General features: G+C 48.2%; 1 protein-coding gene across 2 annotated transcripts; it reads left to right on the forward strand.

Moving 5' to 3' along the window:
* Positions 1-1,529: 1,529 nt before the first annotated feature.
* Positions 1,530-53,750, forward strand: JTB (jumping translocation breakpoint). Of its 2 annotated transcripts, XM_086947537.1 has the most exons (7): positions 1,597-1,782; positions 11,913-12,022; positions 14,015-14,245; positions 17,517-17,557; positions 23,573-23,658; positions 24,073-24,152; positions 52,999-53,750. In XM_086947537.1, the coding sequence occupies exons 3-7, from the start codon at positions 14,124-14,126 to the stop codon at positions 53,153-53,155; spliced, it is 486 nt and encodes a 161-aa protein (XP_086803663.1). In that variant the 5' UTR covers positions 1,597-1,782; positions 11,913-12,022; positions 14,015-14,123; the 3' UTR covers positions 53,156-53,750. The 2 variants fall into 2 exon arrangements, with proteins under 2 accessions (XP_086803662.1, XP_086803663.1); XM_086947536.1 differs by lacking the exon at positions 11,913-12,022 and having other exon boundaries at positions 1,530-1,782.
* The last annotated feature ends 18,339 nt before the right edge of the window (positions 53,751-72,089 follow it).

Below are 72,089 nucleotides of genomic sequence, written 5' to 3' on the forward strand. Positions count from 1 at the left end.
GCGGGCCCACCAAGCATTGGGGCTGGGCCAGCTCAGCCATAAATTTAAGGTAGGAATGTGGTAGGGAGATAAGGGCTATTTAAGGGTGGGCACCGGGCACAAGGCCCTCTTTCTCCGGGGAATTTTGGCAGGAGAAGACCCACCCACCCACCCTTGGAGGGACATGAATTGAAGGGGGGGGGGGATAGACAAAGTGGGTGAGATTTGTCGCAGAGGCATATGGGGCTTACAAGAGATCCTGTGGTTTCGGAAGAAGGGACAACAGGCGGTACTTACAAAGCGATCCAAGAAGAATACAAAAAGCAGGTGGCGCAGCGGGCTCAGACTACAAATGGGGCAGGCAGGATCCAGGGGGTCACTGGCAAGCTCCCCGAGCTCCCTGTGTTCAGGTGAACCGGAAGTAAACAATTAATTGCGCAACTCGGGCGGGGGCGGGGACAAACGCCAACCCGGAAGGGAATGTGTGGGCCCCGGAAGTGAAAAGGTCACCCGGCCGGGTGGGAACCGGCTGGTTACCCGGGAGTGAGTGGACACCGGATGCAAAAGGGGCCATCCGGTTGGGTTAAAGCAGACGCTTACCCAAGGAGTGTGTGGAAACCGGAGGTAAAAGGTTACCCGGTCGGGCCGGAAGCGGAAGCTTGCCCGGAGAGAAAGGAAAAGGTGTGTCCCAGGGAGGGGGTTACCTTGGCAAGGATAGCTGCACTGAATGTAGGGCACAGTGCAGAGGCAATTGGTGGTTAAGGACGGGGACAAGTCACTTTGAAAAAGAGAGCCGCACTGAATGTAGGGCACAGTGCAGAGATGGTTGTGTAAGAACGCACAGTCGCCAGACAGAAATAATGGCGTGTAAAGGATCGCTTGTAAGTGATAATGCCTAATAAACTGCGGCCTTAATTCTTCCATAAAACAAACTGGTGTGGTCTGAATTTATTGGGATTCGGGCGGTGCGACCATGTGGGGTGTGCCTCTGCTGTGCTTGAGAGTGTGTGCCTTTTGCCTGCGTCGCTTCGATTCTATGACATGCTATTTTTATTTGTTCCATTCCTGCAACAGTTCTCTCATGTAACGTAACTGGTTCTATTGTACAGTGCTCTGACACCTTCGGGTAAAGTCCGCGCTTCATAAAAATGCATTAAAAAAAATAAACTACTATAACAGTAACACCAGGATGCCTTTAACTTTTAGCTGCTGCCCCTGGACAGCACCCCGAGTCAGTAAACTGTTCAAGCTAGACCGGCCCCAGGAAAGTAAGCAGCAGCCCAAAAAAGTTGTTGCCACTGCCACATCCAGACCAGCTGGCGACAGTAGCCTACCCGGGCGAGGGGGCAGTCAGTGGCTAAAGTCTCTCTACTTCGGGCTTCTCACAATCCAAGCCCAGCGAGCCAGACTGGGTGGCAAGCGGCTGACTGAGTATGACGCACCAGAGACACACAGCCAATCAGCACCTTTAGAATTTTGTGCTGCGCGCTTCTATTGGCTGACGTGTCTGCCGTTCTCCTTCCTAGATCACTGTATGTATTGGCAGCACTTCCGACAGCTCAGCAAGTGATTGCGTGAAGACTAGTTGTTATGCGACCCGGAAGAGATAACTTTACTGATTACTGACGTCCGTTTAAAGAGCAATAACGGGCTATTACCAGTCTGTATTCACGGTCGGTTGATTGGGCACTGAATAGGTGTCCGATTTAAATTTGACTGGTTTCTATCTCAATCTATTGGCTTTATGACGAAATGATGAAGTGGAGCTAACCGGTGTTTCACGGATGGGATCATATTAAGCAGGTTTGATTTGACAGTATTAAAGAGTTTGATTTTCCTTTATCCTGGGGGCTTTCATCATTAGCGTAATGTAATCAGTTTATGTTTACAGGCCTCGGAAGTTAGTCTGCGATTGATAAACTCTGCAAAGGATTACGCAATATATTAAAACAATGATTCCGATATCCTTGTTTCACAGGCTTCCTTTGCGTTATTTTGTTTACATTGTCACTGTCTGGAGTATGTTTCCATAAATAGATCATATATCTGGCAGGCTACTTTTAAGACGTTCTAATATCACACCCTAGGTGCAAGATGGTCGAACGATTTTTAGATTAATACAACACGAGCAGTGTTTTCCTTTATTGGGGAGGAGGGGGGGGGGGGGGGATTACGTGTATTGACCTGCTAGCGTATGCAGATTGTAGATGTGATCTGCATTTTTTTGTTTTGTAAGGAACCCCTCGTGACTTCTTTGTAAAGACTTCCTGTGTGAGGAGAAACTGTATGCTTTCATTTTAAGAATGTTTCAGAAAAGCTTCTGTTTTACTCTACCTGCCATATCTCAAATAGGTAATTTTATTACACCGATACCACCCTTCTTTGATGGCTCAACATTGCACGTAAAGTACCAGGTAAAAGAAGTCCAAAGCAATCTTGTAGTATGTAAGGTCTTTATTTTGAATTAATATTTTCAGATGATAACAACTTAAGCTCAACCAACCCGTTTCGTTCTCCTCAGAGAACGTCATCAGGGCTAAATTAAGACTTGACGAAACTTTGATGACCACAAGTGGGTAGGTTTCCGAAGTAAGCGCTCCAGTAGGTAGTGCTGGACACAAATGGGCTAAGCAGTGTCCAAAGCCAAGCCCACTTGTGTCCGGCACTACATACTGGAGCACTTACTTCAGAAACCTACCTACTTGCTGCCATCGAGGTTCCGCCAAGTCTTAATTTAACCCTGATGAAGTTCTCTGAGGGGAACGAAACACATTGTTTGAGCTGAAGTTGTCATTATCTGAAAATATTAATTCAAAATAAAGATCTTACATACTACAAGATTGCCTTGGACTTATTTTACCTGCTGCGCGCCCACTTGTAATCACACTTTCAGGATCTGGGACATAGAGGTACCAAGTAACGGCTGGTGCCGGGCTCCAGTGCACAGGACCTCTAATTTGATGAAACGGGCACGACGTGCGAAACCAACAGTCCACAGTTGAAGCTTTTCTTCCTTAGATTGCATGTAAAGTAGGTCTGTCTTCATTTTGTAAAACCGGACTAAATAGTTTTTCTTACACTGTTTGTAATTGTGTAATGTTATAACCACTCATATAGAACCTCATTACAACCGGATAGCAAATCCGTAAAAATCCTGTTAGTGCCACATTCAGGGATCGTAGTTTAACAGTAATGAGCATGTATCAGAATTGATGTACTTTTAACAGGGGATTTGTTTTGGGGTGTGCCATTTATCTTGGTTCTTATTCCAAATCACCGTATTGATTTAGTGCTTTGCTATGTCCCTTACTCTTTTGGTTCAGCTGTTGCATAACCTCGCCACTTTCATTTTTAGAGATGCAATCAGACATTTTTGAAGGAGGGCAATTTCAGCATCTATTTCTTTTTTACATTTTTTAGCCCCCCTCCCCACACCAAGGGCTGTGTTCTTTACATACTGTGTGTTCCTTTATCTTTCCAACGGTTTGGTGCTTTCATCCTCCCTCCTTTCTGTAACTGCATTTTCATTAAAATGCCCAACGTTCCTTACCAGAGTTTGCTAGATGTTCAATTGAGTACCTAGTGGTTGGTGCTGCAAGTTTTCGTAATCTTGAATAAGCGTATTGGAAACACCGATTCATGCTTATATATTTGTAACAGGGTGTTGTTTGGTGATATTTGCAAAAAGTTTCGTTATGACTTGAAAGAAAAATATCCTGTTATTTGACTTCTCGAAGTCCGATCTTGTCTTTCAGTCACCAAAGAGCAACCCTACTGCATTGATTAGCCAAATATGACATGAAGTTTACCTCATTTTACACATTTTCTATTACTGTGGTTGCTGTATGACTGATTCAGGCTTTGGGAAATTCCACTTGGTGAAATGTTATCGAATTGCAAGAATTTGTTTCCTTTTTGGTTTTTTTCTCCCGACTAGGGGTACCTTAGCAGCGACAGTCGTTTACTTCTTTTTGTTCTGTCTACTTTACGATAAAGTACGGAAACACTGTCTCCTCTATTAAGTGATCCGAGTGGAAGAAGAGTCTGTGATAAAGTTCGTCTAGGCTTCGTGACTGATAGCTTCGTTGGTATGTTTGCCATGGCCAATTGTCTGCAGAGAATACTCATTCATAGTGATTTAGATCAAGATAGCGTTGTAGATCGATCATCCTTGGAATCGATAAAACAACTTGGGCGTAAGCTCTATTTTTATTTATTTGATGATTTTCCTTGAAGATGTTTTATTGTTTGAGCATGGATTATCTTCTTTTTTACCAGATCATTTTTAGTATTAAATCTTTTTTACTGAGCAACAAACAGGAGCATTGCACCTCATACAGCCATCTGCGCCAGCCCGGGTACAAGGTGGTCACAGACAGTGCCAGTGTGTATTCATGACCATCGGGAGCATTGACTACTACAGGTAACACAGCAAGCCGCCTACAACCCAATCGGGCCGGCCGCGTCATAAGAAGTGCTGTGGAGGTGCAAGCGGAGCTGATATTGAAGCGAGAATGAACAGAAAAGACAAAAAAAAGGCAGAACAACCCCTGCATTCCCACCCTCCTCCCATAACCACCCCTCTCCTTGTCCATTGAGCGAGAATAGAAACCATAGTCCATCACTTTCTTACTGTGCGCCATCCGGTATAGCGCCTGCTGGGGCTTTGCGTTTGCGCGGCTGCGTTCTAGGCTCCGGGAGTGGGGTATCTGCAAGATGCAGCAGTCGCAAGTAGCGGGGACAGCTTAGCTCCCAGAATTCTCTGGTCAGCAGGGTCAGAAAAGGTCGCCAGAGTGCTGCAAAGTCTGCCCCCCTCCCTGCCTTGGCTAAAGATAGCTTTTCCATTCCTACAATCGCTCAAAGCCGATGCAGCCAGCCCAACTGTTGTGGGGGTTGGACGGCCCTCCAGTGAGCCACAATATTCTGAACTGCTGCCCCCAGCGTTAGCGCAATAAGCCTCCCTCTCCAGGATTACAAGGGGTACATCAGGGCGTTAGGAAGACCCAGTAGAATATAAGTTGGGAATCTAGGTAGCTGTGTGTCTAGATGAGAATCTATCAAATCAAGGATTGGGGTCCAATAGGTCTGGAGTCTGTCGCAGCTCCAGAGCAGGTGCTCCAGTGATCCGAGTTCCCCACATCCCCTCCAGCAGCGGTCGCTAACTCGGGGGTCCCATCGATGTAGCCTCTCGGGTGTATGGTACCAATAGGTGGCAACTTTGGTCATTGTTTCGGTAAGACCTGTGTGGTGCGCCGAGTGCCTAGCTCTATAATACACTCCCTCCCATTCTTTCCTTGTGAGTTGACGCCCCAGGTCTTTCTCCGATCTGGCCCTCCCTGCGTTATATAGGTATGTATGTTAGTGAGGAGTAAGTGCTGGTAGAGGTCTAAGATTAGTTTTTTGTCAGATGTGCGAGTTAGCAGCCACTTCTCGTATGGGGTGAGGTGACGCTGCGCCCCGGGTTGGATCGAAGGGTGCAGTACCCAATGGCCGATCTGCAGGTAAGGCAGGCGGTCTGTCTCAGAAATACCGTAATTCTCTTTCACCTTTTGGAAAGGGAGGATGCCCTTGAGGTCGAACATGTGTCCCACGTCTCTGCAGGGAGTCGCCCTCCAGGCTGCATGGGCCTTAGAGTCTAGTCCCGGTGTGAAGTCCGGATTGTCGAAGATTGGAGTCATCGGTGAGGGGAAAGAGGTGTGCCCTCGGGCTACAGCCACCCTGTCCCACACCCCGAGGACTGTACTAGTGACCATTGAGGCGTATAGGTTGGGGGGTCTATGACCACGCGGCAGGAACGGGACGCCTTGTAGTGGGCGGACCGCCTCAGCCTGATCTTGAAAGAGCCAGTGTTTGCCTGATTCTAGTTGGTGCCACTCCACCAATGTGCGTAGTTGCGTCGCCTGGAAATATAGTGTGAGGTCTGGAAAGCCTACTCCACCGTGCTCAGGCGGTAGCGTGGCAATAGTATGTTTAAACCGCGGACGTCGGCCGTTCCAGACAAAGCGTGCTAGTTCCGATTGTGTCTTCTGAAGCCACCCTGCTGGCGGACGCAAGTGTAGGGTCTGGAATATGTAAAGAATCTGGGGCAGCAGGGTCATCTTGGCGGCTGCAATCCGGCCCAGCCAGGACAGAGTGAGGTGTTTCCATCACCTGAGATGGTCTCGGAGTTTCATGCTGAGGCTAGTGTAGTTGGCCTCTGTAGTGGCCTGCACCGTTGGCGCCAAAAGGACTCCCAGGTAGGGGATGGTGGACTCAGACCATTGCACGTCAAACTCTGCCTTGGCATCCTCCAGGACCTCCGGTGACAGTGAGATTTTCATGGCCTCTGACTTCGCTACATTGATCTTGAAACCCGACGCAGCGCGAAGGTGTGGAGCTCTACAAAGAGAGCCCGTAGGGACTGCATCGGGTTGGTTAGCGATAAGATATCGTCAGCGTAGAGACCGATCTTATGCGTGTCTCCGCCAAAGGGGATGCCAGAAATGAGGTCGTGTCGCCTCACCCGCTGCGCCAGTGGCTCCATATAGAGCGAGAACAGGAGGGGAGAAAGTGGGCACCCCTGCCTGGTCCCTCTGCCAATTTCAAACCGCGGGGAGGTGTGACCATTGACCCGCACTGCTGCATTAGGTCGGCGATAACAATTAAATATATGGTTACGGAGGACCTCTCCTACTCCGAAGCGTTGTAGCACCAGGTTGAGGTAGGGCCAATGCACCCTATTGAATGCCTTCTCCACATTGATGGGAAGGAGCATACAGCCCGGTCTTGTGCGCGACCCGGCCTCGATGAGATGAAGAACTCACCTGGTATTGTCGCTAGTCTGTCTTTGTGGGATGAAGCCCGCTTGATCAGGCTCCACCAGTTGCTGCATATATGGTGCTAGACGACTTGCCAGGATGCCGGTGTAAAGCTTCAGGTCGATGTTCAACAAGGAGATTGGCCGATATGAGCTGCAGCTAGCTGGGTCTCGCCCGGGTTTGGGGATTACTGAGATGGCCGCTTCTAGAAGGTCAGGGGGGATGCCGCCGGGCTGATCGAATGTGTTGAAAAGGTCACGCAACAAAGGGGCCACTTGCGGGCAGAAGCTCTTATAAAAGGCCGTTGTATAGCCATCTGGGCCTGGGGATTTCCCCAATTTAAGGCGGGAAATCGCCGAAACGACCTCCTCAAGGCCAATGGGGCGATCGAGGAATGCCGCCTGCGCCTCGTTTAGGGATGGGAGTGCTGTGCCTTGCAGTTAGTCCAGGCTGGCCTGCGGGTGTAGATGGTCAGCATCGTAGAGGGCAGCGTAATAATCGCCGAAGGTCGCAGCGATTGCTGCATCCTCAGTGATAAGGGCGCCTTGTGTAGATTGGAGGGATCGTAAATGTTGTCTCTGGCGCTGCTCTCGTAATCTGCTCGCCAGTAGCTTCCCGCAACGGTCTCCTCCGGTGTAGTACGCGTGTTTGAGGCGCATGGCGGCGTATTCCGCCATGTCTTGGTCCAGGGCCGCCGGCATTTTCCTTTCAGTGCAGAGTTGGCGCCACGCCCGTGCTGCCCCGGTGCGTTGGTGCATCTGCTCCAGTTCCGCCACGCGTTGAGTGAGTTTGGCCCTCTTCTGCGCCCGTTCCTTATTATTAGCTGTAACTATCGAGATGAATTCACCGCGTAGGACCGCTTTAAGGGCTGCCCATTGCGTGGCTTTAGACGTGTCCTCGTTAGCGTTATGCGTCAAAAACTGAGCAAGCGCTGTTTTGAGCCGCTCCTGCGTGGCTGGGGCCTGTAGGAGGCTATCCCGCAGTCTCCAGTGTCTCTGGGGGCCCGGCGTGGCTGCGACGTGAAAGGACGCTACTACAGGCGAGTGGTCAGATAAAGAGGCTGGGAGTATCTCCACCTCTGCGCTTGTGAGGTCAGTTGGGAAGAACACAAAAAATAATCAAGCCGCGCGGACGTTTTGTGGGCCGCCGAGTAGTACGTGTACGCCGTTGTGTGTGGGTGAGCGTGTCTCCACAGATCCACAAGATCTAAATCTGAAATGTGCGTGTGCCCAGACGCCGAGAGTGCCCCCACCTGGCTGAACCTCTGGCTGGAGCGGTCTGCTGTGGTGTGAAACACTAGGTTGAAGTCACCTCCGAGCAGTAGGTGTGGGTGTGTAGTGGCTGTGGCTGCTTCTAAGGCCGTGCGCAAGAATTTCTCTTGAACCTCATTGGGAGCGTATACAGTGCCTACCAGCAACATTTGACCCGCTACCTGGAAGCAATAGACAAGCAACCTCCCCCTAACTCAGCCTCCTTCTGCAGGACTCTCCCCCTCCAAAGGATTTGGCCACCAGTATCGCTACCCCCGCTACCTTTTTATGGGCAGACGAGAAAAACTTCCAGGGGAAGGATCGAGACTTTAGTCTATAGTGATCCTTAGGTACTAAATGAGCTTCCTGTAAGAGGCAGATGTCTGCCTTCGAGCGTTCCAGAAAGGACAGCACCGCTTTGCGCTTGACCGGGTTGTTAAGGCCCCTCACGGTAAGCGTGAGCACTGTCAAAGGATGTGTCATTGCGAGTGGGTCATGGGGTTAGCTAAGCGCAGCAACTGGCCCGCAAATGTCTGTGGGAGGGTCTTCCCCTGTCTGATGTGGATCAGCCTATGGAGCCGGGTTGCGGAGTCAAAAGCCCCTGGACAAGGAGAGCAAAACACACCCCCGGTACCCGAACTCCCACCTCACCCTCCTGTGCTCCCCCCTCCCTTACCCCTACCCCAACTGTGAAAGAGTCATTAGCGAACATTGTCCCAGGTCCAGTCAACAGTCCAGCTGGGCCTGTGGTAAAGTGTAACGATGATGGGTAGGCCATGGCAACGGCAACCCGTCAGCTCCCCGCCCCCTCCCCCTCGCCGCGTGGCGGCCATGCTTGTCAAGGCCCCAACCACTATGTCTCATGGTGCGCTGGCTGTGTCTTTTGACACCTCTTGGATAGCGGCTGCGTGTTCCAGGGCCACCGTTTCGGGGTCAGGCTTATTAATCTTCTTCCTAGGGCGCTTGTGCCTCACTTTCTGCCAGCCCCCTCTATCGCCTGATAGGAGCATCGACTGCGATGGGGGCGCACCTGAGTCGTCACCCGACCCTTCCTCCTCGCGTGGGATGCCCAGTAGGTCACATGTGTCGTTTAGTGATCTGAGTTGCTGCAGGGACCCGTTCCATTTAAAAATGATGCGGAATGGGTGTCCCCAGGAGTATGGGATTTCCTTCTCTCGCAGAAAGGCCGTAACTGTTCTGAAGGCCCGCCGCTTTTGAAGGGTGATTGCGGACAGATCCTGAAAGAGTTCCACCGCTTTGGCCACGATAAATGATGGGTTGTTTTTGCCGGGCCACCTTCAAGATGCGTTCTTTGAGGGGAAAGTCCGGGAGGTAGGCGAGGTTATCCGGTGGGGGGTTGGTTGCTCGTCGTGGGAGGCCTACCCTGTGTGCCCTGTCGATCCTGATCTCAAAGTCGTCCAATTCCCCCAGTATGTCTCTGAACAGGCCCTGTAGATAGGCCGTCACGTCTCCCCCTTCGGTCTTTGAGGGCACGTTCCGGACGCGTATGTTATTGCGTCTTGAGCGGTTCTCCAGGTCCTCTGTGTGTGCCTGCAAGTCCATTTGTTGCTCCTGGAGTCTAATTATTTCTTGTTGCAGGACATGCACTTCCTCGCCCCTTGCAACGTCCGCTGTCTCCACTTCTGCTACTCTTTCTCCAATTTCATCCATATCCCTTCTCAGCTCTTTGTATCCCCCTGCCATCTCCTGCTTCAGGGTCTGAATATCTTCCTTGAGGGAGGTGAAGAGCACTTCCATAAAGGACTTTGTGGCTGGCGCTTCTCCGTCCGCTCGGTCACCATCCCTAGGTTGAGCCGTCTGTGTCGGTTTGTCGGGGCTCTTTTCCCCTTTGGTTGCACCCTTCACCAGTATGTCGGTGATCGCGCGTCCAGCACGGCGGTTGGAAGAAGACCTGGTCAAGGCACGGCCTCAGGCTGAGGGTTCTCTGCTTTCCGGGCTGCCCAGGAACCCCCGGTGGTCTCGTCGGTGGCAGCTGGCGGCCACGCGGCGTAGGCCCCGTCGCGGACCTTGGGACACCGCCCCCCCCCGCGTCCCGGTTTACCGCCCCAGGGAATGGGAGGCCGAGCCCTCCGGTCTGTTCTCCTCACTGCCCAGGTAGGTGGAGGTGGAATGTCTGTGGCGGCGCAGCGATCTCCGCGCCTCGGAGTGATCGGCGGTTACTGCCGGTAGCTCAGATCCCCGCACCTCTGGGTCAGTGGGCCACTCTTCCTGGCGCGGTGGCCGCAGAAGGTCCGCGGGTGCTCAGTCCACGGCAGCGGTCGCCCAGCCGGTGCTAGGGTTTTGCTCGTGGGGTGCCGCCGCCAATCCCTCTTGTGACCGGCAGCCTAGGTTGCCATGAATCAACAATGTCGACCACCGGGGGCTCGATTGTGCCCCCCGAGTCTCCCGTTCGTCACCCTCAAGATCGCTCCTCACCTCCAAGCTTCTGAATGCGGCAACCCCCGGCCTCGCGGCAGGGTCCCTGTGTCCCGTCCAGACACCTCTCCTACTAGTTCCCGCCTCGTCACTGCAAATGGCGCCAACGAGGCCGCTCTTCCGCTCGGCCCGTCCCGGACGGGATCCGGGCTGCTACACACACCTCTGGCCTCCGCAGGTTGTACCGGTAGCCACACAGGCCCAGGTTCTGTCCGCCAGGGTCCGTGGGGCCCGCGCTGTGGTAGGCCCGGGAGCCGGGGCCTCGAGTTTCACGGCTCCGCGGGCGTCTCTCTTCCTCTCGGCCGGGCCGCTGCGGGGGGAGGCGGATGTCTGGGTCTCGGATGTGGTCTCTTGGTTGGAGTTTGCAGGGTGCAGGACCTTCGGGGATAACCGGCGGTGAGCCGACCAGCCCTCTCCCTACGCGGGCTGCGACGTCTTGTTAGTGCAGCGCCGGCGGGCATATCGTAGCGTCCGCCATTTCCCTCCGCTACGATCTCAGATCTGCTTCGCCGTCGATCCCCCCCTTGGTCAGGCAGGCTCCGAAGCCGTGCTGGCGGTGCAGTCCGCAGCCGCGAGCAGGTGAGGGTCAGTGCTGTGGTCGTGGGGCCTGAATTGGCCGTGTTAGAGTGCTTTAAGCGAGGGCCGGGGCAGGGAGCCACAGAGACCTGCGTCCGATCAGGTCGCCATCTTGGCCACGCCCCCACTAGATCATTTTTAATCGAATAATGTTTCTGTATTTGGTCAAGAATTTATCCTGCCTTTTTGTAGAGTATTAGATTTGCACGATTCTGAAATACGCTATTGTTGGATTTTCTAATTTTCAACCATTGCAGATCCTTTGTTTCACGTAGATTTATTTGTGTGTCAGGAAATGTTTGGTCAAATATTCTGTGAATTTTAACAATGTTTTACATTATCACCAACAGCAGTTCGACCATTTGCCGATGTTGGAGCCCCATGTCTCTGGTTTTTTCAGGACATATTTTTACCTCTATTGTTTCCGTGTGGCCACTTTTTCAAGATGTCAATACTGAATGCTATTTTAGGTTACACCGATTGCATTTCTTTGATATACCTCTAATATTGTGTAGTAATTTGAATTCGAAGTTTAAAATGGAGAACAAGTTTATTTTTCTTTGCGGTTGCATTTTAAGTCATTGTGTTAGTGATTTACCTAATATAGGTTTCAGTATCCCTGTTTTGTTTTTAATGGTACAGTGCTGCGACAATTTCGAACAAGTCTGTTTATTCGAGTCTGAATGTCTCTCCTCTTTGGAGTATTCTTGGTGTTGGCTGTATGCGTCTTGCCCATTGGTAAGTTTACTCCCCCCAATAGCAACAGTAAATTAATTTTAGGGGTGCGAATGGAATGATATCAGCTCTAAAGGGAGTGTAGCAAGGGTGCGTTTCTTCAGGCCGAAATTTACACCTCTTACATTTCCGTTTGCAGAAATGATTACCAGGTGCGACTACTCTGTGACTATGCAACCACCACAGCTTTCCAGATGTACTTATAGAAATCTTTCCGAATTCCACCAAAGTCAAAGAGTTATTTTAAATGTAAGTGTACGCTTATGTGAGTACGTTTTGTGAATCGGACCAGAGGGGATAAGTGGTCCAACTTATTTCTCTGTTGGTACAGCATAGTTTATTTGGGATCATATAGGTTTTTCTGAGATCTGATTATAAATCTTTTGTCCATGGGTGTTGGACACAATATTATCAATCATTCAGCTCTGTATTTGACTCATAAATTTAAAGTTCCTGCAACAACTCTCTTCTCATCTGAAAATTAAACTTTATAGGCCCAGTGTTTTGAGAGATATAGCTTTTTTTGTGGTTATTGTTTTCTGTCTTATGCCATGGGTTTGTGGGCAGGTATTGTTTTCCTGCATGCTCCTATATGCATATTTAGGGTGAAGTTAGTCTTTGGTAGTTCTTGTGTTTTAAACTCCAACACATGAACATATTCTACATTTATAAGTCAAGAGCTTTATATTCTATTATTTGGACAGTGTTTTGATCAAAATGTGAATGTATGTGTGTTTGGAATGTAGAAGTTTCATCAATTGATATTTGTGTGGTTATAGTGCTTTGGCGTATAGAGTGATTTGTTGGCAAGTATTGTTTTCTTTTATGTGCCCGCATGCATATTTTGGATGAATATAATATTTGGCAGTTAGCAAATTTATGCTTCCATAAATTAGAATATTCTCCATTGATACAACGAGGAGAATTTCCTACTCTGTTATGTGGAAGGCCTGTTGACTATAAAGTGGATGTATGCGTGTATGATTTTTATACTCTGTCAACTATGTGCCCTTTGGCACAGTTGTTTTTTTTCTTTCAGATTTCCAAACCGTAGACGGCTTGCAACTATTTTAATTGATATTTAGTTTGTTTCTCTCCGAGATTCTGCCAAGGTTATTTTTCTCAGGGTCCTTCCTTTGAATTTTCTGGGTGTCCAGCTAATGGTTGGTGTTCCTATGCCCGTTTCATAAACGCTACTGTTGTTCTTCATTTTATATAATAGAACAAATAAATCCATGATCAGAAGTTGTTTTATTTTTCAACAAACAATTGATTTATACTTTGTGAGTGGCTTGAACCGCTAATTGAGGGTGGCAGTTAGGCTTTCCTTGAATTAATAACTGTGAAATACTGCTGGAGCACTAAGACATTGTTTTCAGATCACTACATGGACAACCAAACTTGAAGGCGTCAATCAAAAAAATTAATATCATGATAAAGACTAACATTTAATATCACAGTAAAAACATACAAACAAAAATGCATCAATAACATACCCTAGCAACACTAATAAATGATATACGCAACAGCAGCAGTAAATAAAACCAATCACTGTCTGCATCATAGTGCTTCTGCAATTTCCTAAACGTGTTGAGTATATTGTGGGAGCAGCTGAGGGCATTCTGTTAAACCTTCCATGCTGAAATTGGTGCCTTATCTTATTCCATCTCAACTACATGGTCTGCAAAATCTCCACTGCATGATCTAAAAGAATGGCTTTTGATTGTAAACTGTTTTAGTTTCGCTGTGGGCTCCTCAGAAGATGATCAGCAGGAGGTTGTGCTCCTGCAAGCAGGCTGCTTCCCTGTATATTAGATACATGATAAACCTTTTAAGATTGAGTATAGATGGTTTCAAAATAGGTTGGGGTATCTCCAGCTCCCCGTGTCAGAATAGAGTGGGATAGTTAATGCATTCTATAGATAATCCCTGATGCAGTATTTCCTGAAATTTGCTTCGGGCCTGTTTGTAAGGCATAACATTTAGTTCATTATTTATCCCACTAAAATTCACATGTTTTTACTTCCCCATGCAAATATTACCGAGCTCTATGTGAAGGAATCTGTTTGGGCAAAACAACATATTGTGATAAATATCACACAGCTCTAAAGTTGGATCCCTGTGCGAACTCCTGTTTGCGTAGAGATCGGAATTTAATTTCCTAGTCATAATCCAGCCTATGCACATGTGGTTATAAACCACTGGATGATCAGCCTTTTTTCCCCTTCCACTTTTGCACAGGTGCATCTTGAGGTGTGAGGGGTGCAATGGCTGTGGACGTTTTTAGAAGATAATGGTTGGCCACTAAGGAAACTTGCAACACCGCCTCCTATTGGTAAAGGGTTTGGCCATGCCTGTCTGCTGGATCGATGCTTGGAAGCTCACGCGGAAGACTACTCAATCTCAAGGCTTTGGGGTTCTTCCCTACTTCTTCTGGTGTACAGTGTTCACCGTGTCAATTTTTGGTGTGAGGTAAGGCAGAAAAACAATTTTCAATTGGACCTCTCCTGTTGACTGATTTCCTACAGGCGGTATTCAATATCTGCAAGAAAGAAAGTTGTAACTTTCAAAGGGTGTGAAAAGGTGGTCTCTACCCTGTGAGAGGTGGGATTTGCAGTGTTTCGCATGGACCATGAACATAATTGTGTGCCGCATTGATTCTAATGTGAGACGTACAGAAATGTAGTTGCTTTGCTAATGTTATAGCAATTTGGTAGTTGTCAAGAAATTGCCAGCTTGTCATCATTCAGCCACTGCATCATAGCTTAACTCATGAATTGCCAGTATGCCCCACATATCTTTAGATGGGGATTTGCTACTACCTCACTTACTAAGAAGAAATGAATTAATAGCAACATGTGCAGATCACAGCAGCTGGCTTTAAAAGACTAGAGATCAACTAAGAAAGCTTGTATTTTATTTTGGAATCTTCGTGCTCGGATAGTAAGGATGATTTTTGATGTTGTGTGGCACATTTAATTGTCTTGTCATTGGGCTCTCCTCTTTATGCAGACTTTACAATAGGTTTTTGTGCTTTTTCATTGAAATGTGAAAGGAACAACACTGTAGAATATTTATATTTGCGTAGACAAAGCAACGGGTACTGTGATTGTTAGAAGGGCCAATCTGTCATATATTCCATCTCTCTACCTCTATCCCAATTTTCCATATACTTTCCCACTCTTTTCTCCCATTTTCCCCCATTTATATTCCCACTCATTCACCTTTCCTCTCCTCCCACTCTTGCCATTATTATTCGTGTGCTGCCTTCTGTTGGAACTTGAAAATAACCTTCTCCACAGCCTTGTCATCCCCTCATTATGTCTTCATCCTTCTTCTCTACTTCACTCTTCCGGGTCGCCAAGTTCTGACGTGCTTGGGAAATAACATGTTGGAGTTACATACAATACATAATAGATATAATCTGAATGTTGAATCAATGATGATGGGTACAAAGTGCGTTGTTGGTCTTTTTTTCTGTTTGGCTCATTTGGCACAAGCTACCGACCTGTGAATAATGCTCAAAAACAAAAGATTGGGCCATGAAACACTCTGCCGCATCACAGCCTCTTCTCCTAACAGACACATGTGGGAGCAAAGCATTTAATCTAAATGTGGAAATGACTGGAAGGGGTTCATGGGTAGTGAAGAGACGAAAGCTGGGAGTTGCAACCAGTAAAGACAAGTAAGGGGTCGGTACAGAGAAATATATATGTACTTAAATATAACACAAAATATAAGAAAACATTCTAACCCAGCATCTTCTCGGCACTGATGTAAAGGGTTTAGTGAAGTTTATATAATGTACTCATTATTAGCTAGAGGGGGCCATTGTTTGGCCCACTTTTGAGGTGCTAATGGGAACCCTGAGTCCACCAAAGATTTCCTTTTTCAAAAGTCAATTTATTTCTGCAATTCTGATGAAGTGCATCTTGTCCCTGCATCCTGTTTGTGTTTGCTCTTTTGCGAGTGAAAGTCTTAATTTAGACCGGTTACACTGATCAAATTAAAATGTGGTTTGGATTGAAATGGGTGCAGACGCTGCAAGCTAACACCAGCAACACAGGGAAAAGTGGGAGTTTCACTTGATCGGAGTGGGCACCTATTCTTCAACGGAGAGAGGAGGAACTATCTAACATCCAGCAGGTAACTCCAGTTAAAAGCGCCATCACAGAAAAGGAAAGAAACAGGCTGTCCTATCCTCCGTGCACAGGAGCTCCCCACAAGGCGAGCACCATCAATGAATAAATGTCTTTTATATAGTGCACAGTTACTCAGAGAGTGTCCCGGCGGTCAGCATAGAATAACAGGTGAAAAGGGGCTGAGCCCTCAAATGTTTACCAAGTCCTAAAGCTTAAAAAGATGTGTCTTCAGGGCCCTCTTGAAGAATGCTTCCTCTGTTATTAATCTCACATGATCAGAGAGCTGGTTCCCCATACTTGCTGCTCTGACCACAAAGAAGGACCCCCCCCTCTTCAATGTTTTCGGAAACGGGGGGTTGTTAACAGGCCAGCGCTACTAGATTGTAGCAGTCTTCCTAGTCTGTTCTCTTTGATTCTCTCATTTAAGTAAGCAGGACCTCTATTGTAGAGGGCTTGGTGGACCAGAGTCAAAGTTTTGAACATTATACGCTTGTGCACTGGAAGCCAATGAAGTTTCTCACAGAAATGAGATACCGATGCATATGTGGGTAGCCTGAAAATAAGGCGTATTGCCATGTTCTGTATTGCCTGTAGACGCATGACTAAGTAGTCAGGAAGACTCAGATACTGAACGTTGACATATTCCAATTGGGACAAGATCAACACCCTGGCCACAGTTATTTGAAATTCGTTAGGGTGAAGATACATACATTTCCTGAGCTTGGGTAGGACCTTCCTAGTGCAGTCATGCTTACATTGTCTCCAATGGACAACACACTTTACACATACATACTACAAATTAGGATGAGTAAGGGCTCCAGTTATGTGTCTCTGGGCAGAGGGATTTGATTTGTTTCAGCGGCTCCTCTTAGTTCGCAGGACCCCACCTTCTGGTCTGAGTGTACAACTGCATACAGATCAGACAGCCTGTGAAAGTGATAAAAGCATTACACATTTATAATGGTAAGAAGATTCAGTAAGTGGTGGGGAGTCTGTTTGTAGTAGTATGGAATAGGTTACAGGGGTGACAAATTAATTTTATCACTGAAAGAGAAGAGTGCAGTGTTGGATAATGTTGCCCTGTCAATATGGTATGGTTGAGATGGAAGTGGTTCCTTGGAAGATTTTTCTTAACCATGCTATGAATGAATGGCTGTATCAATAATGGAGCTGGTGGGTGACGTAAGTGGTTGGGTAAAGGAGTCTAGGCTAATTACATCTGAGAAAGAAAATCATTCTGGAGTGTTGCATTGCAGTTGAGTCTGGCAATGGAAGCTGTACATGTGAGGAAAGTATTGTGGGTGAGTGCAGTTATTGTGGATGAGGAGTCTCTTGGTGGGAGGGCAGGTATGGTAAGTGCTAGGTGTGATTGTAAGTGCACCCATAAAAGTCTCATGATTTAATGAAGACTTGTTTTTTTCAATACCAATTTTCAGATATAGTGAGTAAAAAATATTTTATTGTGACACTGAACAGGAACAATCCTTTCGTATTGTAGTCAGTATCCATGGCTAAGCATTCTCCTTTACATCAAAATGTGTGATGATTTAATATAGTGCTTTGGGCTTAATGCACACTTTCCCCATCTAATTCTCTTGCAGATCAGCAAATGGCTTTCTTTCCAAGGCCGATAAGTATCCCGGTAAGTATGTGATCACTCTGGGGGTTCACAAGACTGCTAGGTCATGATGTTATGCATGAGGCCATCATTCCCTCGTGGTCTCGAATATCTTGTTTTGTTGAATCGGTTTGGTGTGAGGCAGCGTTTTATGCCTGTGGGGCCTAAGAGTGGGGTGATCACATCCCAGTAAAGGTTATTGTGAAACATCCATAACCGTGTTCGCATCCCTGGTCTGGCTAAAGTGAGGCATTGTATCACATTTAAAGGGCTCTGGGAATGACCAAGACCATTGACAGTATAATATTCACATAAAAAGGGTTGCCACAGAAAGTATATGGGACCATGACGTTTTATTTTACGCATCGTCACTTTTGGTAGGATTCCTTTTCTAGTATCTTCCATTAGCTGAAGTAGAGTTTTGCTCACAGAGAAATTATTTCCTTGCATAAATTAGGGATTTGGATGACCCTAATATTTGCTGGTGTAGTGTATATGGGGAACATCCATTAGCCTCTTCTCCCAGAGAAGACTATTTTGATTAATATTCGCCACTTCACTTCCATGAAGTAGGAACGGGTCTTTTAGCTGTTCCGTAGTTTAAGCAGTGATTTTACTTGGGGTTTCTGGAATAGCTAGATGTTTTGAGTTGGAGTAAATAGCCAGAGTAATTGGTTCTTAAAGTGCGTTTATTTTCAGTAACATTTAATTTAATTTTCAATTGTCCAAGGCTTACACCAGAGTGGTTTTCATAAGAGTAACATTATTTATACAAATCCAAATAGTTGTGATCAACAACAAGGAATGCAGAGAGAAAAGAGGTGTTCTTTAGGAAAGACATTGGAGGGAACTTAAAGTAACAATGTTTAAAATGAGTTCGAACTTACCATTCCAATGTTTTGGGTCCTTGAATCAAAAAATCACAGAAAGAGGATTGAGCCACAGGAAAACGAGAGAGGACACGGTTGTGGGAATGCGATCAAAAGTAAAGATTGTAGCTAGCATGTTACTGATCCCTTGGTACAGATTCAGCAAACTACACAGAAAGCAGGATTTCATTTTGGTTAGTAAGGTAGCTAGTCAGAGTGCACTTTACTCGGCCATTTGGTCGCAAATGTCTTTAAATATACATACATAAAAGTTCTTAGATATTAAGCATTTAAAATCCTTTACAAGTTGCTAAAAAACAGACAATCTTATATAGCACCAAGTAATACATTTTCTGGTATTACCTAAAACCCGATCCCGTAAAACGTTAAAAAAAGGGGTACATCCAAGATGCACCAAGTTCGAAAGATTCTTGAGTACAGTATATTCATTGTGCAAACATTTCATATTTTTTCCTTAGTTCAAGAGCCATACTGATGAAGTTTAGTACGGCATAACTAGTCATGTAGTTTTTGTTTAGTTTAAAATTTTTCATGTCATTAGAAACATATAGCTTATTTTTTTCTGTTGAAATATTAACAAATTGCATAACCCAGCTCAAGACATTGCCTTTCTAAGTGTATTAAAACCACTATGATGAACCGTGTACTACTGGCTTTGAATGACAGTATCTTGAAGACCTATTTTAACCACAATGCTAAATAGATTAGAAAAGAACAAAGAATGGAAAGAAACCAAAGCATTGCTAACTTATAGTGTTGGCTTGCCAGCCCTGGCACGACAGGACACTTCTGTTTTATAAACATTTGACTACGCAAAATGTAATACATGACGATGCAAGAGACCCAGTGACTGAACTGGTCTGACCAGCTGCCCATTGCTGTATGCTGTGCTAAGCGTATGAAAAGTGTGAACTAATGTCTAACCGACGAGGGGTTGAAGAATACGCCCCAAAACCCATCTGTTTGTCGATTTTATGAATATTAATTTTTGTTACAAGAGTCAGCAGAGACCGCTAAACTTTGGTGCACATTTTTACTTTTTTGGAGATAAGTTTCAAGCTTCGAGATGTTATCTCTTTTGGTGGGTGTGGCCCATGTCTTGGAGCAGTCACTCCTTGAGTATGAGTGTTGTAGGAAGCTGGCTCTTTATATAGTGGACCAAAAGGAGATACACTGTGTAGAGTCCAGGAAAACCAAGTTGGTTTACAGAGGCACAAATGATAACCCAAATGCTCTCTTTTGTGGTAGTGTGGGCGAGCAGTTGGGTGTATCAGAGGGTAGAGCTAAGTATTTTTTGACAAACACACAGAGGCAATAAATGAGACGCACAATAATAAATCCATGACCTATGTAGAAAAATAAGTTGTATTTTTATATACATTTTGAGAAAAAAAATGTCTATAAACTAATGTACTTTTATCCATATCGACCTTAGCTGGAAAGTAAAATGTTCATTTAAATTCGTCTTTACGCACAATGCTTTCCTATGGAAGAAAAGACATGCATGGCATACAGTTATTTGGGTTCGGTTTCGTGGGGGTTGCTTTGTCTTAGATTCCCGACTAGACTTGCAGTCTCTGCTTGCTGCAAGGGTTCCCTACCCCGGGTAGTGGTCCTGTGTTGGTCCAGTTGGTCCTGATGTCCTCTCACTTGGTGGAGGGACAGATCTGATGGTCAGGAGCCCTTTCAATGGGGGCTGCTGTGTTGGGCTGTCCGGGGAGCTGCAAATCGGTAGACCGGACTTTGCATTTCGGTGTCTACAGACTGCAGGGAAGTAGCTCCTCTACTCCAAGGGAGATTGGCATTGTACGAAGAACTGGCAACCCACGGGGTTCTTGGCAAGAGTTCGGCTGCTGGATGAGTTGCGATTGTCGAGACTTGATGCTGCAGGCCGGGTTTGGCACCAGAAGTTCACAGCCGTCTTCAGTTCTCACTTTTTCTTGCGGCTCTTGGTGTCCTTGTCTTCTTGATTTGTTGAATCTACATTCCTTGTGTCTGGGGTGCCACCTAAATACTCAATTATGGGGCGATAAGGGGAGTGACGCGTAGTAGCCATCGGGCTACGTACCTTTAGGTTGTCTACACCCTCTATATGACCACTCTCTTTTGGTAGTGGACATAACCCTGACCCAGAGAGCCTAATTCCGCCAAAACTAAGATAGTGGAATTTTAAAAGTTGTGGCCACATCAGGTAGCCCACTTTAGGGGTGGTACCAGCCTGAAGGAGAACAAGCCTCCTGACTTACGATTTTCCCACCTGTCCTAATGCCAAATGGAGCAGGGGGGCATTTCCTGTGTCCGGGCATATCAAAGGCTGCAGAGGCCTTTGACGCCTCCTTCCTTAATATGCTGATCACTTAGCCATCCTGCTTGGAGGAGTTGACAACACATCCCCTGCGGGAGCAAGCATTGTTTCTGCCCTTAGAGAGTGCAGACTTTCACATACAGGGGGTGAGAAATCTGTCTGGTGGCAGGCTCATCTACATAAGTCAGCCAGAGCACCAATAGTCGGTAGGTTTTCAATAGGACACCTCTAAGGTGCCCTCTGGGTGCTTGTGTTAATAAATACACCATTGGAATCATTGTGGGATTATTAATATGAGATGTTTGATACCAAACAGCTCTAGTTTTGGTGAAGCTATCATTTAGCTGGGGAATTTGTGTACACGAGTGTCCAGTACATACTCACAATAACTTCCCTGTTCACTTGCAATATCTAAGAATCTATTTAGACATCACATGGACATATCTGCTCATGGAGCTGTTCCCACGCATTTAGTATAGTGTACCCTGGCATAGGGCTGTAAGGCCTGCTGTGGTGGTGGGTTACCTATACTGCTCACAGTGTCAATCGCATGGCACACAGGAAGCATGCCTTGTCATGTCTTCCCCATGGCACGCAACCTCCAATGGCAGTTTGCAGGCTGGTGCTGAGGTGTCTCTTGGGGTGGCACAATACATGCTGTAGCCCTTAGGGACCCTCTTTAGCCTACTTGCTCTAGGTACCAGTGGTACCCTTTACTAAGGGCTTACAAAGGGTGCTAAAGGAATTGCCATTTGGGTGAACAATTGTACAGTTTTGGGGAAAGGGCTCTGACACGGGGGAACTGGATAGCAGGAACCCAGTGCACTTCTGTCAAAATTGCACCAGATACCAGCCAAAAAGTGGGGATGACCATGTCAAAAAGAGGCACTTTCCTACAAGTGTCCATTCCTGGAGCACTGAGTATGGGTTACATGCCAAAGCACGGTCTTTCCCATTGTGGGTGAGTTCCTTTCCTTGGTGCACTGTCTCACTCATTTGATGTGAATCCTGCACCTTGGATTACATTGTCACACAATAGATGCCATTTCCACACCGTGGGGCATCAGCTCACTCATTTTGAGTGAAATGTGTATCTTGGATTACATTTATCACTCAGTGGGGGTTAATCTCACTTCTTGTTGTAGATTCTTATTCTAAGACCATCTTAATGATTCCTTTGACATCAGCTCAGTCGTGTTCTCATTTCTGAAAAATCGTGGGCTTGAGATCTTTGCGAGAACATTGCTTTGGGTGCAGGGGGTGGATGTCCAGGGTTCTAGTTCATCGATCCCAGTACAGAGGCTAAGTGCCTGGGGAAGGATTTCATAAGGCGCTCATTTGGGGCAAAAACATGAGCTTAGTGCTGATAAAATATACCTCGCCATGTCTTCTACTGGTGCCGAACGTCCGTGATGAGGACTGAAGTAAACTAAAAAGTGATGCGAGGGATGTTTGAATTGATCTCAGCCACTGACAATTAAATGGGGCAGCTTCCCAGTCCATCGTTTTTTTGTTTTTTGTTTGCCCACAATGCCACCTCAGAATAGACTCGGCTATATGCAGATCAGTCTTGACCCTGCTCCAATAGAAATAGTCCAGCCCAATCTGCTAAGCCAGGTATCTCTGACCCGAAATGCAAATAACCATGGACAGGTTATGCCCTAGTTGGTATACTTCAGTGATGAGAACTGGTAATTCCAGAGAAGCATTTATCAAAGAGATAGGAATAAACATGGCGCAGTTGGTTGGTGAGGTGTAGGTGATGGGCAGCTAACCGCCAAAGAAAACAACAACCAGTGACCGCTAACACAACATGCTGGTAAAGGGTGCAGTAAGGCACAGAGACCAAGTTTGTCTATGTTTTGGGATAAAAAAAAGAGTGACTGGAGAAAAAATATAAACCAGTTTTCACCAACACACCATCGCGACGTTAGTTTGTAGAATGAGGCAAAGGCAGTCTATGAGGAGGGTGCAAGGTAGTAAGAGATAGATAAAGAGTTTGGGGTTGGTGACAAAAAAAACCTCTGTGGGCACTACAGGACAGCCTAGGTGTTCAGAAAAAGCAAGTGAGAGTGCAGCGAACGAGGCTACAGGAAAAAACACAAAGGCTACCTTCACAATGACAAAAAAAGCAATTGGGAGACAAGATGTTGGCAACAGCTACAGACTTTGGTAGGGGAAATGAGAATCCGCAGCGGTGACTGGGAAGCCAAAGTCTGCATTGGCCCTATGGGTGTAGCCCCTCCAAACATGCCAGCCACTAGTCTGCTAGGACTGGGGTCGTCGGATCCAAGTACTGAAAAATGTCTTATTAAAATGTCTATTTTTAAGAAGTGTCTGAGTATCCCCTTGATGGCATGACCCCCTCACACTGTGACTTAACAAGGTTATCTTAATATTCGGGGACACTATTACACAGAGTTGCGGTTTTACTTATCGGTAATGACATGTACATTTGTTTAAAAATATATATATAATAGTTGCAAGAGTAATCATACATCCAATGTATAAGTATGTAGACATTCATCCGCTTGGTAAGGATCTAGACTGAAGGGAAGCAGGGCTTCTGGGAAGCAGTGGAAGTGAGATAAGTGGCTGGAAATAGCATTAACATGCATGTAATCGAGAGAGGATGAGAACAGTATAGGAAAGGTATTCTGTCGCTGCAGCACTACAGAGTAGTTTTGATTCGGAGATGGGTACTAAAGTGGTGAGCTGAAAATTGTATACGTTTTGCAAAGTTTGTCTTGATATCTCTGAATCATCTCTAGGAATTCCAGTTGTTCAATATTCTTCACCAATAACTAGTATGCTTCTGAATAGCTTTGTTTGTTTCCCTTTTAGATGACACTCTAGTGACAACCCCTTGCTGGCATGTGGAGGAGTTTGAGGTATCTGGTGAATGTAAACCCTGTGATGAGCTACAGTCGGTAGGTAACGGGTCATTTTAGCAGGTCCGCAAAGAACCATGGGGGTTTAAAAGCACAATGACCTTTGCTAAACTTACAGCTTCAAACTTTATGCCCAAGTTGCAAAAAAATTATAATTCTATTCAGACTTGTTATCCCCCAGGAAACCATTGACACATTAATGAAAGGCCCTCCAATGGGAGGTATTAGAGGGGTACAGTGCTGCTTCGATGTGACATGGGTGTCTTGGGGTGGAGGGGGCGGCACAATGGTTAGGGCGGTGCCTGGGATGGCATTGTGATGGCAGAAACCATCTTTCCACCCTCATGTATATTTATTTGTTCAGTGTTTCTACAGCACAAATGTTAAATTAAAGGATATGTTCAGATGAAACACTGCTTTGACCGTTGTATATCCATTTGTTTTTCATTGCAGAAAATCAGGCCGGAGTGCATGCCCACAGGGTCTGTGGAGAAAGTGAAATGTCCAAGGTCTAAGAGAGAGGAGTATAAGAGGTAAGGGTTGCTAGACACAAGCCGCCTATACTAGCTTCTTAACCAGTCCATGTCATGAGTGAACACTTAGGCTTACAGGTTCTCAGACGTTGTCCATGATGCTTGAAGTCTTTGAGACTTCTCTGTAATGCAACGAAAAATTGATCCCCTGTGTCTCCTTGACTCTGTCGCTGGTTTGTTGAGCAATGACAGGTTATCTCAATTGAGCAGTATGAAGTATAAGCCCTAACCTAACGTGTATTTGTAAAGCGCATGTTAACCCTAAGTTATCTTGGCGCTGAATAATAGATGTTTATGGATGGGGAACCAGTGGAGCTCTCTGAGGAACAGTGTGGAGTGCGTTTGGCGCAGGACGTTGAGGACAAGTGCGATGACTGTGTTATGGATGGTTTGAAGTCTGTGAAGATGATGGGTTGAGATGCTGGCATAGAGGGCCTTGCAGTAGTCCAATCTGCTTGTGAGTAAGGCCTGGGTGATGGTATGTATGGTGTCCAGTGGTAGCCACTTGAAGATTTTACATAACATGCGAAGGATGTGGAAGCGTGAGGAGGGGATGGCATTGATCTGGGATTTAGTGGTGAGTCTGGTGTACAGGATGAGGTCTAAGTCCATAGCTTGGTTGGTTGGGGTGGGCGTTTGACCAAGTTCGGCGGGCCACCAGGTGTAGTGTCAAGGTAACCAATATAATCCTTATAATTCAACCTAATTCTTTAGTCGATCATAAATTGGCCATTAAAGAAACAAATAAAGATAGAAAATGTAATCTAAACACCCCACATCTTGTAAGAACAAAGAATAAATAGCGATACAAATAAACAAGACCTCCAATTTGATATTAAAAACCCATCTTACAAATAGAGAAAAAAACTGATCATAGTTATTAGGCATACTAAAAATCATCATGAATCTATCCTGTTGGGGCTAAAGTGCAGCTGGCTGGGGAACTGCAGAAAGTCCCCACATTTCTTGCCATTGGATTGTACACTAGATAGTTAACAACCGCCAAGCAAACATGCATTGAAGGGCAGCATTTGTACATAAAGCATGGCTTGACTGCAGTCTCTAAAATCAGGCTCCCTCCGCAGTGGTAATAAACATATTTTTCTTATGTTTATAGATTTTGCAAAAAAGCATAAAGTGCAATATAGACTGCGAGGAAGAACAGTTATGTGGGTACACTGTCAGACTAGTAGCAGATATGACACTGGACGTCCTAATTAGGCCCCGTATCCAAATCTTATGGCTTTTTCTGTGGGCTTGGATGGCTCATAAAATGATAACTTAAGTACAAAGGCAGAATGTAACCTACAATATTGTAAGGGAACATGTAGGCCAACACGTGACTTTTGATCAGACCCTTATGCTGAGGTCACACCCTTGTATACCTATTCCTCTGGCTGTTGCAGTCTCATAGGCTTTAGGCAGCTTCACCTCTGCCTTTGGTCTTATGCTAACATGTTTTTTTGTACCAGAAGGTTAACTCAACAGGATTTTTCCTGGTTTATTCTAACCCAGGCGGACTATAAGACAAGGCGCAGAGACACTAAGGTCAAATTCAGTACGAAAGAAATTGAAGTGCTTGGCCTGAGAATTTTAGACTGTCGATTCCACCCTGATCAACTTCCGGCAAAGGCCTATCACTCGTCAACTACATGCTCTACTATTGACTTCACAATGGCATCCTTGCCCCTCTTTGCTTTAAAAAATAAATTTTGAGTTAAGGATAAGCTGGAATGGGACCACCGTCCACCGGTTATTGAGCTCGACATTAAATGTTTCACACATGAGCCACAAATAATCTGCCTGGCAATTTGTACTTGATCAACCCAACTCAATCGAAAGTACTGTGGTATGAATTATACAATGGTCACTCAGTTATGATCTATACCCTCCTAGATTCGTATTCATCGCGCAGGCGCCCCAAGCAGTATAGGCTTGTAGTCTCTTCTCTAGACTGCAAAAAATATATTTTCCTCACTACGACTGCCAGGGCCGCTAAAAAGAAGCTGAATAGAGCCCTGCACGTATTGAGACGAGACCTAAATGACCAAGCTAGGCTAGTTAGGTTGCGACCTAAAAAAATGTATTAAAACCCTCCTGTGGTAGAAAAGATTGCATTTTGGGCCAAGGCTCTTTTCCTTAGTAAGAAATTAAATTCTAGGGACTTCAGGAAAATGGTAAATGGCTTAAATGGAGCTCCAAATGTGACAAGCAACTCTCAATTTCAGAATCAAGTTGGGCAAATTATTTAACCATGTTTTCTTTGTGTCCTACAATAGGCAATTACCTACTGCTAGAAACAGGAAGAGGAACATTGCAGGGGCACCTTCCTATGCATTTATAAGTTCTAGAGCTTCAGAGCCTGCTGTTTTAGATGACAGGTTACCTTTCACTCAAAAGCAAGTGCTAAAAGAGATACAGGCCTGTTGACGTGATGGCTTACCAGCTCCAAATAGCATCCTTCAGGCACCGTACAAAGTTAACCCCACTCCTTCGGGCAAAGCAATCAATGGTATCAGTTCCCAACAGTGTCCTGGTGCTCCTAGCAATCTTCGTCTCCTGGAGAGGATCAGTGATAACCCCAAACCACAAAGGAGGAAACAGGCAGCAACCAGAAAACTACAGACTAATTGCCCTCCTTAATAACAAGGCCAAGAACTTAGCTAGGTTGATTCTGCAGGAGCTAACTGAATGGTTGGCAGAGCAAAAAATTATACCACAGAATTAAACTGGTTTCACCTGTATAGTACGGACCACAACAAATATCCTGGCACTCCTAATTGATAAAATAAAACTGAATCAAATATCACTTCATCTCTGCTTTGTTGATTTTAGGTTCGCATTGGACAATGTTTGATGCAACCTTCTTTAAGCGAAATGTTTGTCTTGGGCAATTCCACCGACATTACTAAAAGCAATACAACTGCTCTACCATGTGGGTAAGAATATAAAATTGGTGACCGCTCCACTCTTTCGAAGAAGATCTACATCCAAGAGGGTTTGCAACAAGGAGGTGTTTTGGCCCCTTACCTATTTAACTTTTTTCTGGCTGACATGTCAAAGCCACTCTACAGTCAATTGCCTTCCATCAAAATTAGGATGTCTGCCAATCTCAAATCTTATTGGTCAAACAAAAGTCGGCCTACAGCGCCTTATTGATGAAATCTCAAGATACACAATAGTATGACAATCAGAAAAAAACTAAGATCATGGTCATAAAAAACAGCAGGTGGAACAACGCGTATGGGTACCTGCACAAGCAACAGCTGGAATATGCAAAGGAGTATAAATATCTTTCTCATTTGATGACAGAGAAACCTTCCTTCCATACAGTGAAAGTTACAGCGAAAAAGCGTGTCTTAATAGTTGCCTTTAAAACCTAAAAATAAAACCTTGGTCGGCCCTAGCTTTGACCCATCGTTAAAGATTGTTGCTGCCAAACTGCTACCAGCATTAACATATGGCAGCAAAGTCCTCCCCGGGCAGGATGCCGCCACTCTTGATACATTAATTTCGAAAACCTGTAGGCATCTCTTCTGCTTACGCCTTCCCCGCCCGAATTTGTCTGGAGTTCGGACTGACCAATCCATCATCTGTAAGGCTGGAGCTTAATTTAAAACTTGGCAGAAATTAAGATCATCCCCTAATGCCACATTAAGTAAAACCTTATGGCTAGAGCTAGCCAGAAACCAAAGTAATTTGGCTGTATCTAGAATCTGGCATTAACACTCTGGGGCACGACCGCTGTGGAACCTTAACATTGCTCCTGCACTTGCAGTGTTAGCTTGCTTTAACTCCCTGGCCATACCTCTAAACTGCCTATTCACCACATTCTTAATAAAAGTGGACCAAAAACTCACGGGGACGGAAGAAAACCGTTCCTTTCGATCACTTTTTTTTTTTTTTTTAAATTTTTGAAAACCTTTATTAATACCAGAACACACAGCTATTCAGCCCGACATCCCGGAGGCAAGGCAGCAAGAATAAAGGAGAAAAATAGTGTCAAACAATTGAGACATAATCAGCGAAGGTTATTTTTATATTAAATAAATACAACAACAGGCGCCCGCGGGCGCGAAAGTGGCAGTGTGTAGAATGTGACGCTGGGTGTCGGGGATGGGTAGGGAAATGAGGCAGGGAAACACGTATCAAGGATAAGTTACAGAATGGAAAAGAGGCGGGAGGGGGAAGGTATCAGGAGAATATAATACACTAGAGCTCAGTTGGCGTCACAGGTTAGGGAGAAGCATTATCATGTTGGCTGATTGGCTCAGGCGGTAAGCACACATCCCCCCTATATTCATTCCATGCTCCCCAAATTTTAGTCCAAGTTCGAGGTCTCCCTCTGGCCACATAGACTGTCTTCTCCCTAAACATGCACCAGTCCATGTTGGCCTTCCACTGTATCAGTAGGGGGGCCTCAGCCGCACCCCATCTCTGGGCTATGTCCCTCTTAGCTACCATGTTCCCAAGGGTAACCCACCTAGTCTGTGCAACGTTGTGGTCGGAAGGCTCCCACACGTTCAAGAGGCATTGACGGGCCTCCGCACGGGCAGCCACGCCAGTAACCTCCTCCATAACGCGGTGCACCCTTCTCCAGTAGGAGGCGATCACCGGGCAGTCCCAAAGGATGTGTAGAAAAGTGGCAGGAGCTCCACAGCCCCTGCGGCAGAGACCGTCAGGCGAGAAACCCATGCGCATCAATCGGGGCCCTGTCATATACACCCGGTGCAAGACCTTAAACTGTACGAGGCGAAGACGGGAAGAAATGGCAACCTCCTTAGGAGAGGAAACCGCGCTCTGCCAATCCTCGTCATCCAATTCAAGGCCGTCCGCCACCCACTGGTCTCTCAAACTAAGGAGGAGGTCCGTGCGTGCATTGATCAACTTCTTATATGAGAGTGAGATTGCGCTGTCCGGCATGTGCCCATCTAGGATCCTGTCTTCCAGTGGGGAACTTTCGGGAATGACGCCGTCCGGCGGAGAGGCCGAAAGCAGCGCATGTCGCAGCTGAGCGTAGCGAAAAAACTCAGTCGCGCCCAGCTGGTTCTCAGCTTGTAACTGGGGGAAGGTCTTAATCAAGCCCTTGGAGAGCATGTCGTCAACCCTGCTGATGCCGATAAGGTCCCACCTATCAAATCCCTTGGTGTGCCATAGTCTACCCAGGATGTCGGAATCAAAGAGGGGAGTGAACCTCGTGAGTCTGCCCTGCCACCCTTGTGCCTTAGTAACCGCTCGCCAGGTGCGGACAGCCGTGCGGGTGGGACCCGTCAACCGTCGGTCAAAAGACTTGGAGTATAGGGCCCGATAGTAATTACCATCGCCCATCAGCCACCTATCCATGGCATAGCCGGGGCTCACCACTGGGCCATAGAAGCCATGGTTTAGGGCAGCTAGCTGCGAAGACCAGTAGTAACGGCGTACGTCTGGGAGGGCGATGCCCCCATCGTACCAGGGGAGCGTGAGTTTATGAAAGGCAACGCGGGGGCGACCCTCCCAGAGGAGGGCACGGAGAAGGCCTTCGAGATCACGAAAGTAGCGGGCTGGGACAGGGTCTTGAGCGTTTTGGAGTGCGTACAGGAACCTGGGCAGGGACATCATCTTGAAGAGAGCGGCACGGCCAAGGAGGGAGAGTGGCAGATTGCGCCAGCTGTCTACGTCACGCCGCAGCCGCTGAAGAGGAGGAAGCAGGTTGTTGTTATGCCTTAACTTGGGATTACCCGAGATGTAAATGCCCAGGTATTTGAAACCGCGCGTGGCAATCTGAATACCGCAGCCTCTGGGGAGACGCGGAGTATCCCCCTTGAGGACATATAGGGAGGACTTGGCCCAGTTGATAATCAGGCCAGAGTACCGCCCAAAAAGTCTGATGACATCACAGGCCACGATGAGGGATCTGCAGGGGGAAGTCAGGTAAAGCAGTATATCATCAGCATACAGGGAGACCCTGTCTTCAAAGCCAGGGGCCCACGTAATGCCTCGTAAGTCAGGGTGTGAGCGCAATAAAGCAGCAAGTGGTTCGAGGGCCAAGGCAAACAAACGGGGGGACAGGGGACAACCCTGTCTGGTACCTCGACGTAGGGGAAATGGCGCCGAGAGGCGACCATTGACCGTGACATTGGCCATCGGGTCCGCATACAAGAGCTTCACCCAGCTCACAAAGACGGGCCCAAACCCGAATTTGGTCAGCACTGCCCACAGGTACGGCCATTCGAGCGAGTCGAAGGCCATAGTGGCATCCAGGGACGCCAGGACAGCCGGCTCTTCAAGAGTGTGGGCCCTGGCCATGACACCATGGAGGCGGCGCAAGTTAAGGGCAGTGTTTCGGTGGGGGATGAATCCAGACTGGTCGGGGTGCACGAGATCGGCAATCACTCCAATCAAGCGATTAGCCAGCAACTTGGCGAGGACCTTGGGCTCCACGTTAAGGAGAGAAATAGGACGGTATGAGCGACAGACGTCCCGTGGCTTACCCTCCTTGTGGATGACCACGATGGTAGCCAGTCGTTGATCCAGGGGGAGAGAGCCTCTCTCAAAGGACTCCAAGAACATTCTACGGAGATGTGGGGAGACCGCGTCCGAACGGATCTTGTATAATTCCACCGGTATACCGTTAGGCCCGGAGGCTCTTCCGGTCCTTAGGGAGCGGATCGCAAGGTCAATCTCTTCAGCAGTGATGTCCCTATCCAAGTCCTCTCTCTCCTCCTCGGAAAGACTGGGCAGGTCAATATCGGAGAGGAAGGCCGATGAGTCCGCCTCCGAAAAGTCAGAGGCAGACCCATAGACCCCCTGAAAGTAGCCAGCGAATGAATCAACAATGGCGCTAGGGTCCGTAAGGACCACACCGTCATCTCCGATGAGCTCGGGCACCACACGGCTGGCCATCTCCCTTCTGTCAAGCCAAGCCAACAACTTCCCAGCCTTATCGCCCACATCATAAATACGGCCTCGCTGTTCCTTGGCCAGGACAAGAGCGGCATTAGTGGCCAGGTCGTGGTACTCTGCTTGTTTCAGCGAGAGAGAATGGAGGACAGAGGGGTCCGGCTCGGGTCTCAGTTGGGCCTCGAGGCGCAGAACTTCCTGCTCGATAGCCAGCATGTCAGAGTCTCTAGTCCGACGGGTCTCAGCGATGAGCGCCTGGGCCTCGCCACGGAGCACCGTCTTAAAGGCTTCCCAGAGTGTAACGGCCGACCTCACCGAACCCATGTTCTCGGAGAAGTAAAGATCAATAGCTTTGGCCAGGAGGGAGCGGGTCTTGAAATCACGAAAATACCACGGATTGATCACTGCCGGGCGTTCCGACAGAGTCACTCCAAAGTCAAAGGAGACCCACTACGGGGAGTGATCGGAAATGCCCCGCGCCAGAAAGCGTGCTTCGGAAGCGGTTGGCGATCAAGCAGACCGGAGCAAACTGAATTAAAGTCACCCCCCACTATCAAACGACCAGCCGGCATAGACAAAATGGCACCACCAAGGTCTTGAAAAGTACTAGACTGGAGCCCTGGGGGGACGTACACAGAAAACAACGTGAGGGAACGCCCTTCCCATCTACCAGCTACGGCGGCGTACCGCCCCCTATCATCAATCAAAGTGGTCTCTATCTCTAGGGGAAGGGACGCGCGCACAAGTATGCCCGCCCCCCGGGAGCCGGAAGAGAACCCCGAATGTGCCACCATTTTATAACCCTTACGATTCAGAGCTTTACAAGCGTTACCCACCAAGTGCTTCTCCTGAAGAAGGACAATATCTGGCATATGCCGTTTAATCAATTGTATCACCACCCCTCTCTTGATTCGATCACCCAACCCGTTAACATTCCAACTGAGAATCCTTAACATCCTACCCCTCATCCCTCCACTGCCCGCCCCACCCAAAGCCCAAAGACACCCGCATCAGAAACAGTTCAGGAGCACCAATGTCCCATTGCCACGTTAGAGAAAGAAAAAGGAATACAACACAAACCATAACTGTACCCAACAAACCCCCCACCCTGCACCCCTGCATTAGACTAAAAAGCCCCCCCAACCAGCAGTGTGCCTGTCGCCCCATTAACTACTCTACAAAAGACCCAGAGGAGTGAGGAATCCCCGTGAAATCGTCCCGCCACCCACCATGTAAATAAAGGAGAGAATAGTAAGTAACAAAAACACCAGTCCGGCGGTCATCCGAGGCAGGGGTAGCATCAGCTCCCAGGTCATTCTTGCCGCTCCGCTCCGCCCGAGGCGCCTCCAACATCATCTTCTTGCTCATCACGCGCAGGCGAAACAGTGTCCAGCCATTCGCTGACGTTCTCAGGATAGTCAAAAAAGAAGGCACGTCCCCTGTGTTCCACACGGAGCTTCGCAGGGAACTGCATGGAGTACTTGAGACCCATGTCTCTGAGGCGTCTCTTCACCCCCGCGTAGCTCAGCCGCTGACGTTGTACCATCCTGGTGAAGTCAGGGTAGAAGTGCACCTCCGCATTTTGGTAGTGAAGTGGTCCGTGCGATCTGGATGCCTGGAGGATCGCATCTCGGTCTCTGAAATTAAGGAGGCGCGCCACAATCGGTCGCGGCGACGCTCCCGTTTTAGGTGGTCCCCCTGGCACACGGTGGGCACGTTCCACTGAGAAGAAATTACTCAGTCCAGAGGGCGCCAAATGAGTCTTAACCAAGTCCTCCACAAACAGGTCAGCTGCGCCATTCTCGGACCCTTCCGGAACCCCTACTATGCGGACGTTCTGCCGCCTGGCTCGCCCCTCAAAGTCCTCCAGCCGCTTTGAGAACAGATCAGTAGTCGATCGCTGGTTACGGACCTCAGTCTGCAGTTCGGAGACATCCGAGGTCAGGCTGGCGGTCTTGATGTCAAGAGTTTTCACACGCTCATTGGTCTTGCCCAAGTCGGCCCTGATGAGGGTAATGTCAATAGCCATGGAGTCCACTTTATGGGACAGAGTCTCGTGCTTCTGCTGTACGTCGGCACGGAGGCTAGTGATGGCACCCATGATGTCCATGAGGGTAGGATCCGAGCCGTCCGGCGGGCTAGTCGATGGGGTCCCTTTAGAGACGGCCCCAGATGTAGGTGGCGACTTGAGGTTCACATACCGCTCCATGCGGTTGTTCTGAGTTTGCGATTTGCCCCGACCACCTTTATTCGATGCCCTGTCCGGATCGCCTCTGCCCGCCATGATGGGTACGCGAGAACAAAGGCAAGGTGGCAGTAGGTCTGGGTCCACAGCCTAGAGGCAGACGGATCAAGAGGTCTCGACCAGGCCGACGAGGGCGAGGCAGGAGCGCAGTGTCTTCACCAAGGAGGCGGCAGGCGGGCACCGCACAGTTCGGTCAGGCGGAGTGACGAAGTGACGAAGTCCGGAGGGACAATGGCACCGTCACGGAGCGGAGTTCAGTTCGACGTAACTTTGCTCAGGAGCCACCGATTTGGAAGCCGATTGCAGTCCCCGCCCCTGTAGGCCGTCAGCATTACAGTCCCACCAGCGTGGGTCAGGATTTCGGACAGGATAGTTGCGGTGGATCGGACGGTCCACGGAGCTCCGAGCTTACGCGGCCATCTTGGTCGCCCGCGAAGCTCCTCCCCCCCTCGATCACTTTTTAATGTACAGTGATATTGTATTTTATATTGTAATTGACAGTTTTAAAAAATCACTTTTATTGATAATTGCAATAGAAAAATGTTTCTTTTTAAAATAAGCAAGTATTTTAATTAATTGTGCTTTATAAAATATATAACATTCTATACCAAAAGGACAGCCTTCCCAGCTGAACACATCTCTCTGCAATTTTAGATTTGGTTACAGTCTAATGGCCTGACGTATCAAAGGATTTGACCTATTCTGTGTCTATGGAGAAAGAAGTCAATACAGAAAGGACCTTAGTGTCTAGCGGAAGCGTAATTCTTATTTAAAGAGTGCTATGCTGATTAGTATACGGCGTGGAAATTCATGCTCCTGCTTATTTGACTGGTTTGCTTAAAGAGTCTGTTTCTACATGCAGCCAGCAGACTAGGACACAACTCAGCTAAGCAGGTGGACAAAGTCCTCTGCCCTTTCAGAATCGGCCAGTGCATGTGTTATTTACTGAGATATAAGCGGTGCTATTCCCCAGATAGACAAATACTAGTACCCCCAGAAAGCAAATGCAAGCATGTTTGGGAGGATGCAATGTTGTTGAGCAGAACGGGCAAGGTGGACATCGTTTCCCAATAACTCGGGCTCCAGTTTATGCTCCAGTTCCAGCCTGATCTACACCTTCCCTGGGACTCCATTTGTCTTCCAGCATTTAGGACCCAAAGCAGACAAATGGCATGCTTCTCTTTTAGAACCAATTGAGGACACACTGACAGGCATTCAATGTTAAAATATACTTAGCTTTGGTTTATGAAGAATGCAGTTTAAGTGCAGGAACTAAGATGGAGACAGAAAACCAGTATTGGCTTTAGTGTTACAGAAAAAAGAAAACCAATTCTTGATAATATTTTATGGGAGATGCAATTTAGAGAAGTGTCAACACAAATGAAAAGAGTGAGCATTTGTACGCTAGTGCCATGTTCGCGCATCTCTTCTCTCCTTAACCCAGGCATTAGCAAAGACTTATCCGTCCTAGGTGTTGGAAAGAGGCTTGGCGTATCTTGTACACTACTTTACACATTTCATATGTTAATTTGTCACAAGTCCCTTGCTTCTCTGAGACTTCGAGGCTTTCTGTAAGGATTTGAAGGTGATCGAGGCGGGTCTTTACACAGCATGCATCACGTGCATGTCATATGACACTGTACATGCTAACCCACCGTCTCTCTGCATCTTGGGATGGATGATATTGGAAAGCAGATTGGATAAGCTTGTGCTGTATTGAACACACGTTGCACCCTGTCTCCTGTGAGTTTGAGGCTTTCTCTTAGACCCGGGTGTTGAAAGAGGCAGGGTCTGTGAATACAAGGCATGTGTTCAATAGTGTGCATCCTCACACGAGCTGCTAATCAGATACCACGAGGAAGCATTCATCCCAGGTTCGGAGAGGTTGAGTGAAATTGTGCTCTATCATCCACATGTCGCCTAGCCACCTGCCCCAGTCTAGTTTGAGGTTGGTGCAATGTGTAATCCCAGTACCAGAATGGAAATGGGGGCATTGCAGGCTTCCTTGTGCACCAACCTCGCCGCCATTGATCGCTATCATGTTGTGAAGTCACCAGCCGCTCTCATTCAGCACCCCAGATCTAAGCAGATATGTTGGGGCACAAAAAGCATGCACAGCAGCAATGCAGCTTACCTCTTGCTTCTGCTCAGGGGCCTGCAATGCTGAGGATTTTAACAAGTGCTTTACCTGGCCTTGCATGCTATGGGCCTGCCCTTTGGGTTGCAGCAGTAAGCAGCAGCAATGCAAGCGGGAAGGTATTTTTTTCCTATTCAACACAGCGGTACATTGTTTTTACTTTGGCAATGGTATGGATCGGTTGTTCCCCCTGCCAAGGCTGCTGATTATGAAACCTTTATGTCTTTGGACACTGTCCATGAATTAGGCAGTATTTCTTCTGGATGATTCAGTGGATATTAGTGACTCTAAATATGGGTGGGCACTTGCCCCACACAAAAAGCAAATAAATGTTCTCATGATACTGGCTTCTAGGGCGCCAATGAACCAACTTGTGTAATTTTATTTTTGATGTACACTGGGGTTGTCGAAAGCGTTTTCACTGCTCCCAAGCAAGCGCAGTCTTTGAAGACTGTGTACGCTTTTACATTTGCCGATCCCAAGTGTGTGGGAGTGCATATTTGTTTCGACTCTTGGGCAATGCTTTTTAAAAAATATCTTACAACACTGTTGTAGGAACACTTTCAGGGCAAAATGCCTCATCCTACCCAGTACATGAGTGTTGTAGACTTTAGGAATTAGATCACCTGATCCTGTTTATGTGCCTTTGATTGCAAGAAAAACAATTATTCATAGGGATTTATTTAATAGAGTTTTACTTCTCACTTGTAGCTCACAGCTCCTGTAAAGGTCTATTGACATGTAAATCAAGGTTACAGTGTGACAAGGTGCCTAAAGACTACTTTCATTGGTTTGCCTGCTTCATGTATTAAAAACAAAAATCATAAATCAAAATATATACTAAACAATTCATAAATAAAAAAGTACATACATACCTGCAGTCCCTGGCGAAACCCCTTCATCGAATGGTCTGCTCAGCTGTTACTCAGTTTTGCGTCCAAAAACCATCTGCATTCCGTCCATCAATTGTGTGTCTTTTGCTTTCTCGCCCTAAGTGCGCCAGGTATGCCCAGACGTGGGTCCTGGGCTCACTGTGCCACTGGAATCAAGCTATCCCGGCTGAAGAGGGGTGAAACCCCGAAACTGGTCCTATGATGCTTGCTTCCAGTTCAGGGAGGACCTGGCATGGCAGTTCGGGCTGGACTGTTCCCATAAGGCACGGGGGCAAGACTGATTTCCATATGCCAAGGTCTAAACTGGGGTGGCATGGTGAGCAAAAGAATAATGGGTTTAACCCAGATCTCTTGACTGCGTGAATGTTTTTATTTGTTCTGCATTCCGTCCATCAATTGTGTGTCTTTTGCTTTCTTCCCCTAAGTGCGCCAGGTATGCCCAGACGTGGGTTCTGGGCTAACTGTGCCACTGGAATCAAGCTATCCTGGCTGAAGAAATCATAACAGCCGCAGCACCAGTTGAATAATATTATTAGCGTAGAGTAACCTTAGGAGTACTCCTCACACCCCCATTATCATTGTTCCAAAAACCATAGCATACAGCATGGGTCAGCCCACTTCAGCGACTGACTGTCTTGCACAGTAATTGATTTGTATTTTTCCTCACGACATGAGTACATTTCTCTGAAAAGAGGCGCATATCCTTGACATGGATAGCAAGACAATATTTTACTTTGTCAGTGCGTTTATTTCTCTATTTTATTGATTTTTTTGTCACCCGTGTGTGTTTAAACCATGTTTTCAGGTTACAGTAATTCAAAGCCATTAGTAATTTTTCCTTACCCCCAATCGATATAATATTTTCCAGTGAAATGTATTAAAAGAAAGAGTTTGTATAACTATTAGAGGTATGCTTGCTTCCTAGGAAGCACCTGTACTCCTATTTCATATTTTATGTGAAGGTTACAAGCACATGGCCCCCAAGTTTAGGCAGAAGTATGTTTTTGTTTTCTTTGATTTGTTTCTGTGGCATTTGCTTCCAATATACTTTTTCAGGTCAAAGCCTACCAAACAGTGCAGCTGTCTGGTTTGCTAACAACATCTTGGGGGCTTTTAGAAAGCTTCCCTGGTAATGCATTCTGATTGTTTACCATTGGGCAGGTTCTCATGTCACCTCCCCCTGTGACAGTTCTTCTGTCCAGCTTGCCCGCAGTCCGCTCCCCGCTGCTGCTGGTCTACCTGCTGCCCTTTGTCTGTGCTTCCTCTGCTCATTTCTTGTTCTGTTTTGATTTCTGCTCGTTTTTCTGGTCTGTTTTGCTTTTCCTGCTTGTTTTCTACCCTCTGTTTTGCTTTTTCTGCTTGTTTTTCTGCCCTCTGTTTTGCCTTTTCTGTTCACTCGTTTTATTGCCCCCTGTTTTGCCTTTTCTGCTCATTTCTTTCCTCTTCCAGCCGTTTCCTCATGACCTGGCTTTTCAGCGGATACCTCCCACCCTAGTGCTCGGATACCCCCAGGGGTGACAGTGCCACACTCTACAAATGCTGATTTATTGATTGGCTTTGTGGTTTGTAACTCACATTTCCTGGCTTAATTTTTTTAAGCTGTCCAGCTTGACTTCGTCCCTTCCATAGCCCATACCCTATTTACTGTAGTGTCTCATCAGTTGTTTTTTTTAATATCTTTTATTAGTTTTTCTTTTTTGTCCTAGTATAAAGTCACAGTACATGCCAAGGTAGTAAGCAGGAAATGCAACCAATCTTTCCTTAAATGTACAAAGATAATCATAAACAATAAGAATGGTCTTTGGGACATTGGTCATACATCATGTCCTACAAGACAGAAGGAGAATAGAAAAGGGACTGGGGGAATAAAACAACATTCTCAAGGAGGCATGTTATGTTCAATGAAAAATCTCCTCCCTATAAAAGCAATGCATCGGAAAGGGAGAATACATCAGGCAATGGGAGAACATATTGATCCGCGAGGCATGGCAGTAACAGGTATGAGCAATATATGCGGTAGTAAGGCTCTAGAGAGTGTACAGCTGAGTAGTGCAAGTGGGAGTATAGCCTGGGGTCCATAGATGTGCCCTGTTATGACATTGCCTAGTCTGCGCGTAGGTCCCTCAGCCCTCGCCTAACAGCAAGTATTAGGTGTGTCATCTAAGGTGGTCTCGCAAGTAGGTGCTGTGAGTCAAAAAGTGATGTATTTCGATACTCTTATTCAGAACATCTCAACAAGCGTGTCAGGTGGTAAAACTGCCATGACACCGAAACTTGGCCAACAGAAGGGAAGGGGATGAGATTAAAAAAAAACAAAAAAAAGAAGACCGGAAGGCCATTAGAACTACAAGGAGAAAGAAAACAACAAAAGGAAAAATCTAAGGAAACTCAAGGATGTAAGGAAGCAAGCGTTGCGTTCGTATGTGTCCGTGGGCGTGTGCCTCTGGTTCCAGGCGAAGGTCAGTGCGGGGGTGAGTGGCAGGGTCCAGCATAGCCATGGGTTACGAGCATCAAGCCCTCTATGCTAATAGAGGGGGGGGCGGGGTTGCCGCTATGTGGGGAACAGTGGCATCATGTAACACAGGTTCAGCGTAGTGTGTGCAGGTATCAAAAAAGACTAAACAACTACGTGAGTGCTCGGCTCTCCATCACATCCGTTGCCCAACTCATGTCTGGAGGGGAGAGAGCCTAAGTAACTCCTTGATCAAGACACGCCTGGTGGAAGGACCTCAGGGTGTCGTCCCAGAGCTCCGCTATGGGGAACTTCCTCAGCCCTGCTGCCCCCTCCCTGTGGAGGGTGGTGCTTTCCGCCATCGCCCAATTGTCAAATGAGGCACGCCAGTGTTTAATATGCGGGGACTCGTTACATTTCCAGCGCTTAGTGATGAGTCTTGGCCACTATAAGCCTGAGGTCCCAGAATCTAGTGGGGACTTTGTTGTGTTTTGTTCTTTTGTATAAGCCTAGCAGACATGTCTCCCACGTGTGCTGTAGGTCCTCACCAACCCCCTTCACCAATAGTGATGTCACGGTATGCCAGTATGTCAGTATATGGGGACAGGCCCTGAGCATATGGAGGAGATCCACACCAATCAATAAGCACCTCGGGCACGCAGTGGTGTTGACCGCAAAGTACTGATTAATTTTATCTGGCGACAAATACGCACGATGCAGTATATAGAACTGAATGATTTTGAAGCGGGAGTTGCGTGGAATATTGATGGGGCCCGCCAGCACCACCGCCCATTCCCTGTCTGTCCATTCCCTTCCCCTATCCGCTTATCTCGCAATGGTTGGAGAGTGCACTGTGTGTGTGTCAAGAGTGCCTGCGCTAGCCAGTGGATCACGTGGGAACCATTGCCCATGACATGCAAGTACTGCACCAGAAGAGGCGTCGGCAGCTTCTCAGACATGTCGCCCCAGGCTCGCACGAATGTGCGTATGAGAGATGCATGTGTAAATGTAAATGTACAGGAATTTTATATAGCGCAAATCCCCGAGCGGTTTCTAAGCGCTTGCTTAGGGAACCCGTCCTGGTATTCCCCTGTGAGATAACCCTGGCAGGGTATCCGCAAGGTGAAAGCCAGGCATCCCGCCACGAGGGGCCGTTGTGGAGATTAAGCAAGTTATTGCCCAGAGTCGCAGAGTGTGAACCCGTGAATCGAGTAGACACCGGAGCGAGAATTGTCGAGTCCATGGACATTTTTAGGACTCAAGCCCCCGCCAAGCCGGGAATTGAACCCTGGTCCCGGGCTGACCTCTGCTTCCAGGTCTGCCTCCTCTAACCAGTGAGCCACACTTCTCCACATGTAAAAGAAACTGCCCAGCTGGTAGGCCCGTGTCTGTAGTTAGCGCTTCAAAGGGAACAAGGGCACCATCTGCGTACAAATCTGCCATTGTGTCCACTCCAGCTTGAGTCCATCGTTCCAATGCAGCCTCCGTCACCACCCCGCCGTCCCGGGCGTGCCTAACAGTGGGAGTATCTGGGCATAGGGCTTCACAGTGCGTGTAAGCTTCAGGCCACGTATATAGCTTTTGCGGGCCACGGCCAGGTAAAGCTGCGCCGGGTAGGGAGCTTTGGTTAAGGGGTGAAACAGTGTATGGACTTGCGTATGAGTCAACATTTTGGTATCTGTGGCAGTATCGCACAGGTTCTTCCCACTCAGCCATCCGGCTACCCATTGCAGCTGTGCTGCTAGGTAATAAAGTTCCTGATTAGGAACGGCGAGGCCTCCAGCACCTGCAGGCGCATAAAGTTTTGTCAGTGCTATCCGGGGTCTTCCAGTATTCCATATAAGGCTTCTAACCAAAGTTTCCAGTTCTCGAAAAATCCGGGTCGGAACATATACTGGAATGTTAGAATAATAATATAACAGCCTTGGTAAGACTATCATTTTTGTCAATGTTACACGGTTGGACACATTAAGGGGGAGGGTCTTCCAAAATTCCATTTGCGCCCGTAAGGAAGAGATGGCTCTTACCAGGTTGCCCTCCAGGACGTCAGTCAAAGTTCTGTAGATGTGGATACCAAGATAGCGGAAGGTGGTGGGATACCAAGCAAGCCTTTCATTGTCAATGTTGATCTCGCATTCCTGCACATCTTAGCTGAATGAGTATACTCCAGATTTGGCCCAATTAACCCTGAGCCCCGACATGGCTTCAAAAGTGCGAAAGGTGTCTGATAGTGCCGGTGGCAGGCAGGTCAGGTCTTTGATATATAGAAGGAGATCGTCTGCGTATAGAGGGGCTGCATGAATGCCGTCCGCCAAGGGAATCCCCCATTCCGCACGCTGAGTTCTCAGTAATGCCGCAAGAGGTTCCATTGCTAACGAGAAAAGTAGTGGGGACAGGGGACATCCCTGCCTAGTGCCCCTTTTAACTCTGATGACGTCGGACAGCAATCTGCCGGTGCGTACTCGTACCGTAGGTTTTCGGTACAATAGACCCACCATGTCAATATAGTCGTCCCCAAGATCATATTTTCGTAAGATTGCTATGAGGTAAGGCCACACCACGGAGTCGAAGGCCTTTTCAAGGTCTAATACTAAGCACCCCGATCGAGGCCATTGCCATACGGCATAAGCCTGCACTCTGAACAGTCGTCGTATATTGTGCGAAGTGCTTCGTCTGGTTACAAAACCATTCTGGTCGCTATGTACCAGTGTGGGTACCAAGGGGGCCAGCCGCTGAGCTAGCGCAGTAGCCAGTATCTTGTAGTCAGTGTTTAGGAGGGCTAGCGGTCGGTATGAGCCCAAGCGCGTGCTGTCCCTGCCACTGTACTGTTTCATCAGTGCTCGATATCTATAAACAGGCCTTTAAATCTTGTTCTTATCTTGTCACATTTGCTGTGCATTTAAAGACATAGGTCAAATGTCCAGTCTGTCTTCCAAGGGAGCTTGGTGTTTACTTTACTTTCTCTGATTTCACCGTAAGAGGATTTATTTGACAATCATACTGGCTTCTGGGGGTATGCCGTAGGAAGGCTATGCAATTCTTTTTAGGTTTCGCCTGGCGATCCGCTGCGCAGCAGCGTTTGCGCAGGTCGACATCTTATGATCCTACAGTGTGGGGCTTTGTCCCGCCTTCTCTTCCATTGGCTAGCTCCATAAATGGAGGCTAGCCATTGGAAGAGATTGGCTGTCAATCACTCTTTCCCCGTCGGAACGCGATTCGGGGGCGTTTCCGTGTCTTTTTTTAAGTCCCGCCCTCTCCTCTTCCCATTGGCTGGAATTTTACCTTCCAGCCAATGGGAAGGGGAGAGCACGAAAACACGCCCGAGCTCGCCTCCGTCGCGTCAGCCCTGCACTCCTCCGGCTCTGTGCACTCTCCGTGCACTCTCAGCCTCAGCGGCAGCACCGCCCCGGATCACTGACCCCTGCAGCAACACCCCTGAATCTGAGCACCAAGCGGGAGTTATCAGTCCGTGCACCCCTCTAGATCTGTGCACACAGGAAGGATGGATCACTGGGCCCCTGCAAAAAGGCTCTCAGAGCTGTGGCAGCTTTTTCAGTAGTCAGTCTTGCACCCCTACCCTGCACGCCTGGGTGCGTGCACACTGAGCTATGAGTTCCTTCACCCACTGTCCTGCACCCCTCCAGATCTGTGCACACTGGCACCGTGGACGACAGAGCTATTGCAACAATACCCCAGATCTGTGGTCACTGCTGCAGCGCTCACCCTTGCATCCCTAGATCAGTGCACACTGTTGGAGCTACCTGTCCCTGCACCCCTTCTAGTGCGTGCAATCAAAATCTCTGGATCTGTGTACAGCGCTGCACCCCCAGATCTGTGTGCACCTCTCCAGATGTGTGCACTCTGCAGCCCGGCAGCGCTCTGGCCTCGCTCCCGCCCGTCCCATGCACACCGCAGCACTGATCCCCCGCTCTCCCTGTGCTCTCTGCTGCAGGCTCCTTCCCTTCGCGCTCCACCTCACCTGTGACTGACCACGCCGGCCCCCACCCCTGTCATTGGACGGCCCCGGCTGGGAGAGTGTTAGCTCTGAAGCCGGGACCTGCACGTTCAGTGACAGGAGGACAGGGGGAGGGGGAGATCGGGCGGGAGGCTATTAACCCCCTGGGCGCTGCTACTTCTCGCTGGCCAGCTAAACACTCTCTCTGGCCCGGGGTGAGCCCCCTCCGTGCCCAGATAATGCCAGCTGGCCATGGAAAGGCCCTTGAGCCCGTGCAGGGTCAGCGCCCTGTGGTGCCCTCTGGTGCCCGGCTAGCTCCATGGCAATGCCGTGCCCTGCAGGCCTCACCCATGAACTGTCACAAGCATTTAACACGTTTGCTGACGGCCAGAAGGCAAGCCATGAAATAATGTTTTGCTTATTCGCCTCCAGTAAGGCGGCCGAAGAGCGTCGGAAAAGCGTGGCGTTAAAGAGTTTACAGGGAAGGGCGCAAGTGGAAATAAAAATAACTTTCCAGGTGGAAACCTCGCATGTTACACGAGATAGGAAATGCTTCTGTATTTGTTGGTGGCTTCATGTTTTACCACGGAGCGGAGCCCGGAAACGACTGCAGACGTGTAACTGACATTTGGGGGGGTGGCTTTCAGGGGGGGTGGGGATCGGGCAGCTTTTGCATCTGTATTTATGGATTCATTTAGCTTTTATTATATTTTGTTAGAACTAGGCCAGATGAGCACCACAGCGGGAAAACATGAAAACAAGTGGTTGTAAGGAATACAATATATGGGAAGGCGTGGAGTCTAGACAATGAATTGCCTAACATAGAAATCCTTGCTTGCATTGTAGAGAAACACAAAAAGTATTTCTTTCAATGGTGTTTGGCAGTAGTATTTTATAGCGCACAGTGCGGCTGGTGTGGCATCACAGCGCTAATGTTTAATACTGAGCTTTTGGATGTATTGAAACATTAACTGACTTGGATCATGAAACCACCCGTGATAGTTCATCCCATACCTTCCAAGGATGACTGGTTTTCATCGTGTTTGCAGTGCATCGATTATGCGTCCACGGTGGAACCGTTTTTTGTGTTTCTAAGGGATTCACCGTGGGCATATTCATATTCAATTGCTCCTGTCTGGTTCTTTTCCGAGATTATAAATAAAACACTCTGTCGAGTGGCCGGTGGACCGGGTGCCGGGGTTAGCACCGTGACGTGTCATCGGAGTGACCGCTGTAATTATTTAGCCCCCCAAAATAGCGTCTATGGAAGGGCATGCAGTGTATTGGCCGGTGTTGTCCATTTCTCATAATTTGTTTCCACCGTGGCACGCGCAGCCTCCGGGCAGTCATTAATGTCCGCACCTCGAGGCGCACACAGTGTAGTGTGTGTTCATGCGCAGACACTTTCCTATTTTGGATAACAGGGTGGAAACTTTTTTTTGCAATTGGGGAATTTATAGCCCACCAGGCTCCGAGTTTACAAGTCCTTGGGCCAAACTTTTATAAATTCCTCCTGAGTAGCTACAATGCTCGATTTTATTTTTTGCTAATTTACCAAGACTGCTCCCCGGCGCCCCTCGAGCTTCCACAGCAGTGGCACCCAAAGACCTGCGCTTGCGCACACTCAGACTCTCGAGACATTGCACACACATTCATGGGCCCACAGGCACTATTCACTCACAATCCCTGACACATAGGGATTGTGAGACAGAGAGACGCAGATAAACGAAAAACAAACACACAGGTGGCCCCCACAAAAACAACACTTTGACACACTCGCCGGAACAGGGGACCACTGACGCAAACACACGAACATGCTAGCACACACACACATACAAACATTCACATTCAGACAGATAGACCACAGACACACACAACACAGATATATGCATACACAGAAACGACACACTGAAGTACACACAGTTACATACACAAACACAAAGAAAAGTCTTCACATGGATGGATTTAACACACACACTCCAAACAGAAACAACACATAGGCATTCACATATATGAACATGCAAATACTCTGAATTTATGCCTTCAGGCAGATTGACAGACAGACACCAAGATTAATTCATACATATATACTCAGAAAGGATACAAACACACACACACATATAAGTAGACGCAAAACACTCATATGTTCGCACAGACAGGTAGACACATAACATACACACAGAGCACAGACATGCGTATGTGATTATACATATACCGGCAAACAGAAAGATACGCACGTGCACACCTTAAACATAAACTGTGTCGCTCTTCTTGGATAGAGCGCTCCTATGTCAGGCTTCAAGCCGCCTAGGTTGGCAGAGGCTATATCGGGCACCAGGAAACAGTTCACATTCAAACAGAGATATTAGGGGTGCCGTTGGGCCCAGGGAGGCAGGGGCAGGGCCAGCTGTCTCTGTGCTACCGTCCATGCCGCATGGACTGAGAGTGCAGGCCCATGAAGCGAGAATCGTATTTTCTGGTAATTCCCTCTAAGCCATTACCCAATCCCGACTATAAGGCCTGGACACTCCAGCTGTCAGCCACCGTGGGGGAGATCGCCAGAGCACCGTGTAATCCTGGGCACTCCATGATGGAGATCGCCAGAGCCTCGTGTACTCCTGGCCACACCCGCTCTTCGATGCCGTGGCAGAGATCCCCCGAGCACCGTGTAATCTGTGCGTAGATCGCCAGAGCACCGTGTACTCTTGGGCACTCCGTGGTGGAGATCGCCAGAGTACCGTGTACTCTGTGCGTAGATCGCCAGAGCACCGTATACTCTTGGGCACTCCGTGGCGGAGATCGCCAGAGCACCGTGTACTCTGTGCGTAGATCGCCAGAGCACCGTGTACTCTTGGGCATTCTGTTGCGGAAATTTCCAGAGCGCAGTGTAATCTTGGGAATTCTGTGGCGGAGATTGCCAGAGTACCGTGCACACCTAGGCAGTCCGTGACGGAGATCGCCAGAGCCCCGTGTACTGAGTGGGCCACGGCTGACGGAGAGCGCAGTGCACTCAGGCCCCCACCCCTCACGGCCCAGCCCCCCATCCCGAGCTCTAGAGACGGTGCCCCGGCCGCCCGAGAGCCACCGGTGACCGGTCTGAATGTTCTCTTGTCCGGCCCAGGATTGCATGAGCGGACGAGAGAAACAAACCACGTCCAAGGTCACCGTCCGACTAGAACGGCCACCGCGAGACGATTGTCACGACCCAGCTCTGTCACGACACGATCTGCAACACTTTCTGTTACATACACACGTACGCACACACACACACATGCACCCATACACGTGTATCACGGATCCCTGAGTATCGTGGTCACAAACTGACACTGAAGGGTAGTGGTGCGTCATGGTGTCCTAGCACTGTCCTTTCAGGAACACAGTGCAAGGTTTACCATTCATTATTTAAAGACAAGTTTTGAGTAATTTCATTCCGATGTTTTGTTTTAAACACGAACATAATGAAAGAAGTGACTTTATTTGCCTTTTCATTGCACTCAGAATAGTAAAATGTCAATTTTCATTAGCAGGCGGCGTTTAAGTGAGGTATTTTAGTTTTACGGTGCTATTTAAACATGCTATTTCATGTACGCCTGGATGACTTTTGCAGTTGCCTTTTCGACTTCAGACTAACTAGGCGACTGTTTGTATGTAGTTGCCATAAATTGCACAGTATTTGTGATGTTTGTATATTTAGAAGCACTTTCATGCTTAGGTAATACTTTATTAACGAGAATGTCTGGACAATTATTTGAGTATACACTTTTATTCATGCGAACGAAGGGTTTTGAAAATCTTTTCCATGTGCAATATGCAGCGATAACAGTTCTTGAATATTTGCATTCTCTTGTCATAAATGCGCACACACACACACACACAGTTTGTAACCCCCATCCCCTCCCCACCCCTCGTGGTTGCCAGCATGTATCCAGAACACCAGATGTGCCGCTGTTTTTCACAGCCGAAACGCATAGTTGTCTTCACCTTTTAATGTCAAATAAATTAACCTTGCGCCGCTGCTCGGGTGGCCGTAGGTAACGGTTGTCTGTATCTATGTACGTCCAGAAAGGGAGGGTTTCGGAGACATTATAAACCATACCACAGTGTCAAAGGTTCTTACACAAATTACCTGTAATGTAGTTTTTATAGCACAATTTTATTATTTTATTTTGGAAAAGGTGAGCATGTGTTGTTCTTCAAACATTGGACTGTCTTGGAAAACTGTAAGAGAACTACCAAATTATACAGTTTTGTTTGCTTTAGAAGAGAATGCACTTCTTGATAATGTACTTAACAATGTAGAATTTTAGAAATCCCGTTCTTTGCTTTGTTAAAAACACATTGAGTCTGTACTAAGGTCAGATTGTTGGTGATGCTCTCATCGACGTGCAGCCGGCCACATAAATAAAAAGTTTGTCATTTACAATGCCAATAGCTCTAACTTTTGCAAAGGCGAGACCATTGCATTGTAAATGCTTGTTTTTTTCTAACAATCAACAACATTTAAATGTCTGTAAATGAACTGGGCAGATATTTCAGAATTTATCAGAATAAGGAAATGATTAATTCTGAAGTGTGGTGAAAACAAATATGGTCATACGATCAAAACCTATCCATACACTAGGTGATGACAATTCAACATACTTTTTTTAGTTAAACTTTGTCTGTGCAAATGTAATGGTCATTTTAATTGAAGATGTGTTGTCTCAAATGGATGTGCTCTACCACACAACATGCATACTCCATTTTATGCTTTCCACTGAACTATTCTATGCACCACTCCAAACTGCACACTACTCTGTCCCACTCCACTCTATGCTAATGCTCTCTACGCCACTCTTCTCTGCACTCTACACCACTTTAGTGCATGCCACTCTACTCTGGATTCCTCCACGCTGCTCTACAACACTGCGATCTACACCAATGCACTTTACCCTGTTCCACTGCACTCCATGCCAATCCACTCTATGCCATTTTATTCTAGTCTGCACCGCTGCACTTTACACCACTGCACTCTACTCTGCACCGCTCCAGCCTACTGTGCCCCACTCTACTCTGAAACAGTCTGCTCTATGCCACTGCACTCTACTCCACTGCAATACATGCTGCACCACTCTACTTTACACAACTCTACTTTACACCACAGCACTTTAAGCCACTCTACTCTAACCACTGCACTCTACAAACCTGCATGCTACACTTTACTCAATTGCGCTCTATGCCACTCTATTCCGCTCTGCATCACTGTACTGTACACCAATGCTCTCTACACCACTCAAGGCCAATGCATTCTGTGTCCCTGTACTATACACCACTGCACTCTACAACACTACTCTGCAGGACTGAACTCTAATCTATGCCAATGCACTCTACTCCGCACAACTCTACACCAATGCAGTCTACTCCACTCTACGCCACTGCACAACACTGTATCCGCTTCCCCTGAACTCTATGCCACTTTACTCTATGCAACTGCACTCTACACCACTACACTCTGAATCACTCCACTGTATGCTACTACCATCTACCACTCCAGCTACTTCACTCTGCAAAACTGCACTCTCCGCCACTGAACTCTTTGCCACTCTACTCTATGCCACATTACTCAATGCCAGTGTACTCTGCTTCACTCGACACCATTGCACTTTATGCCACTCTATCCTTCTCTGCATCAGTGTACTGTACGTCCTCTACTCTACACCACTCTACTCTATGCCAATGTATTCTATGCAACTCTACTATACACCACTGCACTCTCCGCCACTGAACTCTACCCTGCACACTCCACTCCACTTTACTGTACTCTGAAACGACCTACGCTATGCCTCTGCACTCCATGCCACTCGACACTACTGCAGTCCGTGCTGTGCTTCTCCACTCTGCTGTACGCCATTGCACTCTACCCCACTTTACACAAAACTAATGCACTCTACTCCGCTTTACTCAAAACCATTGCACTCTATGACAACCTACTCTGCAACGCTACACTCTATGCCACTCTTTACACCAGTGCACTCTACATCACTTCACTCTATGCCACTCTATTCTAATCTGCACCACTGTACTTTATGCCTCTGATTTATGCCACTCTACACCACTGCACTCTACGACACTCTACTCTGCAACATAGCACTCTGTCACTCTACTCTGCTGCACTGTACTTTGCACCAATCAAATCTACACCACTATACTCTACACCACTTCACTGAATTATATCCACTCCAGTCCACTTTGCCCCACTGAACTCTATACCACTGGACTCTACCCTGCACTACCCCACTGTACGCCACTTCACTCTACTCTGAAACAATCTACTCTATGCCACTGCACACTACTCCACTCTACGCCACTCCACTCTGTCACTGCACTCCACGCCAGTGTACTCTGTTCTAAGGTACTCTACCACCAGAGCACTCTACACCACTGCACTCTATGCCAATCTACTCTGCACCACTGTTCTCTATACCACTATATTCTAGGCCACTCTAAGACACTCCACAATACTCCACTCTGACACTCTACTCAATTAAACTCTACTCCACTCTGACACTGCGATGCTCTAGGCAACTGCCTCAATGCAACTCTGTGCCATGTTACTCCAGTCTATTTTGACTCACTACTCCACTCTACGCCTCTCCACTCTACGCCACTCCACTTTATGACAATCTGCAAAACTCTACTCCACTTGACTACACTATGCCACTCTATGCCACTTAACTCTACGACAATCTACTCTGCTGTATACCACTCCACGTTACATTAGCACACTCAATGTCACTACACGATACCACTCCACTGTACTCCCTTCCACTCTACTCCCTCCATGGCCCTCCACTCTACGCACCTTCATGACACTCCACACCACCCTCATTTATGCCAGTATCGTTTAGTCATGCTGAACAGAATGCACGTTGGTGTCCTTCATGCCTAAAACACATTGGCAATGCCAATAGCTCTTGAATAGGTGAGACCTATTGGCTTTACCACTGCTTGTTTAACCCCTTCACTGCGGTGGCTATTCCGCCGCAGTGCTAAGGGGGCGGGGCGGCCGCGCGGCGGGCGCATGCTGGTGACGGAACCGCTCCGTCACCAGCTGCGGTTGGGCTGTGCTCATGACTGAGCGGTTCCGTCACGGCCCGCCCGCTCAATAGAACGCTCAGCGCAGGCGCGGAATCCGTGCCGCGCAGGCGTGCCGAGCGGGCCGTGAAGGAACCGCTCCGTCATCAGTTCGACCGCGGCTGATGACGGAGTGGTTCCGTCACCAGCAGGGGAGGGGTTAAATTAAGTCACACCCACTTGCCAAGGTCAGGCCTACTGGCTTGTTCAGTGCTTTTTTTAAGTTCCAAATAAGGAGTATATATTTAGCGAGTATGGGAATAGTCAGCAACACCCGACAAATATTTCAACAGTTTTGAAGAAAAGGTTACCAGACTGTAAATCTCGCAATGCATACATTGGTCTAAATGGTAAAATGGATGCTTGGGGTAAAGGTATACACTATTTTTTAGTTAAAGAAAACACAGATCTTGTGGTGCTTCTGGTCGTGTAGCAGAAGATATATCTAGCCAGAGTAAAGGGCGATTGGATTCATTATGCAACCAGAAAATTAGCAAACCAATCATATGAAGAGCAAGCACAGTGCTTGCAAACTGCATGGGTTCGAAGGATAATACTGCTTCTACTGCAGTTATCAGTAACCATTAAACAAGTCAAGATGAAGACACGTTTAAGTGACTTTGTTTACTGCTCGCCAAAGTTGTATATCGATAAATTACACAAAGTCTTTCATAATGATGTCTGGTCGCCCGAGCAATATGTATAAGAATTTTAGCATGGGGCGGTCATACTTTAGTAAAGGTTAAAGATTTGTTCACTTAGGAATTCTTTATAACAATTCTCTTAGTTGGGTGCCCCTTTTAACCTTAAGGCTGCAGTTTTTTATTAATAGGAACATTGAAGCTTTATTTAGATTTGCCAGAAACCTAGAGAACAAACCAAAACTAGAAATGCTGAGCCTTTACAGGTCCAAGTGCACCTCAGTTGGTTTATATGGGGCCAGGCTGTGGGGTCTAAGCAAGGCTGGGATTCGTCAAACAGCTCAAAACCGTTTTACTCGAAGACTGCTTTCTATTCCAGGCAACACAGCCATTTTAACTTGTCATGAGGAACTAGGGCTGACAAAGACCTAATTGGCCTTGCTTCCCTATTACTCTGGATTAAAATGTGGGTTACACCGGAGATTGTTTTGATCAGAGCTTGCCTGGCTGAGTGCCTTTTATTTGATAAAGCTTCCCAGATACCATGGCTTTCCTACATAAAAACACATACAAGGCATTAGGCCTTGGGGACCTGTTTGACAATCCCTTCTTGCTTGGACCCAAACATACATTGTCAAAACATTTACCCGAATCACTGTATGAACTTCCGTTTGGAAGGTGCCCAGGCCATGGATTCTGTTCTTTGGTATGCTGGTATTTCTACAACACTCAGCATTGAGCCATATTTAGGGTGGTTTGAGAATCCCACATATTGACACAGGTTAACTACTCTAAGATTGAGTATGACCCTATCCCTGAGCAACTCAACACAACACCCAAAAAGAACTTTTTGAGTGTGCTGCACCTCACTGTAGGCCTTGGGCCAGCCCGTCTCCGTTATCTATTTTATGCAGAGCTGTTAGCTCATATGGTGTGCATTACCATTGCCCCTGTTGCTCCCAAGAGGCAATTGTTTTGTCAAAGACAAATGAAAATTTCACCCACTGTGGATTGCACCACCAGAATTCAAATAATGTCAATGTCCAGAAATGTTATATCTTTCTTTTGTTTTTTCTTTATTCAATTTTCTTTTAAGCAGCCAACGCGTTTCGTTCAACAGCGAGAAGTGGCGTCCTCTCCAGAGGAAAGAGTGTCCGTACAGAACTTCTGTACGGACACTCTTTCCTCTGGAGAGGACGCCACGTTTCGCTCGGCACAATAGCCTTTGTTACTGACCTGGATGTAAATAATAGAAAAACAAGATGTGATGCCTGTGCACATTGGACACAGCCAGCACGCCCTGATGAAGTTCTGTTGAACGAAACGCGTTGGCTGCTTAAAAGAAAATTGGATAAAGAAGAAACAAAAGAAAGATATAACATTTCTGGACATTCTTTATTGACATTGACATTATTTGAATTCTGTTGGTGCAATCCACAGTGGGTGGTACTCTAAGATTGAGCACTCTGTATTTTAAATTTACTTTTTCATCTCCAAAGTTCAGGAAAGTGGAGCTTTTGCCACGTGGGTATGACAGGTTTTCTATACAGTGCACTTGCCACTTTACCTTATTTTGCACTTTATACATGGGGCTTAGATTCTCCTTTTTAGTACTGAATTTCCGCAAGTTTTATTTTATGAACCTCGAAGAGCGGCTCATATTCTTGCAATCTTTGGGCTCAAGGGATCTGTGCTTTTCATTATTACATTTTATAAAATGAGCTTTTTACATCTGGAAACGTTAAGGAACACAAGGTATTATTTCAATAGATGATTTGTTGGTATACCGGAGTTGTTTTGAATTGCTTTTTTATCATTAAGGTACTGAATGTTAAAAATTCTTATTATTTTTTTAGGACTGATTACCAATGAGCAACGAGTTTGGACGACCTTATGTTTTATCGTAGCTTTTGCGCTTTGCGATTTATCTTTTGTAACTTTATTGGCTGACACCGATTAATAGAACAATGTTTATCTAGGTGACGCAGAGATATTGAGAATAAACAAATCCATTGACGGGAGCACATAGCGACCCCTAAAGGAGGTTTTTGTGCTCCTGTTTTTTTGCTTATGTTTTTTGGCCAGCCGCTTGTTGTATCGTAATAGAATCTACTCCTGCTCCAGGCCATTTTCAACATGCGTTTAAATTGTTTTTAGCTATAATATGCCTTTGCTATTTGAAAATGTGTTTCACGACTTATATTCTTAGGCTGCCTGCACTTTGTTGTCTGGGGGCTAGGTGAATATGCTCATCTGAGCTCCTTCTGTACTTGCTTTAAGTTATTACAACGTTAACGCAATCTGTAACGTTCCCATCGAGCTGCTGAATGATGTATATTTATTATTAAGCTCTGTATGTGTTTTTATGTTTGACTTTTATGGTCTTTCGACCAAATAATGTTGATTGACTGACTTTGTAGTCTTTTTGTATCAGCTCCTTCATTCACAAACTGCATTGTAATACTGTTTCTTGTTCTTCGTCTTATCCTTTGTTTTTTCTCTCTCCTCTATTCCACGACTATCACCAGCTGTCGATCCATAGAGATGGAAAAGGCAATCTTTTGGAAGTTTGTTGGTGGAATGATGGGGGCCTCGGTTGCTTTTGCCCTGGTGGTGCTCTACCGTCAGCGGACCTTGGACGGGCGGGCCCTGGAGAAGGTGCGCAAGCAGATAGAATCCATTTAGGATTGGATTGGTTTCCAAATCCCAGTTGCAGCCGGCCGAATTCTGTGTTCCTGATGGCGCTGCTCTTGTCTTGTCATTGCTTCTTTGGGAGTGTTTACATGGAACCAATAAAAGGCAATCGGAAAGTGCTAACTCGCATGGAATACTTGGAGCCCCTCCTCAGAAGTTCTCCCACCTGTTATTTTAAATTTTGTTTGAACTGATTACCCTGGATATGGACTTTGAAAGCAACAACATACAAAGCAGACAACTAGTACTCTGACCCACTTGTTTCTAGGCTTTCAGAGCCACCGTCCCTACTGTGCAGTGACATAATGGAAATTTAAATGAAAGAATGTATGCGCCATGTCACATGCATGCAATGACCTTTTCCAACATTTAACCCTTCTCTACCCCTTTGCGTCTTGAAGATGTTAGGTTTAAGACCCAATAGTTCTGAAATCCTCACCAGTTTCTTCCAAGCCTTTGTGAACTCTCCCTTCCTGTGTAGGTGGACCAAGTCTCTATGAACTGCTGTGCATCTGTCTTGCTCACCATTTCAAAGAGGGTTTTGCATAGTTAAGCTGGTAATGTAATAAATATGTGAAGAAAGGAATTGGTAGAATGTACTTCATTTGGGTGAATGCTATACAGAGGAGCTTATCCAGGACATATTCTTTACATTTGTCTCTTGACCATGATTGCTGTGTTTTTTTAAAAACTTCTTTTCTTTTGTTTTTTTCTTTTACCATATGTCTGAGTCATAGTTACATATGTGCTGCAAGCCAGATAGGTCAGTGTGGTTCTAGTCGATTGACGGTTTTCAAAAAAGCAACCCCGCTTTATCTCCAGCCATATTATCACTAGCTAGGGCGGCAGGTTTTTGGAGCACAGGCAAAATAATTTTTTGCAATTCTGATGCACCTCCTACTTCTGCAACAAGGTATTTTCTGTGCCAGTTTGTTTTTAACCTGGTGCCCCATTGTGGCGTCCCCATGAAGAAGCTTCCCACAGAGACATTAATTTTGAACTGGTCCAGATTATTCTTTAATTTTCTGAAAGTTTTGTGCAAGGAGGCAATCGGCAGGGAATGAAGGTATGGGATAGTTAGTAATGTTTAATCAAAAGAGGGGGGACAATGGGCTTTTGGGGAGGTCCAAACATACAAGCCCTAATATACTGTGAAAATTAGATTACGGAGTTCCTCAGTTGGTCATAGAACACAAATGGAGGTGATGTAGCTACACATACTAGTCCCCTTACACCCACTGCACCTATACGGCAGGAACAAAAGATCTCCCCCAAAGAGCGCCTCTTTGGGAGCCCGTCCGGTATTGCAGCATCGACCCGAAGAGGAGCAGGCCCATATGATGAAGCATGACACCTAGCTTGCTGGGTGTGTGAGGGCCCTAGTTCCGAAAGGAGGAATTCCCCTCCACATAGGATTTCCGTCCAACCTTTCACCATACATCACCTTCATTTGTGTTTTATGACCCACTGAGGAACTCCGTGCTCTAATTTTCACAGTATAGTTAGTAATGTTCACAGAATGATATTCAATTATTATGGTTTCCATATGTGGAGGATTTAGTGTGGTTAACATGGAAAAATATTTCTGTAACCCTTGGTTGGGACTGTTCATTGATGAAAACCCACCGCTATACGAGCATCAGAGAGGCGAAAATGACAGGGCTACAGAAAGGAAAAAGAAGGACTTGAAGTAAAGGGTAATGATAGCACAACTCCAGGGGGCGAATACAGGAAGGGAGCAATATAGGGAAGGAAACCAGCAGAATACCCCTAGAGTACAGCCACCTAGGAACAATCCATCGACATCATATGTAGGACGCCAAGACCTAGGACAGGATCAATGTGCATTTTGCAAAGAATATGGACACTGGAAATCCCAATGCCTGGCTTTGTTAGGAGCTGGTAGGGGCAGAGGGGGGAGGGAAATAGCAAGTAGACAGAGAGGAAGAGGACGTGGGAGAGGGTATGCGAGTGAAGCAAGCGAGGAAAGGCCAGGAAGAGTGAACGCATTTGACCATCCCAGACAGAATCAGTACCAACAGACAGATTACGACAACACGTATGACTTTGCATAGGACAGCCAAGGGCAAGGGAGAGATCCAGTCGAGCTCTATGTTGATCAGCAAGGCCCCTATGTTACCGCTGAGGTCCTGGGCACAAAGTCGCCATTTTTGGTAGACATGGGAGCAACACGTAGTGCACTATCCAAACGACTGATTCCAAGGGCACCCTTGTCAGGCTCACATGTGATCTCAATAGGATTTGACGGTAAGCCCTCCACCAACCCTTTGTCCCGACCGATCCCTTTTAATCTTTACGGCAATGGCGTCGAAACGACATTCCTCCTCTCATCTAACACCCCAGACGCCATTATGGGTCTCGACCTTTTGAAACACTTCCATGCTACTATCAGATGCTCACCAGATGGAGTACGTGTCATTCTGTATGACAGCCCCCAACGCCATAGAGAAAACCCTTTTCAGCACATGTTTTCCATCTCCGAGACTGACACATCACTACTGGACACTTTCCCATCATACTTATGGGCTAGGGCGGATTCAGACGTAGGACGAATGATGATTGACCCAGTACACGTAACAATACGACAGGACGCAACCCTACCGAAAGTACCGCAGTACAAAATATCGCCAGAGGGTGAGAAAGCACTGACAGAGATCATACACTCTTTAGTAGAGACCGGGGTGGTAGAGGAAGTAGTGAGCAACATTTGTAACAGTCCTATACTACTACCGATTGTAAAGAGACAGGGAGAGGGAGACGGAAAAGCCTACCGCTTCATCATTGACCTGCGGGAGGCAAACAAAATCGTAGTGCCACAATACCCAGTAGTTTCCGACATCGCGAAAATCTTGACTTTAATCCCCTCCACTGCCACCACCTTCACTGTGATCGACCTCAAGAACGCCTTCTTTTCCATACCTATACACGAGGACAGCCACTATCTTTTTGGATTTACCCTAAATTCCAGTTCGTACAGATGTTGTAGAGCACCTCAGGGGTACACTGAGAGCCCAAGCATCTATAGCCAGGCGCTTAAAAGACAGTTGGACGCCATACAATTGCCAGATGGAGTGGCACTAATACAATATGTATACGACATCCTTCTAGCAGCAGACACCATACCAATATCCGTCACAGCCACCATCAAACTACTCCATTTCCTTGCTGAGAATGGTCACAAGGTCTACCGAAAGAAATTGCAGTTCTGTAAATCACAAGTGACCTATTTGGGTCACCTTTTATCAAAAGAAGGGAGAAAACTCACCCTGACAGGATCCAGACAATTCCAGACACCCCTGTCCCCAAAGATCAGAAGCAAGCTCATTGATAGGTCTCACCTCATTTTGCCGACAGTGGTTACCGAACTTGGGCCTCCTTGTCAAACCCCTTTTCTCCCTCCTAGTTAAAGACATCCCCTCACCTCTCCCTTGGACCCCCAAATGCCAGACAGCTTTTAAAGAACTACGCAATGCCCTTTGTTCAGCGCCTGTCCTACGAACCCAGATTACTCCAAACCATTCTTCCTCTACACGCACGAGAGGGAAGGATGTGCATTGTCTGTCCTAACACAATCAATTGGTCACAAACAACGCCCTTGTGCATATTTTTCTGCCAGCCTCGATCCAGTAGCCAGAGCGCTGCCAGCCTGCCTGCGCGCTGTGGCAGCTGCAGCAGTATCGATACGCCAGAGCGAAGGAATAGTGCTCTCCAATCCAGTCACTGTTTTAGTACCCCATGCAGTCGACATACTACTGAACCAGACCAAGACCCAACACTTGACTAGCGCCCGACTGACAGGATATGAGTTGACCCTGCTAGCTCCGCACATTACCCTAAAGCGATGCACCACCCTCAATCCAGCCACACTGTTACCCCTACCCGAAAATGATCCTAACGTGACTCCACTACACAATTGTGTGACACTAACCGATGAACAAACAAAGAGTAGAATAGATCTCAGAGACTCTGCCTTTCTAGAACCAGATGGAGAACTATGAGTGGATGGTTCGTGCATCAAACTCCCCGACGGCACCACCTCAGCTGCATACGCTGTCGCCACAGCCCGAACCGTTCTGGAAAAAGCCCGTATTCCCCAACGTTCAGCCCAGTGTGTAGAACTCGTTGCCCTCACACGAGCGTGCATCTTAGCAACTGACAAGACAGTTAACATATACACCGACAGCCAGTATGCCTTCGGGTGGTTCACCATTTTGGGATCTTATGGAAAGAAAGAGGGTTCCTGACTTCACACGGTACACCCATCCTGCAAGGAGATTTAGTTTCCGCCTTGACGTAAGCAGTCCTCCTCCTCAAGGAGTTAGCAGTGATAAAATGCCAAGCACATAGGAAAGTGACTGATCTCATTGGACAGGGAAATGCACTAGCAGATGTTACTGCCCGAGCAACGGCAGGAGACAGAACTACAACACGAATGTATGTGACCAGGTCACAAGCTGAACAATGGACTGACGCTAGGACCACTGTAAGGGACATAAAGACTACAGGCACAGAAGACTAATTGACCGAGTGGGAAAAGGTGGGACTAAAAGACTAGGAAGATTGCTGGAGACCTAAAGACGGAAATATGGGGGGCGTGGCCAAGATGGCGGAGTAGGAGGACGCGACCTCGGCGATCTCCTCCGGCCCAGGCCCCTAAGCACCTTATTTACCACTGATCTCCCCCCATCGTTGCTAGCTGGCGATGGCGGGAGTAGTGGGGAACTAGCGGGCCTCGTTGGGAGGAAAATCTGCGCACCAGAAGGCGCCGTCGGCGGACTGTGGAAACCGAGCCGCGATCTGCGAGAGCTGCGGCCCGACCGGAAGTGCCGCTGGGTCCGCCCTGTGGGCTAACTCGAGCCTGAGGCGCTGCGCGGAGGCCGCCAGCGCAGCGCCTGGAGAGGAGCGGGGACCTGCTCGGGTCCGCCCGCCACTACAGTGCGGAGCCACTGAATGCGCCACAGAGCGGAAGCGACCGAAGCGGCGTGATGTCGGAGCCCCGCCACGAAGAACAGCCGAACCGGGAGCCTGCCTGAACCGGACCGGGGTGCAGGATTGTCCCACCCGCTGAAGCCACACAGGAGGTTGCGTATGCCTGGCAGTGTAACTCGGGCCCGGTGGGGTCTCAAGCGCCATTGAAGCGGCTGACCCCGGTGACTTGCTGGCTTTCTTATTGTGAACGGAGTGGGGTCAGACCGGGAGCTGCTTGCGAGGTACCGTGCTACGAATTGGGGACGCCATTTTGAGACTGAAGTCTGCGTCTCCATCGGCCTGGCACTGAGGTGGAGTTGGTAGGAGTCTACGCCCCGTGAAGCAGGAGGAGGTGGAGAGCGGGTGCCAGGATGCACCTCAGTGGCTAGAGGGGCCGGCAGCTCACGGACTCACGGAGGAACGGAGACCCCATCCCCCCGGCCTAGTGCTGTCGGAGAGGGGTGGGGCAGCGCCTGGACAGTGGTGAAGGGCCAAGCGGCCTACTCGCGAAGGTCTTACCTTACCTTGTGGCTGTCATCACAAGCCTAGACTACCTAATTTCCCCCACCATCCTTCCTCAGGCTACTCCGACGCTATCAGGTCTAGGACAATGGGAGTAGAAGGCATTTTGGTCAATGCCCGCTCCCTTGTCAAAAACAAGATAATGTTCAGGGAGATGGTCTTAGATAGAATGCCTGCCCTAGTGTTTGTTACTGAAACCTGGGCCAAAGATTCATCTGGTCCCGATCTAATTGAAGCAGTCCCTGAAGGGTACTGCCTGGCTAGACTTGACAGACAGGGACGAGTGGGAGGTGGTATAGCGATCCTCCACAAAAACCACCTGCAATGTCATATTGTACCTATCCCTGATTTCCCGGATTGTTTCCAAGCCCTTCACTTTACAATAAAGGAAGCACAGTGCCCCTTCCTCAATGGAATTCTATTAGATCGACCCCAGGCCCACGGACTGATTTCACCTCCAACTTCCTTCAGGCCTTGGAACCATACTTTGGTCGGGAAAATTTCTCCATCTTGGGCGATTTTAACTACCACTTAGAACGGCATGATGTATCTGATACTTCATGTCTCATTGAGGCTCTGGCGTCCTGTGGACTCACGCAGCGAGTCAGTGGGGCCACACATCGGGCAGGTCACACGTTAGATGGCATCTTTTCTAATGACCATCGTTTAACTACCAAAGATCCAGTGCATCTCTCTTGGTCCGATCACCTTGCAGTTCCATTTCATTTGGAATATCACAGGGGGAATGGAAGTAAAAAAGGGAATCACGTAATGGCAACGGCTAGAAATTTCAGGGATATCAGCAGCCACTCCTTTGAGCCTTGGGCTGCCAGCCTCTCTATTACAGGTATGGACAGTGTACAGACTGCAGTTGGCCATTTTGAGCAGGTTATCACCGAGGCCATGAATGAATTGGCCCCAATACAGACTCGCCGTCGAGCCAGGAAGAGACCATCTGCCCCATGGTTCTCAGACTCCCTTAGGCTCCTCAGGCAAGAAGTGAGGAGGAAGGAAAGACTCTGGCATGCTAGCTGGGATCCTAAGAATAAAGAAGCTCACAAACTCCTTGTTAGGAAATATAAGGCTGAGATTGTACAGGCTAAACAAGACTACTTTGTAACCCTGACAGCCTCGCTCTCCTCGCCGAAGGAGCTTTTCAAAATTGTTGACTCTTTAGTCGACCTACAAGCCCCTGACCCTGTCGTACCTTCGCAGGATTTATGTGATAGGATTGCCTCCTTTTTCCACACTAAAATACAGGATATCCACCTAGCTCTTGAGAAACAAAGAGCTTGTATTAGTGTGTCTACTGTCTGGGCTGAGAGGAATATGTCCACTGTCTGGGCTGAGACGAATATGTCCACCACCGACGTCTCCCCACTGGGCACCCTGGACTCCTTTCCTCCTCTGGCTCCGCAAGATCTTGAAATCTTGATTAATAAGATCAAATCTGGATCCCCCCTGGATACTTGCCCACTGAAAATCATCAAGCAGTGTAGGGAGACCTTCCTATCACCGCTGCTAGAAATAATGAATCTAGCTATAAGAGACGGTGTCTTCCCCTCTGAGTGGAAGAAAGCAGTAGTGAAACCCCTGCTAAAGAAGGCCTCCCTCGACCCGGAGGTCCTAAAAAACTTCTGTCCAATCTCGTTGCTTCCCGCTCCGGCGAAGATGCTTGAGGCACATCTGAATAAGCATCTCGCTGCTTTTGTGGAAGGCTCGGGCTGCTTGGACTCCTCCCAGCACGGATTCAGGAGGGAACATAGCACCGAGTCGGCCCTCACCATCGTGCTCGATAACATCCGCACGACAGTGGATGGGGGCCAGACCACCCTCCTGGTCCTGTTAGAGCTAACTGCGGCCTTCGATACCCTCTCCCCCTCAGTACTTGCATCTCGCCTGAGGGATGTGGGGGTGAGGGGCGCAGCTCTAGATCTATTGACCTCTTTCCTTGTTGGGAGGGAACAAAGAGTCAAGTTGGGCGAGTATCTATCTCCATCCCGACCTGTGCTATGTGGGGTCCCTCAAGGGTCGGCTCTTAGTCCGACCCTGTTCAACATCTATGTGACCCCACTGGCCAGATTAATAAGAACTTTCGGGATGGAGGTAGTTTCCTATGCTGACGACACCCAAATACTCGTCTCTCTTTCCCATTCAGATGTGCAGACCGCCTCCAAGTTTAGATCTTGTATGGAGGCGGTTGGTCACTGGATGATTCAGAACTCACTTAAACTGAATGGGGAGAAGACTGAGGTGATGGTGTTTGGTGGGAACGTAAACATCTGGTCAGCCAGCTGGTGGCTTGATTCGCTTGGAGTGTGCCCTTCCCCCACAACATCTGCTAAAAATCTTGGGGTGATGATAGATCCTGCCCTGGATATGGGCAGACAGGTGAGTAGAACCATCTCCACCTGTTGGGGCTTAATCCATACCCTGCGAAGGATCAGGAAATACCTCTCTCTGCAGTCCAGGAAACAAATAGCTGTCGCACTCATTGGTTCACGCCTGGACTACTGTAATGCGCTGTATGCGGGGCTAAACAGGAGCCTCCTGCAGCGCTTACAGGTGGTTCAGAATGCCACAGCCAGATTCGTCCTCGATGTTCCCAGACGCTCCTCGGCCACGCTGGCCAGGAAAACGTTACACTGGCTTCCGGTAGAACACCGAGTGCGGTTCAAGGTTTTGTGCATGACATACAGAGCCATTGCAAAAAATAGTGACTCAGGAGTGGGTTCCATCATCTCCCTCTATACTCCTGGAAGGAACCTGCGTTCCTCCGGGAAACTGCTCCTGTCAGTTCCTCGTATACGAAGAGCCAAATGGGGTGGCAGGGCCTTCTCCACCCTAGCTCCCAAATGGTGGAATGATCTCCCTTTGGATCTTAGGTCCCTACCCTCGCTACAGACATTTCGTAGTGCCCTAAAAACTCGCCTCTTCTTGCAAGCCTATGTGTAAGGATGAATGGTTCAACTTTCTGATTTTATTGTTAGGCGCCTTGATACCTGCGGGTTATTGTTTTTGCGCGTTATAAATTTTTATCAATCAATTAGTATGTCACAGCAGCCACGGTAAGGGGACCCAGCACTATTGTTTCCCGTCGGAGCGTGGCGGAGGGTGTTGGGTCGCCCCCTTCTGTTTCCCCTTGGCAGCGTATGGGAGTGGCGGAGGGCCTGTGGGCCTGAACTACGGGGGTCCTGCTAGTGACTTTGCAGTGGGCCCAGCCTGCCCGTGGGACCTGTTTGGTCGTACTGTTGTGGCTGATCTTGGTGGGACACTTGCAGAGGCCGGAGCACGTGCAAGCAGTGGATGCGTGGGGAGAGTGGCGCCTCACTCTAGGACTTTCAGCTCGTCCAGGTTGATTGGGGGCCAGGACTAACGACTGCGGCTGGGCCCCCGGAGGTCTCTTGGATTTGAAGTATACGGTTGGCAGCCGACGGAGTGAGCAGACGGCAGGCCTAACCAACTAGAGTGGTCATCCAGCTGGTGGCTGGGTGGTGTAGTAAACGCTGCTGTTGTTGGTGAGGATTGGACAATTTCATCTATCGGCCAAAATGGCCGGCAACAAGGGGAGCAGTAAGGGTGACTGCACCCTACCGGAAATGCTGAACAGGAGCACTGCACGGCAAGACCGCGGACAGCACTCCCCAGGTCAGTCAAGCAGCTCACAGGGGGCGAGCTGAGGGGAGCCGCCAGTTACCAGGTCATTCCTTGAGTCGCTTTTTAGCTCCTTACGAGAGGACTTCCAGACACTCAAGCAGGAAGTAGCGGGGGAGGTAAGAGAGGTCCGGAGAGAGGTTGATGGCCTGGGAGAGAGGGTCTCATCTGTGGAAGAAGCGGGCCATGCCCGGGACGAGGAGCTCACACAGCTCCAGCAGGAAGTGATCAGGCTTCGGGACCAGCAGATCGATCTCCAATCCCATGTGGAGGACCTCGAGAACCGTTCCCGGAGAAACAACATTAGGGTCCGGGGTGTTCCTCTCGGAGAAGAAGGGGAAGACGTGGCGAACTACCTGCAGGATCTGTTCCGGGACATCCTGGGTGAGCCGACTGATTTTGCTCTCAGGATCGACAGGGCACACAGGGTGGGCCCACGACGCAGAGCCCCGGCGCCTCCCCCGACCTTCTGGCCTACCTGCCGGACTATCCCCTGAAGGAGAGAATCTTAAGGGTGGCTCGCACCAAGCCCTCCTTGGAGTTCAGAGGTCATAGGGTGGCCCTCTTTCAAGATCTTTCAGTGGTCACCCTACAGAAACGCAAGTCCTTTAAAATTGTGACTGACTTCTTGCGGGAGCATGATACTCAATACTCTTGGGACCACCCTTTTCGTATTATCTTCCGCTGGAATGGAACATTACATCAGCTGCGCTCCCTCCAGGACACCTGTACTGTACTGGGCATTACAGCGACCGACGACGAGGCCCCCACTCCACGTCGTCGCCGAGTCACCAGAGATGGCTGGCAATCGGTCCCTGGCCGCAGGCCTTCAACCTCTTCAGTGAGACCTGACTCGCCTACTATCCGGGCTGAAATGGATAATGCTGTGAGAGAGGTCGCTAGAGAAATGGCGGCGGGAGAGGTTGCTTTGACCGCCTAGAAATTCTCCGGGGGGAGATCGACATCACTTCTTCTTTTTGAGCTGCAGGTTTGGGGGCATGGGGGGTGGAGCGGGGGTTGTGTGGTGGCTGGACGTCCACTTTCGAGACTTTTCCATAGACTTGCCTGTTTGGGCTGGGCTTGGATAATAGTTCCCTTGACTCCTTTCTTGGGAGGTCGGGGACAGTGTTCTGAGAGTGGAAGGGGTTGTGTTGGGGTGTTGGGGAACCGGGAGGGGTTGTGGGAGTTGGGAGTGGGGAAAGGAGTTGTCCAGTGCGCTGTGCTAGGATTTGTTGCTTTGCCTGAGTTTCTCCACCTTGTCTTACTCAGCAGCGAAGGGGAGGCGAGTGGGGAGGTGGAATATGGGGTTGGCTGGTGTGTGGGGGGAGACCCGGTCACATTAGAGCTCATGGCTGGTGCTAGGCTGCGCGGCGCCGGAGGGAGCGGCTTCGCTTATTGTTTTGGGAGGATTGCTTTGCTGCTTGAGTTGGGGGGAGGATACTCGCCCACTACGATCACCAAGCAGAATACTAACGCCTTTACATACATTTACCACTATGCCTCCTCATACCTTTAAAGTTGTGACCTTGAATGTCAGGGGTCTGAATAATCCCGTTAAGCGGCGGGCGGAGCTTTCCCGGTTAGAAAATGCTCAAGCGGACATATGCCTGCTTCAGGAAACCCACCTGTTACCGCAGGACACACATAGGCTACGCTCTTGTAAATTCCCGACGCAGTTCTTTTCCTCCGGTACCACCAAGACAGCCGAAGTGGCGATTCTGGTGGCTCGACACTTTAGGGGAGAACACATCCACAAACTCGCAGAAATTAAAGGAAGGTTGCTGGCACATAGGTTCCGGGTGGGGGGAATTACATTCACGATAGGTTCCCTTTACAGTTCCAATGATAAACAGGAGCGGTTCTTGCAGTCTGCGGTGGAGGAGATCTCTGCCTCGCCGGACAGGCATGTTATCCTCGGGGGCGACCTTAACATGGTCTTTGATTCAGTGGTAGACAGATCGGCGCAGCGCTCCCCGCAAGTCGGGGAATTTTCAGCTGGTTGTAAGGCTAGGCTTGCGGAGGTGGACCTCCTGGACCTTTGGCGCCACATGCATCCCGTAGATAGGGACTACTCGTACTATTCCCACGTGCATAAGACCTACGCAAGGCTTGATCATCTCCTGGTCACCTCACTGGTGCAGGCTCTGGCGTCCGCCGTGGACATGGGGGTAATTTCCTTGTCGGATCACGCCCCAGTCGAGGCCTCCTTCTGCTTGCCACCCTCTGCCTCCCCGGCGAGGATTTGGCGCCTCCGGGATACCCTGCTACATAGAAAAACGGTAACGGACCGTATTGAGCAAGTACTCCGAGACTATTTGGCTCACAATGACAACACGAATACCACCCGGGCCACACAATGGGCGGCTTTGAAGGCTGTCCTTAGGGGGGCGTTCTTGTCAATCTCCGCAGCCGACAACAAGGAGCGCCGGATAAAGAGGGATGAGCTTACTGACAAAGTCCGGGAGCTGGAGTTGATCCACCGCAGGACTGGGGCACCAAGGATTTGGCGGCAGCTTAAAGAAGCAAGGAAACTCCTTGCCGCCTTAGATGTAGACCGAGCGGAATATGCGGCCCTCCGACTGCGCCATGCCTTCTATACTGGGGGGGATCGCTGTGGCAAACTTTTGGCCAATAGACTCCGGGCCACTAGGCAGAGCCAGTTAGTGAAGGAGCTCTCTGACTCCACGGGCTCTGCAGTAACGTATGATGTCCGCATCTCGGCCGCGTTTCGAGGGTTCTATAGAAACCTCTACGCTGGTGACCCGTCGGATATGCCGGCTATGACCTCCTATCTGGACTCGGTCACTCTGCCCTCCTTGGAGCCTCTGCAGGCGGACTACCCGAACAGGGATATTAGCATAGAGGAAGTAGTGACGGCCATTGCCAAACTCAAGCACGGCAAAGCACCAGGCCCGGATGGTTATTCTGCCCTCTTCTATAAAACATTCTGCGGGTCGTTGGCCCCAGTCCTCACCCGCCTTTTCAACTCTTTCGCGGAACCTGGAGCCATCCCGCCTGACCTCCTGAGGGCTTCTGTTACGGTCATCCCCAAACCAGGGAAAGATCCTAAATACTGTGGATCCTACAGACCGATATCCCTCTTGAATGTCGATTTGAAACTATACTGGGATTCTGGCCAGTCGTTTAGCACTTCATTTACCCGGCCTTATCGACCCGGATCAGGCGGGTTTTGTTCCGGGGCGGCAGACGGTGGATAATACAAAACGGGTGGTCCATCTGCTGGAAAAGGCTTCCTGGATTCCGGGTGAAAGGATGATGCTCACGGTTGATGCAGAGAAGGCGTTTGACCGCGTGCATTGGCCCTTCTTGGAGCAGGTACTGGTGAAGGCGTGTATTGGGGAAAGGTTTCGCACTATGATCCTCAACTGCTACAAGGAACCCTCAGCAGTGGTCCGGGTTAACGGCCACACCTCTGCAGCCTTCCCCATCGAGAGAGGCACCAGGCAAGGTTGTCCACTCTCGCCCTTGCTCTTTGCTCTATACATGGAGCCGTTCGCTCAAAGAGTGCGGACTCGATCAGCAGTGGAGGGGATACGGATGGGTGGATTTACCCATACAGTCAGTCTCTACGCTGATGATGTCATCTTCACATTGGCAGCACCCCGGATGTCACTTCCGGCCTGTATGAAAGAACTGGCAGCGTTCGGCACGGTCTCGGGCTTTAAGGTGAATATGGGGAAGTCAGTGGCTTTGGATATCTCCCTGGCGCCTGATACCAGGGCATATCTGCAGAACAGGTTCCCGTTACTTTGGTCCTCAGAGGCGATACCATATTTGGGGATTCAGATAGCCCCTACGCTGCCAGCCATGGTCTCGGCTAATTACTTAGCCTTGGGAGTCAAGATCAGGAACGAGCTAGGCCGTTGGAATCGCGGCATCCTCTCCTGGTTGGGTAGGATTGCCGCCGTCAAGATGACGATTTTGCCGCAAGTGCTCTACTTGTTCAGGGCCCTGCCGCTTCAGCCACCAAAGGGATGGATACAGCAGTTACAGTCAGATGTGGCCCGTTTCGTTTGGCAAGGGAAAAAGCCTAAGTTACGCAGGTCCCTCTCCCTTTTGTCTCCTGACACTGGAGGTCTAGGTATTCCCTACTTCCGTAAATACTTTCAAGCGACGCAATTGAGATACTTGGTCGAATGGTGCCGGTGGGAGTCGGATAAGCATTGGCTTTTCCAAGACCAGGCGGTGGCGGGGCGGCCTCTGCAGGAGATACCGTTCCTATACCGGACCCACCGGTCTAAGAATCTCTACGCCTCTTTTATTACTAGGGTGCCTTTGCGGGTCTGGGACGCGACTTACCGTAGGTATGACCTCACCACATTCCCTTTGCCGCTCTCGCCGCTGGTGGATAACCCTGCCTTCACTCCCGGAATGGAGAAAGGAGCCTTTACACATTGGCGGCAGACAGGGTGCAGAGCATTATGCCACCTGTATGGTCCCGAGGGGGGTCATCCCGTTCACACAATTTCGGCTGGAGTTCTCACTCCCCGAAACTGAGAGACACCGTTATATGCAGGTCCGGCATTGGGCTCTTCAGACACAGGTGAGGGACGTGGCGGATAGGATGCTTTCACCGTGCGAGAGATGGCTGTTGTCCCGTACGTCGGACTCAAAACTAATCTCGGACTTGTATAAGTTCTTACAACTACCCTCAACACACTTTCATAAAGCGCCGGGATACTCCAGTGGAGTGGCCGTGCGCTATAGAAGTGTACAAATAACATAACATAACATAACCCCGGGAGGGCTAGATGGGAATGGGAACTTGGGAGGACATTGAGCCCCAAGGAATGGGACCACATATCTTATAGGGCGCGCCACTCTGCATATCACATGGGTCTCACTGATACCTTCACCAAAGTGTCCACGTACTGGTACTACACGCCTGAGCGGATCCATGAGTTCAACCGTAGTAAGACTGATACGTGCTGGCGGGGGTGCGGACACCGGGGTACACTCACGCACATTCTATGGGACTGTCCTCTCTTAACTAGTTACTGGAAGGAAGTACTGGATGAAATTGATTCTCATTTTGGCATAGAGCTCCCGCGCTTCCCGGCATATACCCTGCTAGGACTCCCAAATGATCTAATGTATCCCCTCAAGTCCAGAAGAGGTGGGCAGATCGCCATCGCCCTCGGCTCTGCAGTTCAGAACATCTTGATATACTGGTGCACGGACACAACGCCCACGGGCTGGCTCCACAGACTGTGGCACGTGCTGGGTATGGAGAAACTTTCTTTGGTGGTGGCTGGGGATATTACGCAATTTAATGAACTGTGGCAACCATTTCACTCTCTGCTGCTCACGGAGTTCCGGGAACTCACCTGTCCGAGACACCTTCGCCTCCTGCGGCTTATGAGCCCGTTGGCGCCAGATCAGTGAGCGGGGTGAGACCCTCTTCCCCAATTACCTAGAGCTTGGGGATATAGGTTGCATGTTAGTAGCGCACTGGACAGTGGGTGGGGTGGGTGGGGGGGGGGGGGGAGTTGCGTGGGGCAATGGGACGTTGGGGTGGGGGGGGACATTTGTACTAAAATGTTGTCATGCCAGACTTCAGCTCTTTTTCATTTGCCGATCCTATACTGCTGTGTATCTGTTTTGGTGTGTCACGCTGAATAAAATACTTTAAACATAAAAACGGAAATAAATGGCTGTTACCCAATGCCTACCTCATCCCCATATTGACCATGGCACATTTACAAGCACATATAGGCTCCACCCCCATGATTGAACTAATCACCAGAATGTGGCATAATGTCAAGATAGCAGAAACTGCAAAATGCCTAGTACAACAATGTATAGTCTGCCTACAACACAACCCAGGGAAGGGGACAGTAGTACCACGGGGAGGGTTTGGAGTCCCTGACCACCCCTTTGAAGTCCTTCAAATGGATTACAACCAACTAGAGGGATGCCATGGTTTAAAATATGTCCTGGTGGTTGTGTGCGCGTTTAGCAAATGGGTGGAGGCATATCCCACCCGTGACTATACTGCCTTAGCCACTGCAAAAGTATTGCTGAAAGAATTCTTCCTCTGATACGGCCTTTGCAGAATTTTATGGAGCGGCAACAGCCCTCACTTCGTAGCCGAAGTGATACAGGACATACTGAATGGGTTGGGGGTAAAACAAAAGTTCCATGCCGTCTTCCACCCCCAATCAGCAGGCCTGGTAGAGAGACACAATGCAACATTGAAACTAAAACTAGCCAAAATAGTTGCCACGACCGGGTTGAAATGGCCCGACGCCCTCCCATTGGCATTGCTATCAATGCGCTCCACCCCACCCCAACCAAACACAGACTGACCCCATATGAAGTGGTCTTCGGCAGGCCTATGAGCATTTGGCAGCACCAAGACCCAACTCCATTAATGATGTCCCGAACATATTAATGTCGGATTATTTGCATAAATTGACAAACAACAGGTGCAGCAAGCCTTGCCTGACGTATCCAGGGGCCCGGGACACGTGATAAAACCTGGGGGTTTTGTCCTGGTTTGCAACTTCCAAAGGACAAAGAATCTGGAGCCTAGGTAGACGGGCCCCTGGCAAGTCCTGATCACCACTCGAACTGCCCTCCAAGTGGAAGGAAAACGAAATTGGCTGCACGCTCAGCACTGCAAGCGAGTCCCTTCAACGCTGGAAACCTGTGAAGAGGTGGAGGTGCAAGAGGAAGTACTCGCGAAGGACCGACCAGCTCTGAGTTGCTACCCACAAGAAGACACCCTCGAACTGTCTGAATGTCCCAACCCCCACGGTGCCATCCAAGAAAGGGTACAAATAAGATCGACGAAAAGGGGGAGCTCCAACAACCATGCCACTAACTGAGTCAGAGTCTCAGATCGGTAGCACAGCCAAACAACGCTACCAGGAAAAGTGCCAGACAAAAGTCTGTGGTCCTAACAGTTGGTGAGCTCCTCGAAGATGCTGGAAGAAACTGAACACCTGCAAAGCCATTGCAAAGATGCCAAGACTGGTAAATTGCACAGTACAAAGACAGTTGCACTTGTAGCCGCATTTCTCACCTGTCTCCCGCTAATGGTCACACTCTGGATCATTGAAGAGAATGAACCTGCATACAGAACATTGTCACGAACCATGCAACCAATCACCAAGAAAGAACACTACCTGATATCACTACTGCCACATCTCCGAGAACGACGCAAAGAATTCTGGAATCATTATTTCGTGCAGATGTTGCACCAGCACAATCTTGCCACCAATGCTACCAACTGTTGGGTCTACGGGCTGTTACCACATACCACTGAACATTCCATCCCTTTCATCCCTTCGCCCTTTTCTATTCACAGATCATGACTTGCCTGGATGATGCTCCTACAAGAAAGTTACAAAGACAATGCCACTTTTGACGGAATAATCGCCCAGGTCTGCAGCGAGTTCTGGCGAAACAAAACAGCCGCACCCTTCTGCCCTAACACCTCCAATGCGACATTCCTGATGAATGTCCCCTCCAAAGAACAAGTGGAAGTGCAAGTGTTCAATAATCCTAACCGAGCCACATTTTCCTACCTGAAGAAAAGAACTGCTGCAACACTGACTTTGGCCCTATCTGTGGTGAACGTCTCTGGCCTTCTATGCATTAAAGGCCGTGGGACTAAGAATGTGGGTCACAGCACCTGTAGCATTGTAAGGGCTCTGAACACTGCCAACCCTCCAGCGCTTGTTGCATCTCCTAATATGTACTTTGTTTGTGGAACCAAAGCCTGCACCTGGCTCCCAAGAAACTGGAGAGGGCACGTGCTACATCGCCTTTGTTTTGCCACCAACCTACACAGCCCATGCAGAGCATCATCGAGAAAAGTGTTCAAGAGGCACTGATCAAGCAGACTCTGCCGCATCACAGTTCCTCAACGCAGCAAAAGGGTTCGCCCCCTATGGGGTCCAATGGCAAACAGCCGAGCCATCAGACGTCTGTCCCAGGCAGTAGAGACCTCCCTGAATGTCACTTCTGGCAACCTCACCAACAACACTGCTGAGCTCCAAGCGGTCCGTCTTGTTATCCTACAAAATCGCATGGTCCTGGACGTAGCACTAGCGGGTCGTAGAAGAGCATGCCACATCATCAGTGCCAGCTGCTGTGTGTACATTCGGATAATTCACCTTCTGTCTATAAAGCAATTGAACATCTCCATAGACTGTCTTCAGAAATTCATCAGGGATCAGAGACTTGGACAATTGGAAGTTGGCTTTAGCGCATCTTGAAGGACTGGGGTTGGAAAATATCAATGATTCTCTTGGTTCCAGTATTGGCGATATGTGGTTGTTGTTTGGGTACACTGCATACCACCTTTGTGTTCTCTTTGCATAAGTACCTTGCACCCTAAGACTATGGACACTCAGCTAACATAAATGAGAGTAATGTATGAACAAGAGATACAGAACATTATGGAGATTGAAATAAACTGACAAGCTGGCGAGTTATGTTCAAAGGGGCGACTGTTAAAATCAAAACGACAATCATGAACATTACCTGCGCCATCTTGTCTGGTGGAAGTTCCTACGTGCACATAAGCTGCAGTCATTCTGACCGACCGCAGCCATTTTGTTTTCTGTTGGTCACCTTTGTTTTACCCTGCCCTTACTAGCTTCCCTCCGACCCTCTGACTGACCTGGTATGTGTGCTGGGGGCTATGAACTCTATTGCCACAACAAACCTCAGCACCACTTGCTGCCATAAAACTCGTTTTCCTCTCATCTCTGTTTACAGGCAAGCACTGGGCCATTCTATCCCTCCCTGCACCTGGTCACACAACCATGGTTTATTGCACTGCCAACAGCAAAACTTGTTCTCACCAACAATGGGACCTGTTTTTATCAACAGAACGGACTCTTGGATCTGGCCGGTCTCGCATGTTTTAGACCCTGAAGCAAGGTCCAGCGGCAAGATAAGATTGTCCGTTCACCTGGGTGGGAGGAGAATTGCTGTTGGGCTTGTGTGACAACCTGCCCGGGGCGGAGACTCCAAGCTTGTGTAACCATGTTGATGAAACAATGTTGGGCTTGTGTGACAACCTGCCCGGGGTGGAGACTCCAAGCTTGTGTAACCATGTTGAGTAAACAAATGTATTGTGTCAAACCTGTATAAAAGGAAGAGCCAACGGAGTTGCCAGCAGAACACCTCCCTCAGACATCCTGGTGTCTGCAGTTGATGTGGTCTCCTCATGAGAAATAAACCTTTTTCTTGTCTTCCAGTTTACAGCGCTTGCCTCATTATTTTAGTAACAAACCCAAGGTGAATTAGAGGTGGAACCCTACGCCGGGGAGTATTGGGGGTCCTAGAAGACTCCCTGCCTTTCACACTCCGCTAAGGTGGAGGAATGTCGCCCCTCTGCTAAAACGCAGCAGGCAGAAGAAAAATAAAAGGAGAATAAAACTATTTTATTGGCATTTTGTTTTTGACTGCCAATCCGCGTGCCTAGGGGGATGGCCTGTCGCTTTAGCAGGGGGGGGGGGGAGAAGTGGTAGGCACTGAAAGTGTGCAGGTCGCTTTGACTGGCCAAACCGACATGCACACTTGGGCATCTCCAGGCTGTTCCTTGGAGTTAACCTCAGTGCTCATGGCACAGGCTCCCACTCCCTCTTGGAGTGGGAGACCAGCCTACTCTACTCAATCCCTGCACTGCTCTCATGCTGGGACTAATGGCATGAAAGCAGTGTGGGATGTCTTCGGAGCCTGTGCTTCTGGGTGTTGAAGTGCCGGGAGCAGAGGAGCAGTG

The sequence above is a fragment of the Lissotriton vulgaris genome, chromosome 12 (assembly GCF_964263255.1).
Source record: "Lissotriton vulgaris chromosome 12, aLisVul1.2, whole genome shotgun sequence".
Lineage (NCBI taxonomy): Eukaryota > Metazoa > Chordata > Amphibia > Caudata > Salamandridae > Lissotriton > Lissotriton vulgaris.

Coding starts and splice junctions, on each gene's coding strand:
- JTB (XM_086947536.1), top strand. CDS start 14,124: ATGCCTGTCTGCTGGATCGATGCTTGGAAGCTCACGCGGAAGACTACT. Junction 17,558..23,572: donor CAAGGCCGATAAGTATCCCG/GTAAGTATGTGA, acceptor TTTCCCTTTTAG/ATGACACTCTAGTGACAACC. Junction 24,153..52,998: donor AAGAGAGAGGAGTATAAGAG/GTAAGGGTTGCT, acceptor GACTATCACCAG/CTGTCGATCCATAGAGATGG.